The following is a 69,820-nucleotide window of genomic DNA, read 5'->3' as shown; positions in this document are numbered from 1 at the left end:
AAAATTTCCACTTTTTGACCCAAAATTCCGAATTTTTCTCCAATTTTTTCACTTTTTTTTGCCCAAAATTCCATTTTTCCCAGAAAATTCCAAATTTTTAAACTCAAATTCAGATTTTTTACCCAAATTTTTGCTTTTTCCCCAAAAATCCTAATTTTTCCCCAATTTTCCCCTAAAATTTACTCTTTTCCCCAAAAAATCCCCAAAATTTCCCCAAAATTCCTCATTTTTGCCCAAAAATTTCTAATTTTTTACCGAAAAAATCCAAATTTTTTACCCAAAACTGTCCAAATTTTCCCCCAAAATCCTTTTTTTCCCCCAAAATACCCAAATTTTTCCCCAAAAATCCAAATTTTCCCAAAATTTCCCCAATTTTCCCCCAAAAAATCCCAAATTTTCCCCAATTTCTCCTCCCCACTTCCGCCTTTCCCCTCTCAGCCAATCAGCGCCTCCCTTCCCCTCCCCACGTGGCTCAACCAGCCAATCACCTCCTCCCACCTCCCCAGCCAATCCCCTTCCCCCATTTCCCCCCCACGTGGGTCAACCAGCCAATCACCGCCGCTCTCCACCCCACGTGGGCGAATTACCCAATCACCGTCGATTTTTTACCCCACGTGAGTCAACCAGCCAATCAGCGCGCTCCGCTCGCGGCCTAACCCGGAAGCGGCGCCGATCCGGGTGGATTTTTGGGTTTATTTTGGGGATTTTTGGGGTTTTTTGGGGTTTTTTGGGTTTTTTACCGGATGGGAGGCAGAGGGAGCAGGGGGGAGGGGCGAGGGGGGGCGGGGCGGGGAGGGTGGGGGAGGGGCGCGGGGGAGGGGCGGCTGAGCCTGCGAGGAGCTGCGGGAGGAGCAGCTGAGGGATTTGGGGGAATTTGGGATTTTTGGGGGAAATTTGGGGGTTTTGGGGTGAATTTGGGGTCTCTGAGGGATTTTGGGATGAAATTTGGGGTTTTTTAGTTTTTAGGGGATTTTTTGGGTTTTTTTTTATTTTTTTGGGATTTTTGGGGGATTTTTTAAAGGGAATTTGGGGAGAATTTGGGGGTTTTTGGGGAGATTTTGGGGAGATTTTGGGGATTTTGGGGAGGATGGGAGTTTAGGGAATTTTTGGGATTTTTTTTGGGATTTTTTTGGGATTTTTTTTTATTTTTTTTGGGATTTTTTTTTGGAGCTTTTAAAGGGAATTTTGGGATTTTTTGGGAGGAAAATTTGGGGAAATTTTGGGGAAAATTTGGCCATTTTTGAGTCATTTTTTGGGTTAAATTCTCCCAATTTCTGTCAAATTCTCTTTTTTTTCTCATTTTTGGGTGAAATTTCCTCATTTTTGGTCAATTTCTGGGTCAATTTTCAGTCATTTTTTTGGGTGAAATTCAACCAAATTTGGTCAATTTTGGGTCAATTTTTGGCTCATTTTTTTTGGGTGAAATTCCTTAAATTTTGGTCAATTTTTGGGTCAATTTTCGGTGAATTTCATTCCTTTTTTTAGGTCAAATTCTCCCATTTTTGGGTCATTTTTTAGGTTAATTTTGGGTCATTTTTTTGCTCATTTTTTGGTCAATTTTCTCCCAATTTTTGGCTCATTTTTGGGCCAATTTTGGCTCAAATTTCTCCCATTTTTTTGGGTCAAATTCTCCCATTTTTGGTCAATTTTTCTCCCCCCAGCTCTCACCCTTCCCATGATCCTCCGCGCCCCCAGCCCCGCCCGGAAGTGCCGCCGGAAGTGGAGCCCGAGCCGGAAGTGGAGCCGGAAGCGGAAGCGAGCGACGAGGAGGAAGGGGGAGGGGCGGAGCCGCCAGGTGGGCGTGGCCAGGGAGCCTCATTTGCATATCGGAACATCTTCAATTAGAGTGGGAGGAGCCAAAATCCGGTGGGCGGAGCCTCATTTGCATAAGAGAACGGACAAATTGGAGTGGGCGTGGCCTAATTTGCATATTTTCTCGACGCCGATCAGAGTGGGCGTGGCTTAGAGAAAAGCGGGAGGGGCTTAACTGAGGTGGGAGGAGCTTAGGTTGGAGTGGGAGGAGCCAATTCCGGGATGGGCGGAGCCTGATTTGCATACCAGGTTGGCTTCTCTCAGAGTGGGAGGGGCTTGGGGTGGGTGGGCGTGGCTTAATTTGCATAACACGCCTGCCGGTTTGGGGTGGGCGTGGCTTAGGATGGGAGGGAGGAGCTAAAATCCGGTGGGCGGAGCCTCACTTGCATATGATTGGATCGAGTGGGAGGGGCTTCGCTTGGGGTGGGAGGAGCTAAACCCGGGTGGGCGGAGCCTCATTTGCATAACCAGTCAGGTTGCTTTAGGGTGGGAGGGGCTTAGAATGATGTGGGCGTGGCCTAATTTGCATAAGAGAATGGCTTGGGTGGAGTGGGAGGAGCTTAGCTCAGAGTGGGAGGAGCTTACATCTGAGTGGGCGTGGCCTAATTTGATCAGAGTGGGAGGGGCTAGTGTACTCATTTGCATAATTGCCAGTGGGAGGAGCTAATTTGCATCTAATGTTGATTAGACTTGGAGTGGGCGGGGCTTAGAGTGGAGTGGGAGGAGCCAAATTTGGGTGGGCGTGGCCTCATTTGCATAACAGAACCAATTACTTTTGAGTGGGAGGAGCTTTAGCTATAGGTGGGCGTGGCTTAGGTCAAAGTGGGAGGGGCTTAGAGTGGCTGGGCGTGGCTTGGCTCCGGTGGGCGTGGTCAAAAACCAGAGTGGGCGTGGCCTCATTTGCATAGCAGAGCGCCTTAAATGAGGTGGGAGGAGCTTAAATCGCAGTGGGAGGAGCTTAAACCAGAGTGGGTGTGGCTTGAGCGAGGTGGGAGGGGCTTAGCGCCAGGTGGGCGTGGCCTAATTTGCATAATTAACACCCACAAATCACAATGGGAGGAGCTTAGAGCAGAGTGGGAGGAGCTTAAATCAGAGTGGGCGTGGCTTCAGGCAACTGGGTGGGGCTTAATGCCAGGTAGGCGTGGCCTCAATCCGGGCGGGCGTGGCTTAATTTGCATATTTTGTCCCCTCCCAAAATCCTAGTGGGAGGAGCTTAGCTAGCAGTGGGAGGAGCTAAATCCGGGGTGGGCGTGGCTTAGGATGAAGTGGGCGTGGCTTAGCGCCGAGTGGGCGGAGCCTCGCCCCGCCTGGCGGCCATCTTGGCCAGGTGGGCGTGGCCTCTCTCACCCCTCCCCCCTCTCTCTCTTTAGCCCCTCCCCCTTTCCCTTCCGGCCCCGCCCAGCAGGAGCTGAGGGCGGAGCTGAGCGGAGGGGGCGTGGCCAGCCCGGAGCGCTGCTTGCCCCGCCTGCTGAGACAGGTGGGCGGGGCTAGAACCGGAAGTGGGCGGGGCTTGGGCCGGAAGTGGGGGGTGGGCGTGGCCGGAAGTTAGCGGAAGTGGGGAAGGGTGGGCGTGGCCTAAACCGGAAGTGGGGGCGGGCTGAAGTTTGGGGCACTTTTGGGTCATTTTTGGGTGATTTTTAGGTGAATTTTTGGGTCAATTTTGGGTCAATTTTTGGATAATTTTTGGGTCAGTTTTGGGTCAACTTTTGGATCATTTTTGGGTCAATTTTTGGATCATTTTTGGGTCATTTTTGTGTCAATTTTTGGGTGATTTTTGGGTCATTTTGGGTAAGTTTTGGGCCAATTTTTGGGTCAATTTTGGGTGATTTTTGGGCCAATTTTTGGGTGATTTTTGGGTCATTTTTTGGTCGTTTTTCTGTCATTTTTGGATGAATTTTGGGGTCATTTTTGCGTGATTTTTAGGTGATTTTTGGGTCAATTTCTGGGTCAATTTTTAGGTTATTTTTGGGTGATTTTTAGGTGAATTTTGGGTAATTTTTGGGTGAATTTTTAGGTCAATTTCTGCCCATTTTTGGGGGAATTTGGGTGATTTTTAGGTGATTTTTGGGTCAATTTTGGGTCAATTTTTGGGTGAATTTTAGGTCAATTTTTGGGTCAATTTTGGGTGAATTTTGGGGTGATATTTAGGTGATTTTTGGGTTATTTTGGGTCGAATTTTGGGTCAATTTTTGGCCAATTTTTAGGTGAATTTTTGGCTGATTTTTTTGGGCAACTTTTGGTCAATAATTTTGGGTGATTTTTTGGGTAATTTTTGGCTGATTTTTGGGTTGAATTTTGGGGTGGTGGGCGTGGCCGGAAGGGGTGATTTCGGGTGGTGGGCGTGGCCGGAAGGGACCGGAAGTGACGTCACGCCTCTGTCCCCGCCCAGCGCGAATGGGGGAGGAGCTTCGGGAGAGCAGAGAGATGTCAGCTGAGCAGCCAGTGAGTGAGAGATGGGAGAAAATGGGGAATTTGGGGAAAAAATGACCAAAAAATTGGGAAAAAATGGAGAAAAATAATGAGAAAATATGGGGAAAAATGGAAAAAAAATGGGGAAAAATTGGGAAAATTGGGAATTTGGGGAAATTGGGGAGAAAATGGGGAGAAAATGGGGAAAAAATGGGGAAAATTTGGGAAAAAATGGAGAAAAATGGGAAAAATGTGGGAAAAAACGGAAAAAATGGGGGAAAAAATTATGAAAAAAATGGAAAAAAATGAGGAAAAAATTGGTTAAAAATTGGGGAAAAAATGGGAGAAAATGGGGAAAAATAGGAAAAAAAAATGGGGAAAAACTGGGGAAAAAATTAAAAAATGAGAAGAAAATGACCAAAAAATGGGGGAAAAATTGGGGAAAAAATGACAAAAAATTCGGGAAAAAAAGGGAAAAATTAGGAAAAAATGGGAAAAATTGGGAAAAAAATTAGAAAAATTAGGAAAAAAATGGGTAAAATTGGGAAAAAAATGGGAAAAAAATTGGGGAAAAATAGGGAAAAAATTGGAAAAAATGGGTAAAAACTGGGATTACTGGTTTCTACTGGTTTCTACTGGTTCTGCCTCACCCCAGCCCCTCCCCCTGCAGCTTCCTGCCCAACCAGCAGGCGGCGCTCCTCCCTCACCCCCAGAAGGTTTTCTGCGGAATTTTCTCCGACTGCGGGAAGCTCCTCCTGTCGGCCTGCCAGGGTGGGCGGGGCTTGGCGTGGGGGCGGGGCTTGGCCGGGGGGAGGGGTTTGGGGAGGTGGGGGTTGGGGGATTTTTTGGGGATTTTTGGGATTTTTTGGGGGATTTTGGGGTTTTTTCGAATTTTTTTATTTTTTCTTGATTTTTGGGGGATTTTGGGGTCATTTGTGGGCGGGGCTTGGCCGGGGGGGGGGTTTGGGAGGTGGGGGTTGGGGGAATTTTTGGGGATTTTTTGAGGATTTTGGGGATTTTTTGGGATTTTTGGGGATTTTTGGGATTTTTTTTTGAATTTTTTGTTTTAAAAATTTTTCAATTTTTTGGATTTTAAGGATTTTGGTCATTTGTGGGCTGGTTCATTTTGGTGTTAATTTTTGGATTTTTGGAGGATTTTTTTCGATTTTTTTCGAATTTTTTTCGATTTTTTTTCGGATTTTTTGGGGATTTTTTGGGGATTTTTTGGGGATTTTTTGGGGGGTTTTTTGGGGAATTTTTGGGGATTTTTTGGGGAATTTTGGGGAGTTTTTTGGGAATTTTTTGGGGGATTTTTTGACATTTTAAATGATTTTTTCACTAATTTTTTTGAATTATTTTTGAATTTTTTTAGGGATTTTTTGGGGGGATTTTTAGGGGAAAATTGGGGAAAAATTTCTCCAAATTTTTCCCAAATTTCACCCAAATGCTCCAAAATTTTCCGGACTTTGTCAAAAATCGCAAAATTTGGGTTGAAAAGTCAAAAATTTGGGAAAACTGAACAAAATTCCTCCAAATTTCATTCAATTTGGCTCAAATTTCTCCAAATTGTCCCCAAATTTTCCCCAAATTTCACTCAAATTTTTTGCCAAATTTTTCTCAAATTTTTCTCAAATTTTGCTCAAATTTTCCCCAATTTTTTCCCAAATTTCCCCAAATTTCTCCCAAATCCCCCAAATTTTCCCGCCATCCCTCTAACCCCTCCCCTCTTGGCCCCTCCCCCTCCAGACCACACCCTCCGCCTGTATGACGTCACCGGCCGGGCGCCGAAGGTCCTCCGGGCCACCAGGGGGCGCCAAGTCGGGTGGAGCATCCTGGACGTGGCGTTTGCTCCGGATGGAACTCAGGGGTTTTACTGCAGCTGGAGCAACTACGGTGAACTGGGAGGGACTGGGAGGGACTGGGAGGGACTGGGAGGGGAAAATTTGGGGAGAAATGGTGAAAAAATGGGGAAATTAGTGTGGGGTGGGGGGGGGTTTGGGTTGGGGTTTGGTTTGGTGGGTGGTGGGAGGGAACTGGGAGGGACTGGTTTATACTGGGAGGGGAAAATTTGGGGAAAATCGGTGAAAAAATGGGGAAAATATGACGAAAATGGATTAAAATATGACAAAAAGTGGGGAGGAAAGGGTTAAAAATGGGGAAAAAATTGGGGAAAAATTGGGAAAAATGGGGTTTGGGGTTACTGGTTTGTACTGGGAGGGAACTGGGAGGGAAAATTTGGGGAGAAATGGTGAAAAAATGGGGAAAATCAGTGAAAAAATGACCAAAAAATGGGGAAAAAACGCAAAAATATGGGAAGGAAAGGGTTAAAAATGGGGGAAACTTTGGGGAAAAAATGAGGAAAAAATGGGAAAAATTGGGGAAAATATTGAGGAAAAACGGGGAAAAATCAGGAAAATTGGGGAAAAAATTGGGGAAGAAATGGGGAAAATTTGGGGAAAAAAATCACCAAAAAGTCAGGAAAAATTGGGGAAAAAATTCCGAAAATTTGGGGAAAATTGGGGAAAAAATGGGAAAAATTGGGGAAAAATCACAAAATATCAGGAAAATTGGGGAAAAAAATGGGGGAAAAAGGGGAAAATGGGTTAAAAATGGGGAAAAAATCACCAAAAAATGAGGAAAAATTGGGAAAAAATGGGAAAAAATGGAAAAAAATTGGAAAAATTGGGAAAAAATGGGAAAAAATGGAAAAAAAATTGGGAAAAATTGGGAAAATGGGTTAAAAAATTGGAAAAAAAAGTGGTAAAAAATCACCAAAAAATCAGGAAAAATTGGGGAAAAAATGGGGAAAAATAGGAAAAATTGGGAAAAAATTGGGAAAAAATTGGAAAAAAATTTGGAAAAATTGGGAAAAAAATCAGATTTTTTCCCAAACTGGTTCAAACTGGTTCAAACTGGTTTCAGTTCACGTGTTTGACCTGCATGGGGAGAATGATGAACACACAGCGCTGGACTTCAGGTGGGCGGGGCCTCATTTGCATATTTAAATACTTAATTTGCATATCTGAATAGCTCATTTGCATATCTGAGAATTTAATTTTGCTATTTTGGGTGAAATTTGGGAATTTTTTGGGTGAAATTTGGGGGTTTTTGGGCCTAATTTGCTATGGGAGAGCTCATTTGCATATCTGAATGGCTAATTTGCATATCTGAATAGCTCATTTGCATATTTGTGGGTTTAATTTGTGAGTTTTGGGTGGAATTTTGGGGATTTTGGGCGAATTTTTGAGCCACATTTTGGTGACTTTTGGGCCAAATTTTGACCAAATTTTGGGTACTTTTGGGCCAAATTTTGGGGAATTTTTGGCAAATTTTGATGACTTTTGGGTCAAATTTGGGTCAAATTTGGGTCAAATTTTGGTCAAATTTTGGGGAAATTTTGGGCCAAATTTTGGTCAAATTTGGTTCAAATTTTGGGTCGAATTTTGGGTCAAATTTGGGCCAAATTTTGGTGACTTTTGGGTCAAATTTTGGTGACTTTTGGGTCAAATTTCGTGTCAAATTTTGTGTGAAATTTTGGTGAACTTTGGGTCAAATTTTGGGATAATTTTTGGTGACGTTTGGGCCAAATTTTGGGGAATTTTGGGATGAATTTTTTGACAAATTCCTGGGAACTTTCGGGTCAATTTGAAGGATTTTTTGGGATAAATTTTGGTGACTTTTGGCTCAATTTTGGGCCAAATTTTGGGGAATTTTTGGGTAAATTTTGGGTAATTTTGAGCCAAATTTTGACCAAATTTTGGTGAATTTTTTGGCCAATTTTTGGGCTAATTTTGGGTATTTGTGTCCCCGCCCCCAGGCCGGAGGAGCGGCGCTTCGCTGTGTTCTCATTGGCCGTTGGGCCGCAGGGCAGGAAGCTGCTGGGAGGAGCCAACGATGGATGTGTTTACATCTTCGACAGGGAGGCTCAGCAGAGAGTCACCAAGGTGGGTTTGGACTGGTTTATACTGGTTTGGACTGGGTTGGAGTGTCCCCCAAATTTTCGTGATTTTTCCCATTTTTTCCCGATTTTTTTCGATTTTTTTTCAATTTTTTTCCCATTTTTTTCTGATTTTTTCCATTTTTTTCCCCATTTTTTCCATTTTTTCCCATTTTTTCCGTTTTTTTTTCCATTTTTTCCGCATTTTTCCCATTTTTTTCTAATTTTTTTCCCCAATTTTCCCCTTTTTTCCCCCATTTTTTCACCATTTTTTCCCCCAATTTTCCCCAATTTTTCCAAATTTTTTCCCAGTTTTTTGCCTATTTTTTTCCCATGATTTTTCCCAATTTTTCCCAATTTTTCACCATTTTTCCCTTTTTTACTTTTTTTTTTCCATTTTTCCCTTTTTTTCCCAATTTTTTCTGCTTTTTCCCCATTTTTTCCCCAAATTTTTCCCCCATTTTTAACCCTTTCCTCCCTGAATTTTTGCGTTTTTTCCCCATTTTTTCCCCAATTTTCCTCATTTTTTCACCATTTTTCCCCCAAATTCTCCCCTCCCAGTTCCCTCCCAGTCCAAACCAGTAACCCCAATCCCCATTTTCCCCTTTTTTTCCCCCATTTTTAACCCTTTCCTGCCCGAATTTTTGCGTTTTTTCCCCATTTTTTCACCAATTTTCACCATTTTTTCACCGAATTTCCCCATTTTCCCCCCAAATTCTCCCCTCCCAGTTCCCTCCCAGTCTAACCAGTTCCCCCCCCAGCTCTCTGCCCACGAGGACGACGTCAATGCCGTGGCCTTGGCTGACCGCTCGGGTCACCTCCTGCTGTCCGGCGGCGACGACGGCTTGGCCAAAATTTGGGACCTGCGCTGCCTGCCCGAGGGGCCTGGAGGGGTGCTGGCCGGTCACCGGGACGGGGTGACCTTCCTGGACACCAGGGTGGGTTACTGGTTTATACTGGTTTGAACTGGGAGGCGAAATTTGGGTGAAAATCGGCGAAATTTTGGCGATTTTGGGTCGTTTTTTGGGGATTTTATGGAGTTTTTTGGGGTTTTTAGGAGGTTTTTTGGGGATTTTGGGAACTGGGATGAACTGGTTTATACTGGGATGGAGCTGGGATGGAACTGGGATGAACTGGGAATCGGTTTTGGGTGAAAATTTGGTGATTTTAGGTCATTTTTTGGCGGTTTTAGGTCATTTTTTGGGTGATTTTGGTCAATCTAATGACTGTCAATGGGAACTGGTTTATACTGGTTTATACTGGTTTGTACTGGGATGGAACTGGTTTGTACTGGGATGAACTGGGATGAACTGGGAGGCAAAATTTGGGTGAAAATCGGCAAAATTTTGGCTATTTTGGGTCATTTTTAGTGGTTTTTGGGTGATTTTCCATCAAAAAATTCACTTTTTTCACCCAAATTTTCTCCATTTCACCCCAAACTGGTTTCTACTGGTCCAAACTGGTCCAAACTGGTCTCCCCCCTCTTGGCAGGGCGACGGTCACTACGTGGTCACCAACTCCAAGGACCAGTCGGCCAAGCTGTGGGACCTTCGCCGTCCCTCCGGCCCTTCGGCCATCGCGGCCGCCCGGCGGGCAGTGGCCAGGCAGAGCTGGGATTACCGCTGGCAGAGGGCGCCGCGGCACGGTGGGGAGACTGGGATGTACTGGGAGGGACTGGGAGGGACTGGGAGGGACTGGGAGGGGAAAATTTGGGGAGAAATGGTGAAAAAATGGTGAAAATCGGTGAAAAAATGGGGAAATTAGAGCGAAAAATGGGGAAAATGTGGGGAGGAAAGGGTTAAAAATGGGGAAAAATGGGGAAAAACGGGGAAAATGGGATTTGGGGTTACTGGTTTGTACTGGGATTGAACTGGGAGGGAACTGGGAGGGAAAAATGGGGGAAAATTGGGGGAAAAATGGGGAAAATTGGGGAAAAATTGGGAAAGTTGCAATGCTGGTTTTGGCCACCAGGGGGAGCTGTGAGTGGAGAGATTTGGGGGAAAAATGGGAAAAATGGGGAGGAAAGGGTTAAAAATGGGGAAAATGGAATTTGGGGTTACTGGTTTGTACTGGGAGGGAACTGGGAGGGGAAAAAATGGGGAAAAAAGAGATTAATTTTGGTCCATTTTGGGCCAGTTTGGACCAAATTTTGGGTCAATTTTGAGTCAATTTCGGGTGAATTTCAACCAAATTTTGAGTCAATTTTTGGTCAATTTTAAGTTAATTTTGGGTCAATTTTCACCAAATTTTGGGACATTTTTTGGGTGAATTTTGGGTCAATTTTTGGGACAATTTCTACCAAATTTTGGGTCCATTTTTTGGTCAATTTTGGGTTAATTTTGACCAAATTTTGGGTCAATTTTTGGGTCAATTTTGGGTCGATTTTTTGTCAATTTTTGGGTGAATTTTCACCAAATTTTGGTCAATTTTGGGCGAATTTTGGCTCAATTTCCCCACTTCCGGTTGTGGGCGTGGTCTCACCCCGGCCCCTCCCCCCAGCCCGCCTGGCCACGCCCCTTCCGGGCGACTCCTCCCTGATGACGTATCGCGGTCACGTGGTGCTTCACACCCTCCTGCGCTGCCGCCTGGCGCCGCTAGGGGGCGCTGCGGGGCTGGCGGCGGGGAGCGCCGAGGGAGCTGTGATTGGTGAGCGGGAATTTTGGGGGGAAAAAGGGGGAAATCGGGAAAAAATGGGGGAAATGGGGATGGGGAGGGGAAAATTTGGGGAGGAATGGTGAAAAAATGGTGAAAATCGGTGAAAAAATGGGGAAAATATGGAGAAAAATGACCAAAAATTGGGGAGGAAAGGGTTAAAAATGGGGAAAAAAATTGGGAAAAAAAGAGAAAAATTTGGGAAAAATTGAGAGAAAAATTGGGGAAAAAATGGAGGAAAAAATGGGGAAAAAATTGGGGAAAATTTGGGAAAAAATGGGAAAAAATTTGGGAAAATTTGTGAAAAATTGGGGAAAAAATTGAGGAAAAAATTGGGGAAAATTTGGGAAAAAATTGAGAAAAAACCAGAAAAAATTGGGAAAAAAATCGGGAAAAATTGAGAAAAAATGGGAAAAAATTGGGAAAAGTTGGGGAAAAATTGGGGAAAATTTTGGGAAAAATTGGGAAAAAGTGGAGGAAAGAAAACAGAAAAAATTGAGGAAAAAATTGGGAAAAATTAGGAAAATTTGGGGAAAAAATGGGAAAAAAATCAGAAAAAAATTGTGAAAAAATTTGATAAAATTGAGAAAAAATTGTGAAAAATGGAGAAAAAAATTGGGAAAAAATTTGGAAAAATTGGGGAAAATTGGAAAAAAATGGGGAAATTGAGAAAAAAAATTGGGAAAAATTGGGAAAAACGTTTAAAAATCCCCAATTTGGTTGTTTCCGGTTTCTCTCCCGGTCGCCAGTCTATGACGTCATGAGTGGGCGTGTCCTGCGGCGGCTGACCAATCACGGCGCGTGTGTTCGTGACGTCAGCTGGAGCCCCGAGGGGGCGTGGCTTGCCAGCGCTTCGGTGGGCGGGGCTAAGAATGGGGATTTGGCGGGAAAAAAATGGGATTTTGGGGGGAAAAAATTAGGGAATTTTTGGGGGAAATTTTGGGATTTTTTTGGGGGAAATTTGGGAGTTTTTTCAGGGGAAAAAATGGGAAATTTTGGGGGAAAATTTGGGATATTTGTGGGGAAAAATGAGTTTTAAGGAAATGGCAATTTTGGGGTTTTTGGGAAAAATTGGGAATTTTTTGGGAAAAATTTGGGATTTTGAGGGATTAGAAATTTGGGTTTTTTTGGAAAAATTGGGAATTTTTGGGGCCAAAAATTGGAAATGGATTTGGAAATATTGAAATTTGGGGGAAAAATGGGAATTTTGGGGGAAAAAATTGGGATTTTTAGGGGAAAAGTCGGGATTTTTTGGGGCGAAGATTGCGATTTTTTTAGGGTAAAAATTGGGGGAAAAATGGGAATTTTGGGGTAAAAATTGGGATTTTTTGGGGGATTTTTTTAGGTAAAAAATTGGGGATTTTTTGGGGATTTTTTTAGGGGAAAAGTTGGGAATTTTCTGGGTTAAAAATCGGGGATTTTTTGGGGTTTTTTGGGTAAAAATTGGGATTTTTTTGGGACAAAAAATGGGAACTTTTCCGGAAAAAAATGGGCTTTTTTGGGGTAAAAAATTGGGATTTTTTTGGGATAAAAATTGAGATTTTGGGGGGGAAAAAATTGGGAATTTTTTGGGTATTTTAGGGGAAGATTTGGGATTTTTTGGGGGCGAAAATTGCGATTTTTTAAGGGTAAAAATTGGGGCAAAAATGGGAATTTTGGGGGTAAAAAATGGGGATTTTTCTGGGGATTTTTTGGGTTTTTTTAGGTAAAAAATTGGGGATTTTTTGGGGTTTTTTTGGGGTAAAAATTGGGATTTTTTGGGACAAAAAATGGGAATTTTCGGGAAAAAATTGGGATTTTTTCTGGGCAGAAGAGGGAATTTTGGTGGGAAAAAAAAATGGGACTTTCGGGATTTTTTTCAGGGGAAAAATTGGGATTTTTTTGGGGTGAAAAAATGGGAATTTTTCGGGAAAAAATTGGGATTTTTTTAGGGGAAAATTTGGGATTTTTTTGGGGAAAAAAATGGGAATTTTGGGATAAAAATTGTGATTTTTTTGGGGTAAAAAATTGGGAAATTTGGGGGTTTTTTGGGAGGAAAAATCGGGATTTTTTAGGTTTCACCCGGCGCTTCAGGGGTTAAGTGGGCGTGTCCCAGGTGGGCGTGGCTAACCTTGGCCCCTCCCCCCCCAGTGGGACGGCTCGCTGCGCCTCTGGAGTTATCGCGAGAATCGCCGAGATCCGGATGACGGAGGAGGAGAGGAAGGAAAATAAAAATAAAAATAAAAATAATAATAAATAAATAAAAAATAAATTGAGATTTTTAGTGGGAAAAATGGGAAAAATTGGGATTTTTTTAGGGGGGTTGGAAATTCGGGTTTTTATCCCTAAAAATCGTCGGGTTTTGAGGCCAAAAATTGTCATTTTTTTATCTCAAAAATTCTCTTTTTTTTGACCCAAAAATTCTCATTTTTGGAACCAAAAAATGATCTTTTTTTAACCCCAAAAAATCTTCATTTTTGAGCCCAAAAAATTCTCATTTTTTAGCTCAAAAATTGCTTTTTTTAGCTCAAAAATTCGGGTTGTTTCACCTTAAAAATTGTCATTTTTTGAACCCAAAAATTCTCATTTTTGAGCCCAAAAATCCTCATTTTTTTACCCAAAAATTGTGATTTTTTTTAGCTCAAAAATTCTCTTTTTTTCTGTTTAAAAATTACGGTTTTTTCCCTCCAAAAATCCTCATTTTTCTACCCAAAAATTCGCGCTTTTTTTGGGTTAAAAATTCGGGGTTTTTTATCCCTAAAAATCCTCATTTTTTGAGCCCAAAAATTCTCTTTTTTTCACCTAAAAATCGTTTTTTTGGAGCCCAAAAATCGTCATTTTTTGAGCCCAAAAATTCTCATTTTTTTACCCAAAAATTCTCATTTTTTGAGCCAAAAATTCTTTTTTTATCCCAAAAATTCTGTTTTTCCTACCCACAAATTCTCATTTTTTTACTCAAAAATTCTCATTTTTTGAGCCCAAAAATACACTTTTTTCTGTTTAAAAATTCACTTTTTCAACCCAAAATTTCTCTGTTTTTATCCCAAAAATTCTTTTTTTTTTCTACCTAAAAATCCTCATTTTTTAGCCCAAAAATTCTCATTTTTTTAGCTCCGAAAAACACATTTTCCTGTTTAAAAATTCTCTATTTTTTCAACCAAGATTTCATTTCTTCCCCACAGATCCCAAATTTCTGCCCCATAAATCCCAATTTCTGCCCCACAGATCCCATTTGCACCCCACAGATTTCACTCTCAGCCCCATAGATTTCCTTCTCAGCCCCACAGATTCTTTTCCCACCTCACAGATGAATTTCCTGCCCCACAGAATCCCAAATTCTGCCCCACAGATCCCATTCTCTGCCCCATAGATCCATTTCTTCCCCACAGATTTCAGTCTCTGCCCCACAGATCCAAATTTCCACCCCACAGATCTCATCTCAGCCCCACAAGTTCCTCTCTCTGCCCCATAGGTTTCACTCTCTGCCCCACAGATCCCAAATTGTGCCCCACAGATTCACCCCAGACCCCATTCCTGCCCCATAGATCCCAATCTCTGCCCCACAAATTCCATTCTCTGCCCCACAGATCGTCTCCAGCCCCACAGATTCACCCCACAGATTGCATTTCCTGCCCCACAGATCCTATTTCCAGCCCCATGGATCCCAATTTCTGCCCCACAGATTTCACTCTCAGCCCCATAGATTGTTTTCCCACCCCATAGATCGCATTTCCTGCCCCACAGATCCCAAATTCTGCCCCATAGATTCCTCCCAGCCCCACAAGCTGCCCCACAGATCTTCTCCAGCCCCACAGATCTCATTCTCTGCCCCATAGATTCCAATTTCTTCCCCATAGATTTCGTTTCCTGCCCCATAGATTTCCTTCTCTGCCCCACAGATCCCAAATTCTGCCCCACAGATTCCTTTCCCACCCCACAGATCCCAATTCCTGCCCCACAAACCCCAAATTCAGCCCCACAAACCCACCCCAAATCCCCTCCCCCACCGCCCTCCCCCACCCCACCTGCCCCCATCCATCCACCCTCCATCCCTCCCCCTCCCCCTCCGCCCCTCCCCCACCCTCCTCCACCACAGGACGAGCGAAGGACGAACCGGGGGGGTGGGGGAGGGGAAAACCCCCAAAAAAACCCCAAAAAACCCCAAAAAAACCCCCAAAAAACCCCCAAAACAATCCAGCCCGGCGCTATGGGGCAGAGCGGATCTGTGGGGCAGCGGCTGGCCGTGGGGCAGCGCTGCTGTGGGGCAGCCCTGGCCTGCCTGTGCCGTGGGGCAGCGACCCTGCTGGGGCTGCCGGGATTCCCCCGAGCCCACGGGGTGCTGCTGGCGGCACTTGTGGGGCTGGGGGCGCTGCTGAGGGGCAGGGCTGACCCACACAGCCTGCTGGCCTCGCCCCACAACCGCCTGGAGGCGTGAGTGCATCTATGGGGTGAATCTGTGGGGGGGTTTGGGGGGATTTGGGGGGCTGGGGAGGGGTTTGGGGTGAATCTATGGGGTGGGGGTGGAAATCTATGGGGTGGAATTGGGATGTGTGGGGCTGGGGAGGGGATTTGGGGTGGAGATGTGGGGCTGGGAATGAAGTTTGGGGTGAATCTATGGGGCTGGGGAAGGAGATTTGGAGGATCTGTGGGGCTGGAGAGGGATTTGGGGTGGAGATGTGGGGCTGGGGAGGAAATTTGGAGGATCTGTGGGGCTGGAAATGTAATCTATGGGGCTGAGAGGGTTTGGGGGAATCTATGGGGCTGAGAATGGAAATCTATGGGGCAGAACTGAAATCTGTGGGGTGGAATTTGGCATCTGTGGGGCTGGAGACGGTTTGGGGTGAATCTATGGGGCAGAATTTGGGATCTGGGGGGTCTGTGGGTCGATCTATGGGGCTGGAGAGGGTTTGGGGTGAATCTATGGGGCTGAGTTGGATCTGTGGGGCAGAATTTGGGATCTATGGGGTGAAATTTGGGATCTGTGGGGCAGAATTGGGATCTGTGGGGCTGAGAGGGTTTGGGAAAAGTGGAAATTTGGGGAATTTTGGGTCAAAAAGCGGAAATTTGATGGGAAAAGAGAAATTTGGGGTGAAAATGGGGAAAAAATGGGGAGGAAAGGGTTAAAAATCAAACGAAAAATGCAGAAAATTCAGGAAATTTTGGGGAAATTTTTGGGAAATTTTTGGGGAAATTTTGGAAATTTTGTGGGAAATTTTGGAAATTTTGGGGAAATTTGAGAAATTTTGGGAAATTTGGGGGGAAGGTGGAAATTTTGGGGAAATTTTGGGGAAATTTTGGGGAAATTTTGGGGAAATCTTTGGGGAAAATGTTGGGGAATTTTTTGGGGAAATTTTGGGGAAAATTTTGGGAAAATTTTGGGGAAAATTTGGGACAATTTTTGAGAAATTTTGGGGAAATTTTGGGAAATTTTGCAGAAAATTTGGGGAAATTTTGGGAAAATTTTGGAGAAAATTTGGGGAAATTTTGGGAAAATTTTGGGTAAAAATGGGAAATTTTGGGGAAATTTTGGAGAATTTTTTGGGAAATTTTGGGGAAAATTTGGGGAAATTTTGGGGAAATTTTGGGTAAAAATGGGAACATTTGGGATCAATGGGGTGGAATCACTAATCAATAACTGATCAATAACCAATCAATAACCAATAAATCAATAATCAATAACTAATGACTCCATTGCTGTGTTAATCAATCATCAATCGATCATCAATCATCCCCCAATAACCAATTGATCATCAATAACCAACCAATAACTAACCAATAACAAATCAATAATCAATGATCAAGAATCAATAATCAATCAATAACGAACAACCAATGACCATTGAATAACCAATAACCAATCCAGGCTCAGCCAATCATCAATCAATGACTAACCAATAACTAATCGAACGCCAATCACCAACCGATAACTGATCAATAACCAATAACCAATCAATAACCAATAACTGATCAATAAGCAATGACCATTGAATGATCAACGACCAATCCAGGCTCAACCAATCGATCACCAATCACCAACCAATTGCTAACCAATCAATCACCGATAACCAATAACCAATCAATCACCAATAACCAATCAATAACCAATAACCGATCGATAACCAATAACCAATCACCGTCGAATAACCAATCCAGGCTCAACCAATCGATCCCCAATCCCCAACCACTAACTAATCGATCCCCAATCCCTAACCAATACCCAATCAATGACCAATAACCGATCAATAATCAACAACTCCTCCCCTTCCCAGCCGCCTGACCGCCTCGGCCACCGCCTGGACCTGGCTGCTGATTGGCTCCCTGCTGGTGGCCTCCCACCCCTGGCTCCGCCCCCCCTGGCGCCCCGCCCTTCGCGCCATCGGCCGGCTGGGCGTGGCTCTGCTGCTCTCCCGCCTGGGCCACGCCCTCGGCCACGCCCTCCTCACCGCCACCGGCCAATGCCGCGCCGACACCGAGCTGGGCGTCCTCCTGCTGCCCCTCCCCCGCCCCGAGGCCTGCCGGGGGGCGGGGCATCGCTGGGAGGGCTTCGGCCCCTCCCCCCAGGCCTTCGCCCTGGTGCATTGTGGGCTGGGATTGGCCGAGGAGGCGGCGGCGCTGGGGAGGAGGCTGTACGGGGACAAGATGGCCGCCGGGGGGGGTGAGATGGTGGGGAGATTCAAGATGGCCGCCTGGGAGGGGGTGGAGTACCGATCCAAGATGGCCGCCTGGCCGGGAGTGGAATACGAAGCCAAGATGGCGCCCAGATTCAAGATGGCGGCCGGAAGCAAGATGGCCGCCTGGCCGGAAGTAGAATACCAATCCAAGATGGCCGCCTGGCCGGAAGTGGAATACGAAGCCAAGATGGCGCCCAGATTCAAGATGGCGGCCGGAGAGGAAAGGGACTTTCCATCCAAGATGGCGCCCAGATTCAAGATGGCGGCCGGAAGCAAGATGGCCGCCGGGCCGGAAGTGGATGAAGCCAAGATGGCGGAAGGGGAGGAAGAAGAAGAAGAAGCCAAGATGGCGGCGGGGTGGGCGTGGCCAAGATGGCGGCCGAGGTGGTGGTGGGGCGGCGGCCATCTTGGATCCGGCGGCCATCTTGAGAGCCGCCATCTTGAAACCGGCGGCCATCTTGGATTCCGCCATTTTGAGAGCGGAGGCCATTTTGAATCCCCTGGCCGCCATCTTGACCTCCCCGGCGGCCATCTTGAATCCTCCCGCCGCCATTCCTACCCCCCCGGCCGCCATCTTGGACCCTCCGGCCGCCATCTTGAACCCTCCGGCCGCCATCTTGACCCCAGCCACCACCCCGGCGGCCATCTTGACTACCCCGGCGGCCATTTTGATTACCCTGGTGGCCATCTTGAATACTCCAGTCGCCATTTTGACCCCCAAAGCCGCCATTTTGAATATTCCAGCCGCCATTTTGACCCCCAAAGCCGCCATTTTGAATACACCGGCGGCCATTTTGACTATCCCGGCGGCCATTTTGGATCCCAAAGCCGCCATTTTGACTACCCCGGCAGCCATTTTGACCCGGCCGGCGGCCATCTTGCCCCCCGCGGCGACCCCCCCGCGGCTCTGTCCATCCTGTACCTGCTGGCGCTGACCCTGCTGGTCACGTGGCACTTCCTGCTGGTCGCCATCTTGACCTACCGCGGGAGTTGGGCGAGCAACGCGGCCGGGGCGGCGCTGGGCTGGCTGGGCTGGCTGCTGACCTACCGGGGGTGGTACCGGTGGGCGTGGTCACCCGGGCCGCCGGGGTGGGGCTGAGAAAATTTGGCGGGAAAATTTGGGGGAATTTGGGGGAAAAAATGGGGAAAATTTGGGGGAAAAATGAATAAAAAATGGCAGAAATTGGGTGAAAAATGGGGGAAAATGGAGAGAAAAACGGGGAGAATTTGGAGGAAAAATGGGGAAAAAAATTGGTGAAAAATGAGAGAAAAATTGGAAAAATAACAAATTAAAAACGGCAGGAAAATGGGGAAAAATGAGTGAAAAATGGGGGAAATGGGGGAAAATGGGGGTAAAAATGAAAAAAATTGGGAAAAAATGGGGGGAAAATGGGGAAAAAAGGGGAGAATTTTGGGGAAAAATGGGGAAAATTTGGAGAAAAAATGAAGAAAAAATGGGTAAAAAGTTGAGTGAAAATTGGTGAAAATTGGGAAAAAAATAAGGAAAAATGGGGAAAAGATGGGGAAAAAATTGAGTGAAAATTGGGGAAAAAAATGGAAAAAATTGAAGGAAAAATTGTGGAAAATGAGGGGAAAGTTTTGGGGGAAAAAATGGGGAAAATGGAGGAAAAATGGGGGAAATTTGGGAGGAAATTTGGGGGAAAAATGGGGTAAAAATGGAGGAAAATGGAGAAAAAATGGAAGAAAAATTTGGGGAAAAATGGGGAAAAAATGGAGGAAATTGGGTGAAAAATGGGGGAAAAATGGGGAAAAATTTGGGAAAAATTGAGGGAAAATGGAGAAAAAATGGGAAAAATTTGACACAAAAATGGGGGAAATTTGGAGGAAAAATGGGGAAAAATGAGAGGAAATTGTGGAAAAAATTGGGTGAAAATTGGAAAACATTGAGTGAAAAAAGGGGAAAAATGGGGCAAAAGTTGGGGAAAAAATTGGGGAAAAATTGGGAAAAATTGGGATTTTTTGGGGATGAAAAAAAGGTGAAAATTGGGGTGAAAAATGGGATTTTTGGGGATGAAAAAAATGATGAAAACCAAGGAAAAGTTAGGAGAAAAATCGGAGAAAAATGGCAAAAATTGGATGAAAAATTAGATTTTTGGGAGGAAAAATCGGGAGAAAAAACCCAAAAAAATCCCCAAAATTTCAAAAACATTCCCCAAAATTTGGGGCAAAAAATCCCAAATTTGCTAAATTTTAAACTTTTTTTGTAATTCCCCCAATCGGCCACTAGGTGGCGCCAAAAGAGGTGATTTTGGGGTTAAAAAAATGAAGTTTTTTCGGGTTTTTGGAGATTAAAAAAAGGTGAATTTTCGGCGGAAAAAATCGGATTTTTTGGGTGGAAAATGGAGAATTTTGGGTCGAAAAAAGGAGAATTTTGAGGTTTTGGTTAAAATTTGGATTTTTGTAGCAAAAAAAAAGAGAATTTTGGGAATTTTTGGGTCAAAATTTGGATTTTTTGGAGCCAAAAAAAGAGAATTTTGGAGCCAAAATTGGGATTTTTTTGAGGTAAAAAAAGAGAATTTTGGAGCCAAAATTGGGATTTTTTTCACCTAAAAAAAGGAGAATTTTGGGAATTTTTGGGTCAAAATTTGGAATTTTTTTGACCAAAAAAAAGGAGAATTTTGGAGCCAAAATTTGGGATTTTTTGGAGGATTTTTTGGGTGAAATTTTGGGTTTTTTGGAGGTGGAAAATGAAGATTTTTTGCGGTGAAAAAGTGGAATTTTGGGGCTGAAAAAATGAGGATTTTTGGGTGAAAAAAATCGGAATTTTAGGTGGAAAAATTTGGATTTTTTGGGTGAAAAAATGAGGATTTTTGGGTGAAAAAAATGAGGATTTTTGGGAGAAAAAATCCCAATTTTTGGACTTTTTTAGAACAGGAAAAAAAAGGATTTTTGGGTGAAAAAAATCCCAAATTTGGAGCTGAAAAATGAGGATTTCTTGGGTGAAAAAATCGGATTTTTTAGCTTTAAAAAATTGAGATTTTTGAGCCAAAAATTGAGGATTTTTTGGGGTGAAAAAATTGGATTTTTAGCGCCGAAAATTCAGGAATTTTGGCGCCAAAATTTGCCGATTTTTCCCTAAAAAAAATTCAGGAATTTTTGGAATAAAAAAGGGAAAATTTAGTGTAAAAAATGAATAAAATTTGATTTTTTTGGTGTGAAAAAAGTGAAATTTTGCCTTAAAATTGTAAAAAAAATTGTAAAATTTTGTAAAATTTTGTAAAATTTTGTAAATTTTCTCCTCAAAAGTTGAAATTTTTGACCCAAAATGTGGAAAAATTTGTGATTTTGTGAAAAAAATGTTGAAATTTTCTGTAAAAATTTGTGATTTTCGTGACTTAAAAATGTCAAATTTTCTCCTGAAAATGAATTTCTTTTCTCCCAAATAAAAGAATTTTGCTGAAAAAATGGGAAATTTGTGGTTTTTTTGCAATAAAATTAATAATTTTTAACCCAAAATGTGTGAATTTTGTCCTCAAAATTCGATTTTCCTCAAAATGAAGAATTTCACCCAAAATCTGAATTTTCCCCCAAAATTTACTTTTTTCCCTCAAAATTTGTGAATTTTTAATTGAAATTCATAAAAATTAAATTAAAATTAATTTAAAATTCAAATTAAATTGAAATTTAAAAAAAAAAATCAATTTTTTGGAATCAAATTTGCCCAAAATTGGAGAAATTTTCCCCCAAAATTTGACTTTTTTCCCAAAAAAATTTGACTTTTTCTCCCCAAAATTCGATGTTTTCATCCCAAAAATCAAATAATTGAAATCCCAAAACCCAAAATTTTTCCCTCAAAATTCAAATTTTTCCCTTAAAAATCAGATTTTTGCTGCAAAAAGTGAATTTTTCCCCAAAATCCAAAAATTTTCCCAAAAATAAATTAATTTAAATCCAAAATTATAATTTTTCCCCTAAAATTTCAATTTTTCCCCAAAAATCAAATTTTTGTTGCAAAAAAAAAATTTTCCCCAAAATCCAAAATTTTTCCCCAAAAATCTCAACATTTCTCCCAAAATTCTCATTTTTACCCAAAATTCTCATTTTTACCCAAAAAATCAATTTTTTCCCCAAAATTTGATTTTTTCAACTCAAAAATTCATTTTTTATTTATTAAAAAAATCAAAATTTGACCCAAAATGCTTTTTTCCCCCAAATCCAAAATTTTTACCCAAAATTCAGATTTTTTCCCCAAAAAATTCAACTTTAATTCACAAAAAAATAATTTTTTTTCCCCAAATTCTGATTTTTTCTTCTGCAAAATTCAATTTTGATTCATGAAAATATCAAATTTTCACCCAAAATTCTCATTTTTGCTCAAAAGTCTCATTTTTTTCCCTCATTCGTTTCGTTTTCACCTCCATTTGTTATTTTTACCCAAAATTTGCATTTTTCACCTCAAAATTCTGATTTTTTTTCTTCTTCCCGTAAATTTCAGAGTTTTTCGACCCCAAAATTTGCATTTTTCACCCCAAAAATTTGCATTTTTTCCTCCCGAAATCAACTTTTTTCGCCTCCAAATTCGACTTTTCGCCCAAAGTTCGATTTTTCGTCGTTTTTGCCCAAAATTTCACTTTTTTTACTCAAAAATTCACATTTCTAACCAAAAAATTCATCTTTTATACTGAAATTTCTCTTTTAAACCCAAAATTTCACATTTTTTACCCCAAAAATTTCACTTTTTTCCCCAAATTTGGCAATTTTAACCCAAAATTGCGCCTTTTAAACCCAAAAATTCACATTTTTAACCCAAAATTTTGCAATTTTCCCCCAAAATTTCACCTTTTTAACCCAAAATTTTGCAATTTTACTCCAAAATTAAATTTCCCCTTTTTAACCCAAAAAATCACTTTTTATGCTAAAATTTCACTTTTTTTAACACAAAAATTCACATTTTTAACCCAAAAAGTCACATTTTAAACCCAAAATTCCACTTTTTTTACTCAAAATTTTGCAATTTTAACCCAAAATTTCATATTTTTAACCAAAAAGTTCACTTTTTACCCCAAAAAGTTTGACTTTTTTCACGCCCAAAATTCACATTTTTAACCCAAAATTTCTCATTTTAAACCCAAAATTTCTCATTTTTAACCCAAAAATTCGATTTTTTTACCCCAAAAATTCACAATTTTTACTCTAAAAATTCTCATTTTTTACTCCAAAAATTCACTTTTTTACCCAAAATTTCACCTTTTTTACCCAAAATTTCTCAATTTTAACCCAAAATTTCTTTTTTTACCCAAAAAATTCACATTTTTCATCCAAAACTTCAACTTCACTTCAAAAATTCTCTTTTTTTCACCCAAAACTGAAGTTTTTCCACCCAAAACCACCAAATTTGCCTAAAATCTCCTTTTCTCAACCCAAAACCCAAAAAGGGGATTTTTGGAGATTTTTTTAACCCAAAATTTGCATTTTTCGCCTCAACTTTTTTTGGTTTTTTTCCGAAGTTGAAAATTTCGGTTTTTTGGGGTGAAAAATGAAGATTTTTGGAGTTTGAAAAATTCGATTTTTTGGGGCAAAAAAATGGAAATTTTTTTTTGGGTTTTAAAATTTAATATTTAATTCAAAATTTTTAAAAATTATAATTTAATTGAAAATTTGTTTAAATTTTTATTTCTTATTTATATTATTTATTAATTTTTAATTCTTTTTCTTTTTTCTTTTTCTTTTTATTATTTGTATTAAAAATAACAATTTAAGGTTTTGAAATAAATATTTAAACTTTTTGTAATTGTTTATTTCATTGCTTTATTATATTTATTATTTATATATTTATTCTTATTTTATTATTAATTATAATTATTACATATCATGTTTTAAAAATTATTTTAATTGATTTTAATTTATTTTAATTAATTATCACATTTTTTCACTCAAAAAATTCACTTTTTTTCCTCCAAAAATCACATTTTTAACTCCAAAAATTCACATTTTTAACTCAAAAACTTCACTTTTTTTACCCCAAAAATTCCCATTTCTCCCAAAATTCCCAAATTTCCCATTTTTAACCCAAAATTCCCAATTTTCCCCCCAAAAATTCCACTCGAAATTCTCTTTTTTTTCATCCAAATTCTCCTTTTTATTTCCCAAAATTCACAATTTTTCCATCAAATTCCCCAAAATTCACATTTTTTTCCATTAAATTACAATTTTTCCCCAAAAATTCCCAATTTTAACCCAAAACATCCCAAATTTTTACCCCAAAAATCCCAAATTTTTACCCCAAAAATTCCATTTTTAATCCCAAAAATCTCAATTTTTACCCAAAAAATTCCCAAAATTTTACCCAAAATTCCCAAATTTTTACCCAAAAATTCCCATTTTTAACCCCAAAAAAATCCCAAATTTTCGCCCAAAATTCCCTTTTTTAATCCCAAAAAAATTCCCAATTTTTAACCCCAAAATCCCCAATTTTTCCCCTAAAAATCCCCAATTTTTACCCCAAAAAATCCCAATTTTTAATCCCAAAATCCCCAAATTTTTAACTCCCAAAATTACAGGTTTTTCCCCCCAAAAATTCCCATTTTAAACCCCCCAAAAATTCCCATTTTTCCCCCAAAATTCCCATTTTTAACCCCAAAAAATCCCAATTTTTCCCCATTTTTCCCCAAATTTCCCCAATTTTTCCCCATTTTTCTCCCAATTTTTTTACCATTTTCTCCAATTTTTCCCCATTTTTCCCCCAATTTTTTCCCAATTTCCCCAATTTTTCCCATTTTTTCTCCCAAATTTCCCCATTTTTCCCCATTTTTCCCATTTTTTCCCCATTTTTCTCCAATTTCCCCCCATTTTTTTCCCATTTTTTCCCCAAATTTTCCCCAATTTTTTTCCCAACTTCCCCCCAATTTTTCCCATTTTTTCCCATTTTTCCCCAATTTTTTCCCCAATTTTTACCCAATTTTTACCCCAATTTTTTCCCATTTTCCCCCAATTTTCCCCATTTTTTCCCCAATTTCCCCCAATTTTTTCCATTTTTATCTCAATTTTTCCCCAAATTTTCCCATTTTTTCCCAATTTTCCCAAATTTTCCCCAATTTTCCCCAATTTTTTCCCAATTTTTTCCCATTTTTTTCCCCAAATTTTCCCCATTTTTCCCATTTTCTCCCAATTTTTTCTCCCATTTTTTCCCAAAATTTTCCCAAAATTTCCCCATTTTTCCCCCAATTTTTTCCCAATTTTTTTTCCATTTTTTCCTCTATTTTTTCTCCCAATTGTTTCCCCAATTTCCCTCATTTTTTCCCCAATTTTCCCAAATTTCCCCATTTCTCCTCCCACTTCCCTCCCAGTCCAAACCAGTAAGAAACCAATAAAAAAATCTTAAAAAAATATAAAAAATAGTTAAAAACAGTAAAAAATGACAAAAACCAGTATAAACCAGTATAAACCAGTTCAAACCAGTTCAAACCAGTTCAAACCAGTTCAAACCAGTATAAACCAGTATAAACCAGTCCAAACCAGTCCAAACCAGTCCAAACCAGTATAAACCAGTATAAACCAGTATAAACCAGTCCAAACCAGTCCAAACCAGTTCAAACCAGTCCAAACCAGTCCAAACCAGTTCATCTCACGCCCCCTGCTGGACGCTCAGCCTGGCGAGGGAACTCAACACCCACTGCACCTGGAGAAACCAGTAAAAACCAGTAAAAACCAGTAAAAACCAGTAAAAATAGTAAAAAAATTAAAATAAATTTTTTCCGATTTTTTTTCGATTTTTTTCTGAATTTTTTCTGATTTTTTCCATTTTTTGTGATTTTTTTCTGATTTTTCGATTTTTTCCCATTTTTTCCCATTTTTTTGACATTTTTTCCCAGTATAAACCAGTATAAACCAGTAAAAACCGATAAAACCAGTAAAAAAATTAAATTAATTTTTTCCAATTTTTTTCTGATTTTTTCCAATTTTTTCCGATTTTTTAAAAACTTTTTCTGATTTTTTCCCATTTTTTTGGTGATTTTTTTCCGATTTTTTTCTGATTTTTTTCCAATTTTTTTGCCATTTTTTCCCCATTTTTCCCTCCCAGTATAAACCAGTACAAACCAGTATAAACCAGTAAAAACCGAAAAAACCAGTAAAACCCAATTTTTCCCATTTTTCCCCATTTTCCCCAATTTTTTTCCCCATTTTTAACCCTTTCTTCCCCATTTTTCGCTCTAATTTCCCCATTTTTTCACCATTCCTCCCCAAATTTTCCCCTCCCAGTCCCTCCCAGCCCATCCCAGTACAAACCAGTATAAACCAGTAAACCCCATTTTCCCCCAATTTTTCCGCCATTTTTCCCCAATTTTTTCCCAATTTTTGTCCTTTTTTTTTCCCATTTTTTTCCCCTTTTTTCCCCATTTTTTCACCGATTTTCGTCACTTTTTCACCGATTTTCCCCAAATTTTCCCCTCCCAGTCCCTCCCAGTCCATCCCAGTTCCCTCCCAGTCCAAACCAGTCCAAACCAGTAACCCCAAATCCCATTTTCCCCAAATTTTCCCCATTTTTAACCCTTTCCTCCCCATATTTTTGCGTATTTTCCCCATTTTTTCACTGATTTTCGTCATTTTTCCACCGATTTTCCCCATTTTTTCCCCATTTCTCCCCATTTTTTCCCTCCCAGTTCCCTCCCAGTATAAACCAGTAACCCCAATCCCCATTTTTCCCCATTTTTAACCCTTTCCTCCCCACTTTTTGGTCACTTTTCACCATTTTTTGGTCACTTTTTGCCATATTTTTGTCGTTTTTCCACCAATTTTCCCCATTTTTTCACCGATTTTCCCCATTTTTTCACCGATTTCCCCCATTTTTTCCCCTCCCAGTCCCTCCCAGTCCCTCCCAGTCCCTCCCAGTACCTTGCAGAGCGTCACGGTCGCCCCGTAGCCGACGCTCAGCAGGAAGAGGAGGACGAAAACGCCCAGCGTGTCCCAAGCTCCGCCCGCCGCGCCCTCGGGGTCTTCCAGCCACAACTCCAGGGGCAGCCGCAGCTCTGGGGGGGGAGGGGCCACCGGTGGGAACCGGTTCGGACCGGTTTGGGTTTTTTTTTCCTATTTTTTCCCATTTTTTTCCCATTTTTTTTCCATTTTTTTCCCATTTTTTCCCATTTTTTCTCAATTTTTCCCATTTTTTTCCCATTTTTTTCTCAATTTTTTGCCGATTTTTGGTGATTTTTCCCCCATTTTTCCCCATTTTTTGTCAATTTTTGACAATTTTTTCTCAATTTTTTCTCAATTTTTTCTCAATTTTTTCCCATTTTTATCCCATTTTTTTCCCCATTTTTTCTTAATTTTTTGTCAATTTTTTCCCCATTTTTTCCCATTTTTTGTCAATTTTTTTCCCATTTTTTCCCCATTTTTCCCCCATTTTTTCCCCATTTTTTCTCAATTTTTTGTCAATTTTTCCCAATTTTTTCCCACTTTTGCCAATTTTTTTGCCCATTTTTTGGCCATTTTTTCACATTTTCCCCCTTTTTTCCCATTTTTTCCCCATTTTATCCCAATTTTTCCCATTTTTTCCACCATTTTTTCCCATTTTCCCCATTTTTCCCCATTTCTTCCCATTTTTCCCATTTTATCCCGTTTTTTCCACATTTTTTCCACATTTTTCCCATTTCTTCCCTTTTTTCCCACCATTTTCCCAACTTTCCCCCATTTTTTCCCTTTTTTTCCCTTTTTTCCCATTTTTCACCTTTTTCCCCATTTTTCCCATTTTTTCCCATTTTTCCCCATTTTTCCAATTTCTTCCCTTTTTTTCCCATTTTCCCTCAATATTTCCCATTTCCCCCCTTTTCCCCCCATTTTTCCCATTTTTTCCCAATTTCCCCATTTTTCCCATTTTCCCATTTCTTCTGATTTTTCCCTATATTTTCCCTTTTTCTCCTTTTTCCCCATTTTTCCCAATTTTCCCATTTTTCCCATTTTTCCATTTTCTCCCATTTTCCCCATTTTTCCCAGTTTTTTGTCTTTTTTCCACCTTTTCCCCCTTTCTCCCATTTTTCCCCCATTTTCCCATTTTCCCCATTATTTCCCCATTTTTCCCATTTTCTCATTTTTCCCATTTTTCCCGATGTTTTCCCTTTTTTCCCATTTCCCCCCAATTTTTCACCTTTTCCCAAATTTCCCTTTTTTTCCCCATTCTTCCCATTTTCCCCCCATTTTCCTGCATTTTTCCCCTTTTTCCCATTTTCTCATTTTTCCCATTTTCCCAATTTTTTCCCATTTTTTTCCCCCAATTTTTCCCATTTCTTCCCATTTTCCCATTTTTTGCCATTTTCCCATTTTCCCCTTTTTCCATTTTTCCCAGTTTTTCCCCATTTTTCCCATTATTTCCTTATTTTTCCCCATTTTTCCCCATTTTTCCCCATTTTCCCAATTTTTCCCATTTTCCCCATTTTTCCCCCATTTTTACCATTTTCTCCATTTTCTAATTTTTCCCATTTTCCCAAATTTCCCCATTTCTCCCATTTTTCCCCATTTTTTCCCATTTTCCCCTTTAATTAACGACCCCAAATCCCTTAATGAACGACCCCAAACCACTCAATTAATCAACTTTAATCAATCAATCGCCACTAATTAGGCTAATTACCGAAGTTCTCATGGAGGAAACTAATGAGGAACACCAAAGGAACATCAAAGATTCTTCTCTTTAATTAAGGATCCCAAATCCAATCAAACCCTTAATTAATGACCCCAAATCCCATCAATCCCTTAATTAACGACCCAAAACCACTAAATTAGCCACTTTTAATCAACGAATCACCACTAATTAAGGTAATTACTGAAGTTCTCACGGAGGAAACCAATGAGGAACATCAAAGATTCTTCTCTTAATTAATGACCAAAAATCCCCAAAAACCCCAAAATTCCCTCAATTAACGACCCAAACCACCCAGTGTATGAACTTTAATGACCCAATCGCCACTAATTAAGCTAATTAGTGAACTCTGGATGACCAAAACCAACCAAAGAACCCCAAAAAACCCCAATTAACCCTTTCATCGCCAACCCCAAACCCCACAAAAACCCAAAAACCACTTGACTAACGACCCGAATTCTTCAATTAACGAGCTTTAATGGGTCAATTAGCGCTAATTAAGCTGATTAATGAACTCTGGATGCCCAAAACCAACCAAAGAAACCCCAAAAAACCCCAATTAACCCTTTCATCGCCGACCCAAAACCCAAAAACCACTTAACAAACAACCAGAAAATCCTCAATTAACGAGCTTTAATGGGTTAATCAGCGCTAATCAGCGCTAATTACCGGGGTTCTTGTGGACGCTGCGCTGCACGAAGCGGAGCTGCAGCCCCTCGTGCACCACGGTGCAGACGAAGGTCGCGCCTCCCTCCCACTCCTCCCGCGGCACCTCCAGGCGGCTGTAGAGGAAGTAGGAGACGTCCGGCCCCTTCTCGCGCCGCGGCGGCGACGTCACCACGCCGGAGTCGGGCGAGTCCTGGCGCTTCTGGGGGTTCTCCTGGTTCTTCTGCCACTGGACGTCGATGGTGTCCGGGTAGAAGCCGCGGGCGAGGCAGGTGAGGCTGAGGGTGGGGCGGGAGGTGGAGAGTTCTTCGGGGGGAGGGGGGAGGAGGAAGACGGAGGGGGCGAGGGCTTTTCCTGCGAAAAAACGAAATTTTGGTAAAAAATGTGGATTTTGGGGAAAAAACCCAATGAAAAATGGAGGAAGAACGGGGAAGAAAGGGTTAAAAATGGGGAAAAAAAAGGGTTAAAAATGGCAGAAAAGTGGGGAAAAAATGGTGGAAAAATGGGGGAAAATTGGGGAAAATTTTGGGGAAATTTGGGGAGAAAGTTTGGGGTTTTTAGGGGAAAAATGGGGAAGAAAGGGTTAAAAATGGAGGAGAAAGGGTTAAAAATGGCGGAGAAAGGGTTAAAAACATGGTGAAAAAAGGGTTAAAAATCTGGGAAAAAATGGGTGAAAAAGGGAAAAAAAAGGGAGAAAAAATTGCAAAAAAATGGGGAAAAATGGAGAAAAAAATGGGGAAAAAATGGGGAAAAAAATTGCAAAAAAATGAGGAAAAAATGGAGGAAAAAATGAGGAAAAATTGGGGCAAAACGGGTGGATTTTGGGGCTGGCGAATGGAGTTCCAAAAGTGGGTGAATTTAGGGCGAAAAAGGGGAAAATGGGGATTTGGGGAGGAGGCAGGTGAGGCTGAGGGTGGGGCGGGAGGTGGAGAGTTCTTCGGGGGGAGGGGGGAGGAGGAAGACGGAGGGGGCGAGGGCTTTTCCTGCGGGAAAAACGAGATTTTGGGTTTTTGGGAGAAATTTTGGGGGAAAATGGAGAAAAAAGGGGGAGAAAAGGTGGAAAAAAGGGGAAGAAAGGGTTAAAAACGGGGAAGAAAGGGTTAAAAATGGAGGATTTGGAGGGAATAGATGGTGGGAAAATTGGGGATTTTGGGGAGAAAATTGGGGGAAAAATTGGGGTTTTTGGGAGAAATTTTGGGGATTTGGGGAGAAAATTTGGGGAAAAAAGGTGAAAAAATGGGGAAGAAAGGGTTAAAAATGGGGAAGAAAGGGTTAAAAATGGCAGAAAAATGGGGAAAAATGGTGGAAAAATGGGGGAAAATTGGGGAAAAATTTGGGGAAATTTGGGGTTTTGGGGAGAAATTTTGGGGGAAAAAGGTGAAAAAAGGGGGAAGAAAGGGTTAAAAACATGGCAGAAAAATGGAAGATTTGGGCAAAAAATGGGGGAAAATTTGGGCTAAATTTGAGGTAGAAAATTTGGGTTTTTGGAGGAAAAATTGGGGGAAAAAGGTGAAAAAATGGGGAGAAAAGGTGAAAAACGGGGAAAAAGGGTTAAAAACGGGGAAGAAAGGGTTAAAAATGGCAGAAAAATGGGGAAGAAAGGGTTAAAAATGGGGAAGAAAGGGTTAAAAACATGGTGGAAAAATTGGTGAAAAATGGGAAAATTTGGGGAGAAATTTTGGGGATTTTAGGGAGAAAATTTGGGGTTTTGGGGAGATTTTTCAGATCCCACTTCCTGCCGCCATCTTGGTTTCTTTCCAACCCAACTTCCTGTCGCCATCTTGGGGATTTTTAAAATCCGACTTCCGGCGGCCATCTTGATTTCTAATTTCAACTTCCTGCCGCCATCTTGAATCTTTAAATTTCGACTTCCGGCAGCCATCTTGGATTTTTCAAACCCAACTTCCTGCCGCCATCTTGATTTCAAATTTCAACTCCCGGCGGCCATCTTGGATTTCTAAAATCCAACTTCCGGCGGCCATCTTGGATTCAAATTTCCACTCCCGGCGGCCATCTTGGATTTTTCCATCCGCCTTCCCAGCCCCATTTTTCTGTCAATATTTCGACTAATTTCTCCCCGATTTTTTCGGGAATTTCACCAAAAACCCCCAAATTTCCCCCCCAAAATCATCTCCTCAAAACCCAACTTCCGGCCGCCATCTTGAATTTTTAACACCCAACTTTCCACCATATTTTCCTCAATTTTTCACCCATTTTCTCCCCGATTTTTTCCCAAATTTCACCAAAAACTCCCAAATTTCACCCCAAAATAATTTCCTCCAATTTCAACTTCCTGCCGCCATCTTGAATTTTTCAGATCCAACTTCCGGCGGCCATCTTGGATTTCTAAATCCCAGCTTCCTGTCGCCATCTTGATTTCAAATTTCAACTTCCCACCACCATATTTTCCTTAATTTTTCACCCATTTTTTTGGCGATTTTTTCCCGGAATTTCACCCAAAACCCCCCAAATTTCCCCCCCGGAAACCTCCTCCCCGCCTCACCTTTGCTCTTGCTGACCGTCCTCTCCAGCGGCGCCACCAGCTCGGCGTGGTGCACCTTGCAGGTGAAGACCTCGCCGCTCTCCCACTCCCGGGTGGTCAGCGGCAGCTCGCTGACCGCCGTGAAGGTGCCGTTGTATTGGCTGGTGAGGCGCAGCGGGCGTGGCCGGAGGTTGGCCCCGCCCCCCGCCGACCAGCTGACCGCCAGGCCCTCGTCGCTGGGCAGGCTGGAGACTAAACAGAGGAGCTGAGGATTCTGGGAGATGTAGAGGTCGGAGGGGGAGGGAGGCAGGACGTGGATGGAGATGAGGCTGGAGGAGCCGGCTGGGGAGAAAATGGGGAGAAAAGCGGTGAATTTGGGAAAAAATGAGGAGAAACGGTGAAAAAATGGGGAAAATAGGCGAAAAAATGGGGAAAAAATGGGGAAAAATGGGGAAAATAGGAGGAAAATGGAGGAAAAATGGGAAAAAAATGGGGAAAAAATGGGGGAAATATGGAGTAAAATGGAGGAGAAAATGGAGGAAAAATGGAGGAAAAATTGGAGAAAAAATGGAGAAAAAATGGAGGAAAAATTGGAGAAAAAATGGGGAAAAAATGGGGAAAATAGGAGGAAAAATGGAGGAGAAAATGGAGAAAAAATGGAGCAAAAAATGATGAAAAAATGGCAAAAATTGGTGAAAAAATGACAAAAAAATGACGAAAAAGGACGAAAAAATGATGAGAAAATGACAAAAAACAGTGAAAAAATGGGGAAAATAGGGGAAAAATGGGGAAAAAATGATGAAAAATGGTGAAAAAATGGGGAAAAATGGGAAAAATATGGAGGAAAAATGGGGAAAAAAACAATGAAAAAATGACAAAAATTGGTGAAAAAAATGGTGGGAAAATGGCGAAAAAATGACCAAAAAAATGAGGAAAAATGATGAAAAAATGGTGAAAAATGATGAAAAAATGACGAAAAAAGGTGAAAAAATGGGGAAAATAGGAAGAAAATTGGGGGGAAAATGGAGAAAAATTTGAGGAAAAAATGGAGCAAAAAATGACTAAAAATGGAAGAAAAATGGAAGAAAAATGGGGAAAAATTATGAAAAAATGATGAAAAAAGATGAAAAATTGAGGAAAATAGGAGAAGAAATGGAGGAAAAATGGAGAAAATTGTAGAGAGTTGAAAAAATGGGGAAAAAGGGGAAAAATGTGAAAACCAAGAAAATTGGTGAAAAAATTGGGAAAAATTGGAGGAAAATGTGGGAAAATGGAGGAAAATGGGGGAAAGTGGAGAAAAATGGAGAAAAATTGGAAAATTGAGGAAAAAGAGGGGGGAAAAAAATCGAAAAAAACTCCTTAAAATAAAAAAAAAATGGGGAAAGAATCGGAAAAAATCAGAAAAAATCAGAAAAAAATCGAGAAAATCGAAAAATATTCAGAAAAAAATCAGTAAAAATTTTTTTTAAAATGGAAAAAAAGCGAAAAAAATCCGAAAAAAATGGGAAAAAATATGAAAAAAAATATCCCAAAAAGTTTTAAAAGTAAAAAAAAAAAAATCAGGAAAAATCGAAAAAATCAGAAAAAATCAGAAAATCCCAAATTTTTTTTAAAATAATTTAAAAAAAATCCAAAAAAAATCTGAAAAAAAAAAAAAAAATCCCAAAAAATGTCAGAGAAATATCCGAAAAAACCGAAAAAAATCGAAAAAAAATCCAAAAAAATCCCCCAAAAATCGAAAAAAATCAGAAAAAAATCAGAAAAAATTCAAAAATTCAGAAAAATCCCCAAAAATCCCAAAAAATTCCAAAAGGTCCCCACCCCTCCCCACCCCCTCCCCTCCCCCACCCACCTGCGCAGCGCCCCACCGGCGCCTCCAGCTCGGCTCCGCTCTCGCTGTGCGTCACTCTGCAGCCGAACTCCTCCATCCGCCACTCGGCGCTCGACACGTTCAGCCTGGACTCCAGCCGGAACGTTCCGGAAACCTCATCCGGAAGTGACGCGGAGGTGTGGGCGTGGCCGGTGATGACGTCGCCGTTGCGCAGCCACTGGACGGCGGCGGTGGGCGGGGCGAAGCCGGAAGCCAGGCAGAGCAGCTCGGTGACGTCACCGGAGCAGGAGTGGAAGACCGAGAGGGTTGGGGGGCGGGGCGAGGAGGAGGAGCCGGCTGGGGGGAGGGGTGACGTCATGGTGAGGTCATGAAAAGGGGCGTGGCTTTAAAAATCCTGATTTTTTGACCCCAAATTGGCTTTTTTTGGGGGTTTTTTCCCAATTTTTTGGTGGTTTTTTGGATGAAATTTGACTTTTTTTGCCCCAAATTCATATTTTTTAAGCAAATTTTCCCATTTTTAACCCAAAATCGATGTTTGTCCAAAAATTCCCATTTTTTAACCCAAAATTCCCATTTTTTACCCAAAAATTCCAATTTCTTCACCCAAAATTCCCATTTTTTAACCCAAAATTCCCATTTTTTAACCAAATTCACGCCTTTTAACCAAAAATTCCCATTTTTTACCCAAAAATTCACATTTCTTAACCCAAAATTCACTTTTTTCCCCCGAGTTTTTCCCCAATTTTTTGGTGGTTTTTTGGACGAAATTCACTTTTTTTCCCCCCAAAAAATTCCCATTTTTTTCCCCCAAAATTCCAATTTCTTTACCCAAAATCCTCATTTTTTTAAATCCAAAATTCTCATTTTTCCCCCAATTTTTCCCCAATTTTTTTTCAATTTTTCCCCATTTTTTTCTCAATTTTTTCCCAAATTTTCCCCATTTTTTTCCCCAAATTCCCCCCTCTGGTGGGCGTGGCCAACACCTACCTGACGTCACCAGCCGGTGGGTGGAGCCCCGAGGTGGGCGGAGCTCCCCTATGACGTCATCGCCCTGAGTCGCTTTCGGGGCTAAAAACCCCAAAATTTGCCTTTTTTGGGCTCCAAAAACCCTCAAAATTCGGGATTTTTGGCCCAAAAAACCTCAAATTTTGGGGTTTTTTTGGGGTTTTTTTGGGGTGGGAAACCCCAAATTTTGGGGGCGTGGCCTACCTGGGGTGCTGGGGGGGCGTGGCCTCGCGGGGGTGGTGGGGGCGGAGCTTGGGGAGGTTCTGGAAAGTTCTATTTGGATTTTTTTCCCCGAAAAAAATTAAATTTTTTGGGGTGAAAAAAATGAGAATTTTTCGGCTGAAATTCCTGATTTTTTTCCCCCCGAAAAATTGGATTTTTTCCCCAAAATTCGATTTTTTTCCAAAAATTTTCATTTTTTGTCCCAAAATTTTAATTTTTAGCCCCCAAAATTCCATTTTTTACCCCAAAAATCCTAATTTTTCCCCAAAAATTCACATTTTTTCCCTCAAAATAGTAAATTTTTTCCCCAAAAAAATCCCATTTTTTTTGCCCTGAAAAAAATCTCATTTTTTTCCCCAAAAATCCTTTTTCTTTCCCCAAAAAATCTTCAAATTTTTTCCCAAAAAATCCTATCTTTTACCCCCAAAATTTCAATTTTTTTTCCCCCCAAAAAATCCCAAATTTTCGCCCCAAAAATTCTACTTTTTTTCCTCAAAAAATCCTATTTTTCACCCCCAAAAATTCAAATCTTTTTCCTCAAAAAAGATCTCATTTTTTCCTCAAAAAACTTTCACCCCAAAATCCCCAAATTTTGTCATTTTGACCCCAAAATTCACCTTTTTCAATCCAAAATTCGCATTTTTCATCCCAAAATCTCAAAATTTGGGATTTTTTGACCCCAAAATTAACATTTTTTCCCCAAAAAATTCACTTTTTTCCCCCAAAATTCAGATTTTTTTCCCCAAAATTCCCTTTTTTTGACCTAAAAATTCGTATTTTTCCCCCGAAATCTGAAAATTTGGGTTTGCAGAACCCAAAATTCATATTTTTCCTCCCAAAACCCCAAAAATTTCACTTTTTTATCCCAAAAATTCACATTTTTTGATCCCAAACATCCCAAAATTCGCATTTTTCCTCCCAAAATCCCAAATTTTGCCATTTTTCAGCCAAAAATTCGCATTTTTCATCTCAAAAACTCCCAAAAATCACATTTTTCCTCCCAAAACCCCAAAAATGTCACTTTTTCGACCCAAAAATTCACATTTTTCACCCAAAATTTCACTTTTTTTGTCCCAAAAAGTCACATTTCTCACCCCAAAAACTCAAAAAATTCACTTTTTTCACCCCAAAATTCCCATTTTTCACCCCAAAAACTTCACTTTTTTTCCCCAAAATTCACTTTTTTCACCCAAAAATTCACATTTTTCACCCCAAAATCCCCAAAAATTCACATTTTTCTCCAAAATTTCACTTTTTTGACCCAAAAATTCACATTTTTCACCCCAAAATCTGAAAATTTGGGTTATTAGGACCCAAAATTCATATTTTTCCTCCCAAAACCCCAAAAATTTCACTTTTTTGACCCAAAAATTCACATTTTTCCCCCCAAATTCCCCTCATTCCCAAGCCCCGCCCCTTTCCTCGCCCCGCCCCCTCACCTTTCACCTCCAAGCTCTTCGTCACCCCGGAAGCGCCGTGCGTGACGTCACACCGGAAGCTCCCCCTCTCTTCCGCCGGAACCAGAATCCGACTTCCGGAAGCGTACTTCCCCCCGCCGAGCCGCACTTCCGGGAGGCGCGCGTCACTTCCGGCGGAAGGGGCGGGGCCGGACCACGTGATTGACAGGCCGGGGGGGAGGTAGCCCAGGGCGAGGCAGCCGATTGGCCGCGAGGAGGAGGTGGGCGTGGCCTGAGCGCAGCTGGCCAATGGGAAGAGGGAGGGCGGGGCTTGGGAGGCTGGGGGAGGAGTCACGTGATGGGGAGAGAAAATGGGGAAATTAATGAATTGATTAATTAATTAATGGATTGATGAATAATTGGATGAATTAATTAATGAATAAATTAATGAATTGATTAATGAATTAATGAATGGATTGATGAATTAATTAATGGATGGATGAAGTAATAAATAAATTAATGAATTAATGAATGAATTGATTAATTAATGAATAAATTAATGAATAAATTAATTAATAAATTAATTAATAAATTAGTTAATAAATTATTGACAAAATTAATAAATTGATGAATAAATTCATGAATGAATTAAGAAATGAATTAATTCATGGAGAAATTGATGAATTAATTGATGAAGAAATTAATCAATTAATGAATAAATTAGTTCATAAATTAATGAATGAATTGATGAATAAATTCGTGAATAAATTAATGAAAAATTATTTAATAAATTAATGAATAAATTAATTAATAAATTAATGACTTAATGAGTAAATTAATAAATCGATGAAGAAATTAATTAATGAATTAATTAATCAATTAATGAATAAATTCGTGAATAAATTAATGAAGAAATTGATGAAGAAATTCATGAATAAAAATATAAATTAGCGAATAAATAAATAAATTAATCAATAAATTAGAAAAATTCTTTTTTTCAAAATCAAAGAAATTAAATTAATTTTAAAAAATTAAAATTAACCCAAAAACCTCCAAAGAAAACCCCAAAAAAAGCCACATTTTTGAACCTGAAAAAATCACATTTTGAAACCCCAAAAATCCCATTTTTAACCCCTAAAAACCACATGACAAACTCCATTAAAAAAACCCAAAAAACCACATTAAAATCCCCAAAATCCCATTTTTTAACCCAAAACACTCCAAAATCCTCAAAACGCATTAAAAACCCCAAAATCACATTAAAAACCCCAAAATCCCATTTTTAAACCCCAAAAAACCTCAAAAACCACATTAAAAACCTCAAAAATCCATTTTTAAACCCAAAAATCCCAAAAACCCACAATAAAACAAAAAAAAAAATCCATTTTTTACACCCAAAAACCATTTAAAACTCCATAAAAACCACATTAAAAACCCCAAAAATCACATTTTTAAACCCAAAAACCCCCAAAAACTCACCTTAAGAAAACCTCAAAATCCATTTTTTAACCCAAAAAACCAACTTTTAAAAATCAAAAAAATCCCAAAAAAACATTAAAAACCCCAAAAAACATTTTTAAACCCAAAAATTCCATTTTTAACCCAAAATCACATTAAAAACCAAAAATCAATTTTTAAACCCAAAAATCACATTTTTAAGCCAAAAAACTCAAAAAAATCACATTAAAAACCAAAAAAACTACATTAAAAAACCCCAAAAATCCAATTTTCAAACCCAAAAATCCAATTTTTAAACCCAAAAAATCCAATTTTTAAACCCCAAAAAACCACATTAAAAACTCCATAAAAAATCCACAAAAACACCCAAAAAACCCCAAAAATTCACTTTAAAAAACCCAAAAAATCTCATTTTTTAACCCAAATAAACCCCAAAAACTCACCTTAAAAAAACCCAAAAAATCCATTTTTTAAACCCAAAAAAACCCCAAAAAACCCAAAAATTTTTTGGTTTTTTTAATCGATTTGAGATAAAATTTTTGGGGTAATTTTTGGATTTTTTGGGAATTTTTTAGAGATTTAGATTCGAATTTTTGGGGTAATTTTTGGATTTTTTGGGGTTTTTTTAGTGATTTAAGATCAATTTCTGGGATAATTTTTGGGATTTTTCAGTGATTTAAATTCCAAATTTGGGGTAAGTTTTTGATTTTTTGGCTTTTTTTGCGATTTAAGTTCAATTTTTGGGTTAATTTTTCGATTTTTTGGGGTTTTTTTTAGTTATTTAAATTCCGATTTTTGGGGTAATTTTTGGGATTTTTTTGGGATTTTTTTTAGTGATTTAAACTCGAATTTTTGGGGTAATTTTTGGGATTTTTTGGGATTATTTTAGTGATTTTAATTCCAATTTTTGGGGTAATTTTTCGATTTTTTTTGATTTTTAAAAACGATTTAAGTTCAATTTTTGGGGTGAATTTGGGGGATTTTGGGATTTTTGGGTTTTTTAGCGATTTCGACTCGAATTTTTTTATTTTTTGGGGTTTTTTTATGATTTAAACTCGAATTTTTGGGGTAAATTTTCGATTTTTTTGGGGTTTTTTTGGGTTTTTAATTGATTTAAGATCAATTTTTGGGGTAAATTTGGGGATTTTTAGGATTTTTTGTGATTTCGACTCGAATTTTTGGGGTAATTTTTGGATTTTTTTGGATTTTTTTAAAGTGATTTAAGTTCAATTTTTGGGGTGAATTTTTGGGGTAATTTTTGCATTTTTTGGGTTTTTTTAAAAAGCGATTTGAGCTCAGATTTTGCCCCACAGATCCTCATTCTGCCCCACAGATCCCAAATTCTGCCCCATAGATTTCCATTTCTGCCCCATAGATCCCAAATCCTGCCCCATAGATCCTCCTGTGCCCTATAGGAACCCTTCTGCCCCATAGATCCCTTCTGGCCCCATAGCGACCCCATAAACCCTCTGCCCCATAGATTTTCCTGCCCTATAGGGACTGATTAGGGACCCTCTGTGCCCCACAGATCCCAATTCCTGCCCCACTGATCCCACCCTGCCCTATAGGAACAGCTGGGGACATTCCTGCCCCATAGCGACCCCATAGATCCTCCTGCCCTATAGGGACCTTCCTGCCCCACAGCTCGCCCTGCTCTATAGAGACCCTACAGTACAGCTGGGGGATCCCTGCCCCATAGCGACCCTCCTGCCCCATAGATCCCACCCTGCCCTATAGGAACAGCTGGGGAACCTCCTGCCCCATAGATCCGGATTCTGCCCCATAGATCCCAAATCCTGCCCCACAGCTCTCCCTGCTCTATAGGGACCCTACAGTACAGCTGGGGACCTTCCTGCCCCATAGCGACCTCCTGCCCCATAGATCCCCCTGTGCCCTATAGACCCTGATTCTGCCCCATAGATCCCTCTCTGCTCTATAGGAACAGCTGGGGATCCTCCTGCCCCATAGCGACCCCATAACCCTCCTGCCCCATAGATCCGCATTCTGCCCCACAGATCCCAATTCCTGCCCCATAGATCCGCATTCTGCCCCATAGATCCCAATTCCTGCCCTACAGCTCTCTCTGCTCTATAGGGACCCTACAGTACAGCTGAGGATCCTCCTGCCCCATAGATCCTCCTGCCCCATAGATCCCTTTCTGCTCTACAGGAACAGCTTGGGACCTCCTGCCCCATAGCGGCACTGCCCCATAGATCCTCCTGTGCCCCATAGCGACCCCATAACCGCCCTGCCCCACAGCTCGCCCTGCTCTATAGGGACCTTACAGTATAGCTGAGGGATCCCTGCCCCATAGATCCTCCTGCCCCATAGATCCTGCTGTGCCCCATAGCGACCTCCTGCCCCATAGCGGCACTGCCCTATAGCTCTCCCTGCCCCATAGATCTGGATTCTGCCCCATAGATCCTCCTGCTCTGTAGGAAAAGCTTAGGGACCTCCTGCCCCATAGCGACCCCATAACCCCCCTGTGCCCCACAGATCCTCCTGTGCCCCATAGATCTCCCTGTGCCCCATAGCCACCCCATAACCCTCCTGCCCCATAGATCCCACCCTGCCCTATAGGAACAGCTGGGGACCCTCCTGCCCCATAGCGACCCCAGAAACCCTCCTGCCCTATAGATCTTCCTGCCCCATAGCGACCCTGCTGCCCCACAGATCCGGATTCTGCCCCACAGCTCGCCCTGCTCTATAGAGACCCCACAGTACAGCTGAGCGATTCCTGCCCTATAGCAACCCTGCTGCCCTATAGGAACAGCTGGGGAGCCTCCTGCCCCATAGCGACCCCAGATACCCTCCTGCCCCATAGATCCTCCACCCCATAGATCCCAAATCCTGCCCCACAGCTCGCCCTGCTCTATAGGGACCCTCCTGCCCCATAGATCCTACCCTGCCCTATAGGAACAGCTGGGGAACCTCCTGCCCCATAGATCCGCCTGCCCCATAGATTCTCCACCCCATAGATCCCAAATTCTGCCCCACAGATCTCATTTCTGCCCTATAGATCCCAAATTCTGCCCCACAGATCCCAAATTCTGCCCCACAGATCCTCATTCTGCCCCATAGATTTCCTTTCCCCTCCCCCGCCCCACAACTTCCCCTTTTTCGGCCCAAAAAACCAAAAAAAAACCCCAAAAAATAGTCAAATTCGGGGATTTCCACCCGAAATTTCCGCCCGAAATTGTTGTTTTTTGGGGCAAATTTTGGGGTTTTTTTGAGGTTTTTTTGGGTTTAATTTGAAATTTTTCTCACAAATTGAGGATTTTTGGTGATTTTGGCCCAAAATTCGGATTTTTTGGGTGATTTTGGCCCAAATTTGTTCTCGAATTTTCCATTTTTGGTGATTTTGGCCAAAAATTTCCTCCGAAAATTGAGATTTTTGGATCATTTAGTCCCAAAATTTCCCGAATTTTTCCCCAAAAAATGAGTTGAAATCGCTAAAAAAAATTCCCAAAAAATCCAAAAATTATCCCAAAATTGAGGTTCAATTTTAAAAAAACCAAAAAATCCCAAAATCCTTCAAATTCACCCCAAAATTGAGGTGAAATCAGTAAAAAAATCCCAAAAAACCCCTAAAAATCACCCAAAATTCGAATATAAATCCCTAAAAAAACCCCAAAAAATGACCCAAAAAATAAGTTTAAATTTTAAAAAACCCAAAAATCTCAAAATCTCCCAAATTCACCCCAAAAATTGAACTTGAATCACTTAAAAAACCCAAAAAAACCCCAAAATTTGAGTAAATCGCAAGAAAAATCCTAAAAAATCGAAAAATTACCCCAAAAATTGAGTTTGAATCACTAAAAAAACCCCAAAATCTCCCAAATTCACCCCAAAAATTAACTCTAAATCCCCAAAAAAACCCAAAATCTCTGAAATTCACCCCAAAAATTTAGTTTAAAGCAGAAAAAACCCCAAAAAACCCCAAAACTTACCCAAAAATTTAAACTTAAATCACCAAAAAAAATCCTAAAAAATCCGAAAATTACCCCAAAAATTGAGTTTGAATCACTAAAAAAACCCCAAAAAATCCAAAAATCACCAAAAATTAACTCTAAATCACTAAAAACCCCAAAATCTCCCAAATTCACCCCAAAAATCGAATTTAAATCCCCAAAAAACCCCAAAATCTCCAAAACTCACCCCAAAAATTGATCTTAAATAACTTTAAAAAATCCTAAAAACTCGAAAAATTACCCCAAAAATTGAGTTTAAATCCCCAAAAAATCCTCAAAAAACCCCAAAATCCCCAAAATTCACCCCAAAAATTAACTCCAAATCTCCAAAAAACCCCAAAATCTCCGAAATTCACCCCAAAAATCGAGTTTAAAACCCAAAAAAATCCCCAAAATCTGCCGAATTCTCCCCAAATCTCACCTGCAGCCAAAAGCTGCCGATCCGGCTGTGGGCGTGGCCAGGGCGGTGACGTCATCGATGACGTCACTCGGTGGGCGTGGCTTCGGGAAAAACCTTCAATTTCCTGTTTTTGAGGTTTTTTTGGGGAAATTTTTTTGGGTTAATTTTGGGGATTTTTTAAAATGTTTTTTTAAAATCTTTTTTGGGGGGTTTTGGTATGATAATTAGGGGATTTGAATATGGTAATTAGGGGGTTAATTATGCTAATTAGGAGGAAATTTTCCCGCCTTTTTCCGGCCATTTTGGATTGGGATTTTTGGGGAAATTTTGGGGAATTTTGGGGATTTTTTAAATTTTTTTTTTTTAGGATTTTTCTTATGCTAATTAGGGGATTTGACTATGCTAATGAGGATGGATTTTTCCCGCCATTTTTCGGCCATCTTGGATGGAATTTTTCCGCCATCTTGGATTCGAATTTTTGGGGAAATTTTGAGGAATTTTTTTGAATTTTAATTTTTTTTTTTTTTTAGGATTTTTCTTATGCTAATTAGGCGATTTGAATATGCTAATGAGGAGGATTTTTCGGCCATCTTGGATCCATTTTTTCAGCCATTTTTCGGCCATTTTGGAACAATTTTTTTTCGGCCATCTTGGATTCCTTTTCCCGCCATTTTTCGGCCATCTTGGATCCGAATTTTCCGCCATCTTGGATTGAATTTTCCGCCATCTTGAATGTATTTTTTCAGCCATTTTTGGATTCATTTTTCGGCCATTTTGAATCAAATTTTTCAGCCATATTGGAACAATTTTTTCGGCCATCTTGGATTGATTTTACAGCCATTTTTTTGGCCATTTTTGAGTCCATTTTTCGGCCATCTTGGATTGAGTTTTCCGCCATCTTGGACCAAATTTTCAGCCATCTTGGGTCAAGTTTTCAGCCATTTTGAATCCATTTTTTCAGCCATCTTGGACCAAATTTTCAGCCATTTTGAATCCACTTGTCAGCCATCTTGAATCCATCATCAGCCCAAATATTTTAGGGTTTTTTGGGTTATTTCAGGTCAATTTCACTTGGGATTTTTTTCCCCAATTTTACATCCATTTTTCGGCCATCTTGAATCAAATTTTCCGCCATTTTGAATCCATTTGTCGGCCATCTTGAATCAATTTTTTCAGCCAGTTTTCGGCCATCTTGGATCCATTTTACCACCATTTTTTAGGTCATTTTTTGGTTCTTTTTTCAGCCATTTTGAATCCAATTTTTCCTCCATCTTGAATCCACTCGTCGGCCATCTTGAATCCATCCTCAGCCCAAATATTTTAGGGTTTTTTGGGTTATTTTAGGTCAATTTCACTTGGGATTTTTTCCCCAATTTTACATCCAATTTTCGGCCATCTTGAATCAAATTTTCCGCCATTTTGAATCCGCTCGTCGGCCATCTTGAATCCATCCTCGCTGTAGATTTTCGGGGGTTTTTTGGGTTTTTTTCGGGTTATTTCAGGTCAAATCCACTCAGGATTTCCCCCCGCGGGTGGGCGTGGCCTCACCATGCTAATTATGCAAATTTCCCTTCCCAGAGCCCGCCCGCTCTCCCGCCGTCTTCCCGCTGCTCTCCTGCTCCCCCTGTGCCTCCGAGGTCACCTTCGGCTGCTTCGCCTCCTCCTTCTTCCCCCTCCCTGCCCACGTGACCTGGCTGGGCGTGGCTCCGGGCGGCGACCCCTCCCTGACCTTCCCGGCCGTCCAATCGGCCGCCGGCGCCTTCGGCCTGAGCTCGCGGCTGACGGTGAGCGCGGCCGAGGCGGAGAGGGGGAACTTCCGGTGCGCGGTGGAGCACGGGGGGCGGAACTTCAGCCGTGACGTCACAGGTGAGGGCGGGGCTAAGGGCCGGGGGGGGGCGGGGTTTTGGTTTTACCGATTTTCCCAAATTTCCCGCCTTTCTCCCCGGATTTCCCTCCCGAAATTTCCGTCCCGATTCCCCCAAAATCCCCAAATTTCCTCTCTGTTTTCTCTCCGAATTGCCTCGTTTTTTTTCCCCTAAAATCTTCATTTTTCCCTATTTTTTTCCCCCCAAATTTTGGCTCCCCCCAGCCGTTTCCCAAATGTTTCCCAAAATTTCCATCCAAATTTCCCCAAAATTTCCTCGTTTTCCCTCCGTTTTCCCCAAAATTTCCCGGTTTTTTGGCTCTAAAATCCACATTTTTTCCACCAATTTTCCCCATTTTTTTTTCATCAGATTTTCCCGAATTTTCCCAAATTTCAGTCCGAAATTTTAGTCCCAAACGTTTCCCGGAATTTCCATCCAAATTCCCCAAAATTCCCCAAATTTTCCCATTTTCCCCCAAATTTCACCGATTTTCCAAAATTCCCCGAAATTCCCCGAATTCCACCAAAATTTCCCAATTTTTCCTCATTTCCAACTTCCCAAATTCCCCAAAATTTCCCCAAATTTCGCCCAAATCTCCCATTTTTCCCCCAATGTCACCAAAATTTCATTAAAATTCCCCAAATTTCCCCAAAATTTCCTAATTTTTTCCCCAAAATTTCACCAAAATTTCCAATTTTTTTCCCCCCAGATTTCCTCAAATTTCTCCATTTTTCCTCCATTTTTTGCTCTAAAATCCACTTTTTTTCTCCCAAATTCCCCCAAAATTCCCCAAAACTTCACCAAATTCCCAAAATTTCCCCAAAATTTCCCCAAAATTTCCCCAAATTACCCCAAATTTCCCCAAAATTTCCCCAAATTTCCAAATTTCCCCAAATTTTCCCAAAATTTCCCCAAAATTTCCCCAAAATTTCCCCAAATTACCCCAAATTTCCCCCAAATTTCCCCAAAATTTCCCCAAATTTCCAAATTTCCCCAAATTTTCCCAAAATTTTCCCAATTTTTTCCCCAAATTCCACCAAAATTTCCCAAATTTTCCCAGTTTTTCCAAATTTTCCCCAAATTTCTCCCAAATTCCCCCAATTTTTCCAATTTTTTCCCCAAATTTTCCCCAAAATTTCCCAAAAATCCCCCCAAAATCCCCAAAAATTCCCATTTTCCCCCCAAATTCCCCCAAAATTTCCCAATTCTCCCCTAAATTTCCCCATTTTTCCTTCATTTTTGTCTAAAATCCTCATTTTTCACCCAAATTTCCCCCAAAATCCCCAAAATTCCCCCAAATTTCCCCAAAATTCACCAATTTTCCCATTTTTCCCCCCAAATTCCAGACATCTGCCCCGACCCCCGCCCAGACTTCTCCATCTCCCTCTTCGCCGACGCCAACCAATCAGAGAAGCCGAACCCGCCGGAAGTCTCCCTGCTCTGCCAATTGCGCGGCAGGGGCGTGGCCAACGCCTCGGTCACGTGGTACGTCAATGACGTCATCACTGACCTGCAGCAGGAGGTGATTGGCTGCCAGGAGGGAGGTGGGCGTGGCCAGCTGAGCAGCAGGGTGAACGCCAGCAAGGCATTGTGGGAAGGCGGAGCCACCTTCGGCTGCAGGGCGGAGCATCCCCGGCTGGAGCAGCCAATGGAGGCCAAGATCAGCACCTACTGCTCAGGTGAGGCAATTTGGGAAAATTTTGGGACAATTTGGGATTTTTTGGGAAAATTTGGGATTTTTTCCGATTTTTTTTACAATTTTTTTCCTATTTTTTTCCCCTTTTTTCCGTTTTTTCCCCCATTTCTTTACAGTTTTTTGGGGTTTTTTGAGCATTTTTTCCACAATTTTTGGGGTTTTTTTCCGACTTTTTTTCAATTTTTTTCCCATTTTTTTTCCTCATTTTTTCCCCACTTTTTTAACATTTTTTGGGGGTTTTTTGCTATTTTTTGCCTATTTTCCCATTTTTTCTTGTTTGTTCCTCAATTTTTTCCCCATTTTCCCCAATTTTTCCCATTTTTTCCCTTTTTTTTCCATTTTTTTTACAATATTTTTTTTGTTTTTACCCTTTTTCCCTCATTTTTCCCCATTTTTTTCTGGTTTTTTTTCCCATTTTTTTCCATTCTTTTCTGATTTTTTTCTCGGTTTTTTTCCCCATTTGCCCCCCATTTTTTCTGTTTTGTTTTCCTCAACTCTGTTGCATTTTTTCCTCTTTTTTTCCCCACTTTTTCCCCCTTTTTTTTACTATTTTTTGGGATTTTTAAACTTTTTTTTCCCAGGTTTTTTGGTATTTTTTCCCTTTTTCCCCCCATTTTTTCCTATTTTTTTCACAATTTTTTTAGGGTTTTTTCCCCGATTTTTTCCTCAATTTTTTCCCCATTTTTCCATTTTTTCCCATTTTTTGTGGATTTTGGGCTGAAAATGTCAGAATTACATCGAATTTTGGTGTATTTTGGGGTAGAAACGACCAAAATTTTTGGGATTTTTTTGGGATTTTTCTAGGAAACGAAACTTTTAAATCCCAAAATTAACCAAAATCTCCATTTTTTTCCCCAATTTCAGGTTCGTCATTTCACATAGAATCATTTTTGGGTCACTTTAGGGTCATTTTTGGCCATTTTTGGGTCATTTTTTCACCGATTTTCTTCATTTTTTTTCCCAATTTCCCCAAATTTTCTCCTTTTTAACCAAAATTTTGTGTTTTTTCCCCAAATCCAGGTCCAGAACCATCACCATCCCTCGAACTCCTCCCCCCAACCCTCTCCTCCCTCTACCTCTCCGACTCTCCCAACCTCACCTGCGTCGCCGACAACCTGAAATCCTCCGAATCCCCCAAATTCTCCTGGCGCCGTTTTGGGGCGAAACCGCTGGAATTCGTCACCGGAAGCCCCGAAAAGCTCCAAAACGGCAGATTTCGGGTCAGAAGCTTCCTGAGGATCTGCGCCGAGGACTGGAACTCGGGGGAGACGTTCGAGTGCGCGGCGAGGCTGGAGGAGGGAGGGGAGGAGATGAGACGGAGCATCAGGAAGGACACAGGTGAGGTTTTGGGGTGATTTTGGGTGATTTTGGGGTTTTTGGAGATTTTTGGGATTTTTTTCTGATTTTTTTGGATTTTTTTCTGATTTTTTTGGGTGATTTTTTAGGGATTTTTAGTGATTTTTTGGGGATTTTTTGGAGATTTTTTTTCGATTTTTTTGGCATTTTCAGTTAATTTTGAGGGGTTTGGAAGTTTTGGGATTTGGGGGTTTTTGGGATTTTTTGGGTTTTTTGGGGATTTTTTCAGATTTTTTTGGGGATTTTTAGGGGATTTTTTGGGAATTTTTGGGAGACTTTTGGGCAGACTTTTGGGGATCTTTTGGGGATTTTTTTGGGGATTTTTAGGGATTTTGTGTGATTTCTTTGGGGATTTTTTGGGGATTTTTTTGGGATTTTTAAGGGATTTTTAGGGATTTTTAATGGAATTTTTTTGGGGATTTTTAGGAGATTTTTGGGGGATTTTTTGGGGGATTTTTAAAGGATTTTTTGTTGATTTTTTTGGGAATTTTTTGGGGGATTTTTTTTGGGATTTTTTGGGGATTTTTTGGGGTTTTGAGTGCTCGGCGAGGCTGGAGGAGGGAGGGGAGGAGATGAGGAGGAGCATCAGGAAGGACACAGGTGAGCAATTTTGGGATTTTTGGGGTTTTGGAAGATTTTGGGAATTTGTCTGATTTTTTGGGGATTTTTTTGTGATTTTTTGGCGATTTTTTTGTGATTTTTTAGGGATTTTTTTGGATTTTTTTTTTGATTTCTTAAAAATTTTGGGTGATTTTTCTGGTGTTTTCTGGGATTTGTAGGATTTTTGGGGAATTTTTGGGGTTTTTAGGAAATTTTGTAGGATTGTGTTGGATTTTTTCGGGGACTTTTTAGGGATTTTTTGGGGGGATTTTTGAGTGATTTTTTGGGGTTTTTTTGGGGATTTTTTTTGATTTTGTGTGATTTTTTTGGGTTTTGGGGGATTTTGGGGAGACTTTTGGGGATTTTTGGGTGATTTTTTGAGATTTTTTGGGGATTTTTTAGGGATTTTTAGGGATTTTTAGTGATTTTTTATGGAATTTTTTGGGGATTTTTAGGAGATTTTTGGGGGATTTTTGGGGGATTTTTAAGGATTTTTTGTTGATTTTTTTGGCTTTTTTTGGGATTTTTTGGGTGATTTTTTGGGATTTTTGGGGGATTTTTTCAGATTTTTTGGGGGGATTTTTTGAGGGATTTTTCTGGATTTTTTGTGTGATTTTGGGGATTTTTTTGGGGGATATTTTGGGGTTTCGAGTGCGCGGCGTGGCTGGAGGAGGGAGGGGAGGAGATGAGGAGGAGCATCAGGAAGGACACAGGTGAGGTTTTGGGGTGATTTTGGGGTGATTTTGGGGTTTTTGGGATTTTTTTGGGATTTTTTAGGGATTTTTTTGGGATTTTTTTTGGATTTTTGGGCGATTTTTTTTTATTTTTGGGGATTTTTTGGGGGATTTTGGGGATTTTTTGGGGTTTGGGAAGTTTTGGGATTTTTGGGATTTTATAGATTTTATAGATTTTATAGGATTTATATGATTTTACAGGATTTATAAGATTTTATAGGATTTTATATAATTTTATAGAATTTATAGGATTTTATACGATTTTATATGATTTTATAGGATTTTATAGAATTTATAGGATTTTATAGGATTTTTTTGGTCCAAACAATTCCAAACTGATTTATACTGGTTTATACTGGTTTTTACTGGTTTTTACTGGTTTTTACCATTTTTTACTGGTTTTTACCAATCCAAACCACTCCAAACTGGTTTCTACTGGTTTCTACTGGTTTCTACTGGTTTTTTGGTCCAAACCAGTTCCAAACTGGTCCATACTGGTTTATACCGGTTTGTACTGGTTTATACTGGTTTTTAGTGCTTTTTACCAATCCAAACCAATCCAAACCAGTCCAAACTGGTTTATACTGGTCCGTACTGGTTCATACTGGGAACCCAAACCAATCCAAACTGGTTTCTACTGGTTTTTACTGGTTTTTACTGGTTTTTACTGGTTTTTACTGGTTTTTACTGGTTTTTACTGGTTTTTTGGTCCAAACCAGTTCCAAACCAGTTCCAAACCATTCCAAACTGGTTTATACTGGTTTATACTGGGAACCCAAACCGGTCCAAAATGCTCCATACTGGTCTATACTGGTTTATACTGGTTTATACTGGTTTTTACCATTCCAAACTGGTTTTTTTTACTCCAAACCAATCCAAACCAGTTCCAAACTGGTCCAACCCATTCCAAACTGGTCCATACTGGTCCATACTGGTCCAAACTGGTCCAAACCGGTCCAAACCGGTCCCCACTGGTCTCCCGCAGCTCTGCCCGCCATCCCGCCCCGCGTCGCCGTCTTCCCGCCCCCGGCCGAGGAGCTGGGCCGGCAGGAGCTCCTGACGCTGACCTGCCTGGCGTCCGGCTTCTTCCCGGCCGACATCCTGATGGCGTGGACGGTGCAGGACGTCCCGGCGCCCGCCGCGGCCTTCTCCGTCCTGGGGCCCGAGAAGGACCCGGGCGCTTCCGGAACCTTCTCGGCCTACTCCAAGATGGCCGTCGAGGCGGAGAGGTGGAGGCGGGGCGACGTGTTCGCGTGCGTCGTGGGGCATGATGGGATCGGCGGCCATCTTGGGTCGTTTTCGTCCGGCGGCCATCTTGGGTCCGGCGGCCATCTTAGGTCCGGCGGCCATCTTGGCTCGGGGCTGAAGTTGGTGCAGAGGGCGCTGGACAGGTCGTCGGCGCGGCCGGCCAACGTCAACGTGTCCGTCGTGCTGGCCGACGCCGACCTCGTGTGCTACTGAGCGGGGAGGGGTTCCGGAAGTTTCCAGGATTTTTCCGGGATTTTCCGGGATTTTCTGCGATTTTTCCGGGATTTTCTGGAATTTTCCGGACTTTTCTGGGATTTTTCAGAATTTTCCAGGAATTTTCTGTGAATTTTCTGTGAATTTTCTGGAATTTTTCTGGAATTTTCTGGAATTTTCTGGAATTTTTCGGAATTTTCCGGAATTTTCTGGGAGTTTTCTGGAATTTTCCGGGAATTTTCTGGGATTTTCTGGAATTTTTCAGAGATTTTTTCGGAATTTTCTTGAATTTTCTAGGATTTTCTGGAATTTTCTGGAATTTTCTGGGATTTTCCGGAATTTTTTGGAATTTTTCGGAGATTTTTTTCGGAATTTTCTGGAACTTTCCAGGAATTTTCGGGGAGAAATAAATGTGTTTGAAGGAATTTTGGGGTTGTGTCATTTTTTGGGTGAAAAAACGGCGATTTTGGGGCTGAAAAAATGTGGATTTTGGGAGGAAAACGTGGATTTTGGGGCAAAAAAAGCGGATTTTGGGTCAAAAATTGTTGATTTTAGGCGCTGAAAATGTGGATTTTGGAGAAATTTATTGGCGGAAAGTGGATTTGGGAGAAAATCCTGAATTTTAGCAGAAAAAGCGAATTTTGGGTGAGAAAAGTGGACTTTAGTGGATTTTGGGCTGAATTTTTGGCGCCAAAATCCAGAATTTTGGGGCAAAAAATGCTGTTTTTGGCCATGATGGATTTGGCGGCCATCTTGGATCATCTGGCGGCCATCTTGGATCCGGCAGCCATCTTGGTTTTGGCGGCCATCTTGGATCATCCGCCATCTTGGATCCGGCGGCCATCTTGGATCCGGCGGCCATCTTAGATCGGGAAATTTCCGGGAAATTTTGGGAAATAAAAAAGGATTTGAAGGAAATTTTGGTGTTTTGTGGTTTTTTGGGGGTGAAAAAATGGTCATTTTTGGGGGAAAAAAGTGGCAGTTTTGGGGCTGAAAAGATGTGGATTTTTGGGGGAAAAATGCGGAATTTAAGGGGAAAATGGATCTTAGGGAGAAAAGTGGATTTAGAAGTAAAATTTGCGGATTTTGGGAGGAAAAAGTGAATTTGGGGTGAAAAATGTGGATTTTAGGGGGAAAAATGTGGATTTTTGGGAGGAAAAATGTCTTTTTAGGGAGAAAATGTGGATTTGGGGAGAAAAAAGTGGATTTTGGGTGAAATTGGTGGATTTTAGGAGGTGGAAATGTGGATTTCGGAGGCAAGAGTTGGAAAATGGGAAAAAATTGAGAAAAAAATGGGAAAAATGGGAAAAATGGGGAGAAATGGGGAAAAGGGGAACTAAAAGGGCAAAAATTGGCAAAACCATCAATTTTTCACCAAAACCACTCAGAAAAAAACCCCAAAAAATGTCCAAAAAAATTTTTTTTCACATTTTTAAAAAGTTTTTCCCTGTTTTTTCCCATTTTTCCCCATTTTCCCCTTTTTTCTCTTTTTTCCCCAATTTTTTTTCCCCATTTTTCATGATTTTTTTCTTTTTTTTTTTCACATTTTTTCCCTTTTTTTCTCATTTTTTTGGGCATTTTTCGCTCCAATTTTCCCATTTTCCTCCATTTTCACCAAAATTCCCATTTTTTCCCCATTTCCCCCATTTTTTCCCTTTTTTCCCATTTTCCCCATTTTTTTCCTCAATTTTCACTCAATCTTTTCCCATTTTTCCCCAAATTTCCCCCAAATTTTTCCCCCATTTTTCCACTTTTTTCCCCAATTTTCACTCAATTCTTTCCCAATTTTTAACCAAAAATCCCCAATTTTTCCCCATTTTCCCCCAAAATCCCCATTTTTTCCATTTTTTCCCCATTTTCACCAAAATCCCCGTTTTTCCCCCCAAAGCTCTCTCCAGCCGCGTCGAGGTCGTTTTGGGTTGGGACGACGAGAATCAGGAAAATCCCGAAATTTGGGTTTCTGGAACTTTCCTTGTGCTCTTCCTGCTCAGCCTTTGCTACTCCACCGGAGTCACGCTCTTCAAGGTCATTAGTATGCAAATTTATGCAAATTTTATGTAAATTTTATGTAAATTTATGCGATTTTTATGGGGTTTTGATGTTGGGTTTTTGGAGGTTGTCTGAGGTTTTGTTTTGGGGTTTTTGGGGTTTTTTTTGTTTGTTTTTGGGGTTTTTGGGTTTTTTGGGGATTTTGGGTTTTTTTGTTGATTTTTGGGGATTTTTTTTGGCGTTTTTTGGGTCTTTTTTTGTTGATTTTTTTTGGTTTGTTTTTGGGTTTTTTGGGAATTTTTTGGGGTTTTTTGTTGATTTTTTGGGATTTTTTTTGGATTTTTGGGGTTTTTTTGTTGATTTTTTTGTTGATTTTTTTGGGTTTTTTTGGAGTTTTTTGGGTTTTTTTCTTGATTTTTTTGTTTGTTTTTTGGGTTTTTGTTGATTTTTTGGGGTTTTTTTGGGGGTTTTTTGGGTTTTTTTCTTGATTTTTTTGTTTGTTTTTTGGAGTTTTTTGGGGTTTTTTGGGGTTTTTTGTTGATTTTTTTGGGTTTTTTTTGGGTTTTGAGATTTTTTTTGGATTTTTTTGGATTTTTGGGTCTTTTTTTTATTTTTTGGTTTGTTTTTTGGGTTTTTTGGGGTTTTTTCCGGGATTTTTTTGGGATTTTTTGGGGATTTTTTGTTTTTTAATTTTTGGTTTTTTGTCTTTTTCGTGATTTTTTTAAGGTTTTTTTTTATTTTTCATTTTTTGTTTTCTGTTTGTTTTTTGTGTTTTTTTGCAATTTTTTGCAATTTTTTTATTTCTTCAGTTTTTCCTTTTTTGGGATTTTTTTTTCCTTTTTTAAAATTTTTTTTTCTGTTTTATTTTCTTCGATTTTTATTTGTTAATTTGGATTTTTTAAAATTTTTTAATTTTTTTTCTTTGTTTCTTTAATTCAATTTTCTCTATTTCATTGAATTTAATTCTCATTATGCAAATTTATGCAAATTAACCTAATTTTTCCCTTTTTTTTAGGTCCTTTGAGCTCCTGGGAGGAGAAGAAATCATCGAGGAAAAAATTTTGGGGAAATTTTGGGGAATTTTGGGGAATTTAAATCAGAATTTAAAAAAAAAATTAAAAGTTTAAATTTAAAATTAAAAAAAAATTTAAATTTTAAAATTTTTTTAAATTTTAAAAATTTTTAAAATTTAAAAATTAAAAAAAATTTAAAAATGTTTTAAACTAAAATTTTTAAAAAATTAAAATTTTTAAAAATTAAACAATTAAATTTAAATGTAAAAATTTTAAAAATTAAAAAAAATTTTAATTAAAAAAATTTTAAAAATTAAAAATTTTAAAAATTAAAAAATTTTAAAATTTTTAAAAAGAAAAATTTTTTTAAAATGAAATGTTTTAAAAATGAAAAATAAAAATTTTAAAATTTTCTGATTTTTCTCTTTTTTTTTGGGAAAATCATCGTTTTTGGGGTAAAATTTTGGATTTTAGGACTTTTAATAATTTAGATTTTTGAGGTAAAAAGGGAGAAAAGTGGAAAAATCCCAAAAAACCCCAAATTTTTCCCAAAAATCACCAAAAAATTAACAAAAATCACAAAAAACCCCAAAATTTCAAAATAATTATTAAAATTCTCCAAATTTACTAAAATTCCCAAAAATTTACCTCAAATTTCCCAAATTTACCAAATTCCCCGTAATTCACGGAAATTTCCCCAAAATTTCAATTTAAAATTTCCAAATTTTCCCAAAACTTACTAAAATTCTCCAAAATTTCCCCAAAATTCCCTCAAATTTCTCAAAATTGACCAAAATTTCCTAAAATTACTAAAATTTTCCAAAATTTATTAAAAATTTCCCCCAAATTTACTAAAATCTCCCAAAATTTTACTCAAATTTCCCAAAAATTTCCTAAAATTTATCCAAAATTTCCCAAAGTTTGACTCAAATTCCCAAATTTTACTAAAATTTCCTAAAATTTCCCCAAATTTCCTCAAAATTCCCCAAAAATTCCCCAAAATTCCCTAAAATTCCCCAAAACCCGAAATAAAAAAACACCAAAAATCAGTAAAAAAAACCAAAAAAAATTCTTTATTTTTTTCGAGGATTTTTTGGGGGAAAATTTTGGGATTTTTGGGTTTTTTACAAAAATGGGAAAAATTCGCAGAAAATTCCAGAACTTCATTTTGGGTTGAATTTCGTCGTTTTTGGGTCATTTCACCTGGAAAAGGAGAATAAAATGAGGTTAGAAGTGAAAATTTGGGGAAATTTTGGGGATTTTGGGGAATTTTGGGGAGAAATTTGGGATTTTGGGGGAAAAAATTGAAGATTTTTGGGAAAAGTTAAATATTTTGGGGGGAAAATTGAAGATTTGGGAAAAAAATAAAGATTTTGGGAAAATTGAAGATTTTGGGGGAAAATTAGAGATTTTTTGGGAAATAAAATTAAAGATTTTGGGAAAAATTAAATATTTTGGGGAAAAAATTGAATATTTTTTTGGAAAAATTAGAGATTTTGGGGAAAATTTAATATTTTGGGGAAAATGGAGATTTTTGGGAAAAAAAATTGAAGATTTTTGGGGAAAAAATTGAAGATTTTTGGGGAAAAATGAGATTTTTGGGAAATTTGGGGAAAATTGGAATTTTTGGGTGAAAAGAGAACAGAAAAAATGTAATTTTTTAGACCCAAAATCATGAGGAAAATATTTGAATTTTTGGGCAGAAAAATCACTTTTTTTCCCCCTAAAAACCTCAATTTTTGCCAAAAAAATCAGATTTTTTTCGCGAAAAATTCGTAATTTTTTGGGGAAAACTTCCTTCCCCCCCAAATTTCGGGTCGAGAAACCCAAATTTTGGGTCGAAAAAGGCGAATTTCGGGTGGAAAACCCTCGAATTTTGGGTGGAAAAACCCGAATTTTGGGTCAAAAAACTGGAATTTTGGGTCAAAAAATTCGAATTTTGGGTGGAAAAACAGGAGAAAAAATTGGAATTTTTAGGTGAAAATACAAGAGAAAAACCGCAATTTTTAGACCCAAAAATAGGAGAAAAAAATTCGAATTTTCAATGAGAAAAATCACTTTTTTTCCCCCTAAAAACCTCAATTTTTGCCCAAAAAAATCAGATTTTTTTGCAGAAAATTCAGATTTTTTTGGGGAAAACTTCCTTCCCCCCCAAATTTCGGGTCGAGAAACCCAAATTTTGGGTCAAAAAAGGCGAATTTTGGGTGGAAAACCTTGATCAAGGTGACGGTGGTGCTGTAGAAGAGGCTGAGGATGAAGAGGACGATGAAGGTCGAAGTTGTCGCCCAAAGATTCCCCAAATCTTCGTCTTCCTCCTGCGAGGCGCCGCCCAGGAGAGCTGGAAAAACGGGGAAAAAATGAGAAATTTGGGAAATTTGGGGGTTTTGACAAAAAATTTGGAGATTTTAGGAAAAAAATTGGGGATTTTAGGTGAAATTCTGAGGATTTTAGCCAAAAATTTGGGGGTTTTTGCTCAAAATTTCAACATTTTAGCTCAAAATCTGGAGATTTTAGGTGAAAATTTGAAAATTTTAGCTCAAAATTTGAGGAATTTTCAGCGAAAATTTGGGGATTTTGAGTGAAAATTCGGAGATTTTAGGTGAAAATTTGAGGATTTTAAGCGAAAATTTGGGGAATTTTGCCTCAAAATTTGGGAGTTTGGAGTGAAAATTCTAAGATTTTAGGTGGAAATTTGGGAATTTTAGGTGAAAATTTGGGGATTTTAGGTCAAAAGTTGAAGATTTTGGGCTAAAATTTGGGGATTTTAAGCTAAAATTTGAGGATTTTAACCCAAAAAATTGGGAGTTTTGAGTGAAATTTTGGGGATTTTAGCCCAAAAGTTTGAAGATTTTAGGTGTAAATTTGGAGATTTTAGGCAAAACTTTGATGAATTTAGCCCAAAATTTGGGGATTTTAGGCAAAAATTTGAAGATTTTAGGAGAAAATTTGAGGAATTTTCCTCAAAATTGAAAATTTTGGAGATTTTCACCCAAAATTTGGAGATTTTTTCCCAAAATTTGGGAATTTTCACTCAAAATTTAGGAATTTTCACCTAAAATTTGGGAATTTTCACCCAAAATTCGGGAATTTTCACCCAAAATTCCAGGAATTTACCCCAAATTTTGGGGAATTTCACCCCAAAATTCCCATTTTTTCCACCCCAAAAATTTGGGATTTTTTTCCCCAAAATTTCCTTTTTTCACCCCAAATTTTAACCCTTTGGCGCCCCCTGGCGGCTCAACGCTTCACCCCAAATTTTTACCCAAAATTTGCAATTTTTGACCCAAAAATTTGAGGGAATTTTGGGAATTTTCTCCATTTGGGGGAGAAATTGAGAATTTCGGTCAAATTTTCCCAAATTTTGGGGAAAATTGGGAATTTTGGTCAATTTTTTCTCAATTTTTTGGGGCAAAATTGTGGGAATTTTGTCCAAATTTTTGGGGGAAAATGGAGAAATTTTCCTCAATTTTGGGAAAATTGTGGAATTTTATCAAATTTCCCCCAATTTTTGGGAAAAAAAATTAGGAATTTGGCGAAATTTTGGGGGAATAAATGCAAAATTTGAAATTTTTTAACAGATTTTGACATTTTTTAATTGATTTTTTGGCACCAAAATGTGGAATTTTTTGGGTTTTTTACCCCAAATTTTACCCCAAAATCCCCAAAATCCCCAAATTCCACCCCGAAATTCCCCAAAAACCCCAAAATCCGAAACACAAATTTTTTTGGGGGAAAAAATTCCATTTATTGCTGATTTTTTATTTATTTTTTATTTATTTTTATTATTTTTATTAATTTTTAATTATATTTTTTTTTTAATTGTTTTTTACCATTTTTTGGGATTTTTGGGAATGAGATTTGGGGGGAAAATGGGAAATTTTGGGGAAAATTGGGAAATTTTTGGGAAATATATGAAACTTTTGGGGGAAAAATGGGAATTTTGGGAAAAAAGGGGAAATTTGGGGGAAAAATGGGAAATTTTGGGGAAAAAAAGTGATTTTTTGGGGGAAAATTTTGGGTTTTTTGGGGGAAAAACTGGAGATTTTGGGGAAAAATATGTGTTTTCAGGGAAAAATGGTGGTTTTTGGGGAAAATTCAGGTTTTTTTGGGGAAAATTTGGGGGCTTGGGGGGAAAATGTGGGATTTTGGGTGAAAATTTGAAGTTTTTTTGGGGAAAAAGTGGATGCCTTGGGGAAAAAATGGAATTTTTGGGGGAAAAAGTGGAATTTTTGGTGTTTTCTGGGGGAAAAAACGGATGTTTGGGTGAAAAGTGGATTTTTTGGTGAAAGTGGAATTTTTGGGGGAAAAGTGGATTTTCTTGGGAAAAATTGGATATTTTTGGGGAAGAAATGGATTTTTTGGGGAAAAAAGTGGATTTTTGGGGGGAAAATGGCAATTTTGGGTCTGTTCTGGGGGGAAAACTGGATTTTTGGGAGAAAAGTGGATTTTTTGGGGGAAAAATTTGGGGTTTTTAGGGGAAAATTGGTGGTTTTGGGGAAAAATTGGGGTTTTTGGGGAAAAATTGGGGTTTTGAGGGGAAAAAAGTGGATTTTTTTGGGAAAAAATGGGTTTTTTGGGGGGAAAAGTGGATTTTCTTGGGGAAAAGTGGATTTTTGGGAAAAAAGTGGGAAATTTGGGAAAAATTGGATTTTTTGGGCAACACATGGTTTTTGGAAAAAATGATGATTTTTAGGAAACACACTTATTTTTCATGGAAAAATCCCAGATATTGGTAAAACCAAGTAAGTTTTGCTAGGAAAAACCGGTTTTTGGAGCAAAAAAAGACTTTTTTCAATAAAAAAATGGCAATTTTTATGCAAAAAACTTTATTTTCCTTCAGCAAAGTGCACTTTTTTTTGGGCCAAACCCCCAAATTTTGGCGATTTCAATAACAGGCATTGGCAGAATCGCTCAAAACGAGGGAAATATTGAGGTTTTGGGGATTACCGGCAGCTTTGTCCAGCGACTTCTGGGCGACCCTGATGGGCAACTTCTCGTGGCCGACCAGGCAGGTGAAGACGTGAGAAATTGGTGGGTTTTGGGGGAAAAATTGGGGATTTTGGGAAAAAATTGGGGTTTTGGTGGAAATGGGATGTTTTTTGGGGAACAATTGGATTTTTTTGGGGGGAAAAAAGTGGATTTTTGGGGGAAAAAGTGGGAATTTCTTGGGAAAAATTGGGGGGTTTGGGGGGAAAAAAATGTGGATTTTTTGGGGGAAAAAAGTGGATTTTTTGGGGAAAAAAGTGCGAATTTTGGGGAAAAAGTCTAATTGCTTGGGGGAAAAATGGGAATCTTTTGGGGAAAACAGTGGATTTTTTGGGAAAAAGTGGATTTTTTGGGGAAAACTCGATTTCCATGGGAAAAGTGGAATTCCTTAGGAAAAAAGTGGTCTTTTTGGGAAAAAGTGGGAATTTTGGGGAAAAATGGGATTTTTGGAGAAAAAAGTGGCTTTTGGGGAAAAATTGGTATTTTTACGAAACACACTCAGATTTTTGGGGAAAAATCTCAATTTTTGGCCAAACCACCTAACTTTCACTGCAAAAAACCGGTTTTTGGAGCAAAAAAAGGACATTTCTCAATCAAAAACCATCATTTTTTTATGCAAAAAAGTTTATTTTTCACGGGAAAAGTGCACTTTTTTCGGGCCAAACCCCCAAAATTTCAGATTTTCAATAACAGGCGTTGGCAGAATCGCTCAAAACGAGGGAAATATTGAGGTTTTGGGGATTACCGGCAGCTTTGTCCAGCGACTTCTGGGCGACCCTGATGGGCAACTTCTCGTGGCCGACCAGGCAGGTGAAGACGTGAGAAATTGGGGGTTTTGGGGGAAAAATTGGGGATTTTGGGGAAAAAATTGGGGTTTTTGGTGGAAATGGGATGTTTTTTGGGGAAAAACTGGATTTTTTTGGGGGGGAAAAATTGGAGTTTTTGGGGGGAAAATTGGGAATTTTGGGGAGAAAATTGGGATTTTTAGGGGAAAAATTGGTGGTTTGGGGGAATTTTTTGGGGAAAAATTTGGGGTTTTGAGGGGAAAATTTGGGGTTTTGGGGAAAAATTGGGGTTTTTGGGGGGAAAAAAGTGGATTTTTTTGGGGAAAAGTGGATTTTTGGGGAAAAAGTGCGAATTTTGGGGAAAAGTGTGGTTTTGGCGGGAAAAGTGGGAATTTTTTGGGAAAAAAGTGGATTTTTGGGGCGAAAAACGTGGGTTTTTGGGGAAAATCGTGATTTTGAGGAAACATACTTATCCTTTCACGAAAAAATCTCAATTTTTGGCCAAACCACCTAACTTTCGCTGCAAAAAACCGGTTTTTGGAGCAACAAAACGAGATTTTTGGTGCGAAAACCACAATTTTTATGCAAAAAAGTTTATTTTTCACGGGAAAAGTGCACTTTTTTCGGGCCAAACCCCCAAATTTTGGCGATTTCAATAACAGGCATTGGCAGAATCGCTCAAAACGAGGGAAATATTGAGGTTTTGGGGATTACCGGCAGCTTTGTCCAGCGACTTCTGGGCGACCCTGATGGGCAACTTCTCGTGGCCGACCAGGCAGGTGAAGACGTGCCCCGCCAGCCAATCGCGCGCCGGCACCGTCAGCGCGCTCAGCAGCAGGAAGCGGGGGGCGTGGCCGGCGGGAGGGGCGTGGCCGGAAAGGGCGGGGTCGGGGCGGGGCCGGGAGGTGACGGCGCGCGATTCCGGGACGGGCCGGCCGTCCTGCAGCCACTGGAGGAGGATGTCCGGCGGGTTGAAGTCGCTGACCAGGCAGGTGAGAGTCGCCCAGCGGCCGAGGCGGAGCTGCTCGGCGGGGGGAGGGAGGAGGTGGAGCGACGGCGGGGAGGCGTCGGGGACTGGGGAGGGAAAAATGGAGATTTTGGGTGAAAATCGGGGGATTTTGGGAAAAAAAATGGGTGAAATACTTGAGGTGAATGGGGAATTAAAATAAATAAAAATGAATAAAATAAAGTGAATTAAAGGTGGAAATAAATGGAAATATAGAGGAAAATATATGGAAAATATGGGGAAATAAAAGTGGAAATAAATGGAAATAAATGGGAATAATAAATGGAAATAAAATGGAAATGGAAATGGAAATGGAAATGGAAATGGAAATGGAAAATAAATGGAGAAAATAAATTGAAATAAATGGAAATAAATGGAAATAAATGGGAATAAATGGGAATACTAAATGGAAATAATAAATGGAAATCAATGGAAATCAATGGAAATCAATGGAAATAAGAAGTGGAAATAAATGGAAATTAAAATGGAAATGGAAATAGAAATAAAAATAAAAATAGAAATACAAATATAAATAGATGTAGAAATGGAAATGGAAATGGAAATGGAAATGGAAATGGAAATGGAAATGGAAATGGAAATGGAAATAGAAATAGAAATAGAAATAGAAATGGAAATAATAAATGGAAATAAATGGGAATAATAAATGGAAATAGAAATGGAAATAAATGGAAATAAATGGAATTAAAAGGAAATAAATGGAAATGGAAATAGAAATAGAAATGGAAATAATAGAAATAGAAATAGAAATAGAAATAGAAATAGAAATAGAAATAGAAATAGAAATACAAATAGAAATACAACCAACCCAACTTTCCGCCATTTTCACCCCAAATTTTCCCAATTCTCCCCAAAAATCTTTTCATGGGATTCCAACTTGAGGGAAAAACAGGAAATTTGGTTATTTTTCCTCATTTTTCAATCAAACCAACTCAACCAACTCAACTTTCCGCCATCTTGGCCTCAAATTTAACCCTTTTCTCCCCAAATTTTACCCATTTTTCCCCAAACTTTTTCCCATTTTTCTCCAAATTTTTCCTGTTTCACCCCAAACTTTTTCTGCCATTTTCCCCAAATTTTTTCCCATCATTTCTCCCCAAATTTTTCCCCATATTTCTCCAATTTTTTCCCATTTCACCCCAATTTTTTCTACCATTTTTTTCTCAAAATTTTTTCCCATTTTTCCCCAAATTTTTTTCCGCCATTTCTCCAAATTTTTTCCCAATTCTTCCCGAATTTTGGGTGAAAAAGTCCTAAATCCATCATTTCCTCTCATTTTTCCATCAAACCAACCCAACCCAACTTTCCGCCATCTTGGCCTCAAATTTAACCCTTTTCTCCCCAAATTTTCCCCAATTTCTCCCCCAAATTTCACCCATTTTTCCCCCATTTTTTTGCCAATTTACCCAAAATCCCCCAAATTCACCCCAAATCTCACTCACCCTCGGCCTTGCGCAGCGTCACCTCCCGCGGGAACAGCAGCTCGCCGTGCGCCACGCGGCACGAGAACTCCTCCCCTTTTTCCCAAGCCTCCGCCTCCACGCTGGCCACGCCCTCGGCCGCGAACAGCCCGTTGGCCTGCAGGGTGGGCGTGGCCGTCCGCGTGGCCAACGGCCGGCCGCCCTCCCGGAACCACGTGACCTCGGGGGGCGGGTCGGCGGCGGCCATGTTGGTCACGCGGCAGGTCAGGCGGGCGGCGCCGTGGCGGAAGAGGTCGGCGAAGGTGGGGGGCGTGGCCTCCACGCGGATGTCGCCGGGCGCGGCCGGAAGGTCGTCTGCGGGGTGGACGGAGGGGGTTTGGGGTCAGTTTTGGGGTGGTTTTGGGGTTTTTTGGGGTTTTTTGTGTTTTTTGGTGGGATTTTTGGGTTTTTTTGTGATTTTGGGGTTTTTCTGTGATTTTCGGATTTTGTGGTGATTTTCAGATTTTTCAGGATTTTTTGGGGTGATTTTGGGGTTTTTTCAGGAAATTTTGGGGTTTTTTGAGAAATTTTGGGGGTTTTTTGTGAATTTTGGGTTTTTTTGAGATGATTTTGGGTGATTTTGGGCTGAGATGATGTGTTGGGTTTTGGGTGGTTTTGGGGTTTTTTGGTGATTTTCGGTTTTCTTCATGGTGATTTTGGGGTTTTTTGGGGTTTTTCCCCAAAACTCATATCCAATAACCCAAATTCCTTTGATTTTTTTTCTCCCCAGAACCAGCCTGAAATCCCAATTTTTTTGGGATTTTTTCCCCCAAAATTTTTTCCCCAAAATCCCTCCTTTTTTTCAGGATTTTTTTCCCCCCAAACTCCCAATTTTCCACCATTATTTTTTCCTCCAAAACCCCAAATATTTTGCAACTTTTTCCCCCCAAAACCCTAAACTTTTCGGGATTTCTCTCCCAAAACCCCAAATATTTTTTTCCATCCCCCAAAATCCCCATTTTTCACCCCAAAACCCCAAATTCCATGGATTTCACCCCAAAATCCCAACTCACATCCGCACTCCATCCCCTTGCTGGTGTTGCGGCTCTCCTCTCCCGCCCGGCAGGTGAAAACGTCTCCCCGGTCCCACTCGGCCTCGGTGACCACCAGCCGGCTGCGGCTGACCCACATTCCGGAGCTTTCCGCGCTCCTCCCCTCGTCGGTGGCTCCGCCCACCGCCGGGACGCCGTTGCGGAACCAGCGAATGGCGGCGTCCAGCGGGGGGCGCCGCGGGGCGCGGAGCTGGCAGAGGAGGGAGGAGTTGCGGTAGGGGCCTTGGAAGTCCTCGCGGGACGGAGGGTGGAGGGTCAGCTCGGGGGTCAGCGGGGTCAGGGCGTAGCTGGAGCCTGGGGAAATGGAGAAATTTGGGGAAAAAAAGTGAAATTTTGGGAAAAATCGCGAAATTTCGGAGAGAAAAACTCTAAATTTGGCGGAAAAAACGTCAAAAATTGGAGGAAAAACGTCGAAATTTGAAGAAAATCCTAAAAAAATTGGAGAGAAAATGTCAAAATTTGAGTGAAATCCTAAAAAATTTGGAGGAAAAAAGTTGAAATTTGAAGAAAATCCTAAAAAATTTGGAGGGAAAATGTTGAAATTTGGTGGGAAAACATCGAAATTTGACGGAAATCCTAAAAAATTTGGAGAGGAAAATGTTACAATTTGGAGGAGAAATGGTGAAATATGAGGGAAATCCCAAAAGTTGAGGAAAATCCTAAATAATTTGGAGGGAAAACATTGAAATTTGATGGAAATCCTAAATTTGAAAGAAAACCTAAAATTTGGAGGAAATCGTAAAAAATTTGGAGGAGAAATGGTGAAATTTGGAGGGAGAAAGTTCGAAATTTGGAGGAAAAGCACCGAAACTTGATGGAAATCCTAAAAAATTGGGAGAGAAAATGTTAAAATTTGAAGGAAATCCTAGAAAATTCGGAGGGAAAATGGTGAAATCAGAGGGAAATCCTAAAAACGGCGTTGTCCACCAGGGGGCGCCACGGGGTGCGATTTTGGGGAAATTTTGGGGGAAAAACGCTAAAATTTGGGAGAAAAAAACCCCAAAATTCAGGAGAAAAATCCCTAAATTTTGGGGGAAAAATCCTAAATTTTGGGGGAAAAAATTCTGGGATTTTTGGGATTAGAATTTTGGGATTTTTGGGATTTCCAGAATTTTGGGATTTTTGGGATCGGGATTTTTGGAATTTTGGAATTTCTGGGATTTTTGGGACCAGAATTTTTGGGATTTTGGGATTTCAGGATTTTGTGATTTCTGAGACTTTTGTGACCAGAATTTTTGGAATTTCGGGATTTTCAGGATTTTTGGGATCGGGATTTTTGCGATTTTCAGAATTTCGGGATTTTTAGGACCAGAATTTTCAGAATTTTGGGATTTTGGTATTTATGGGATTTTTGGGACCAGAATTTTGGGATTTTTGTGATTTTTGAGATCGGGATTTTTGCGATTTTCAGAATTTTCGGAAATTTGGGAATTTTTGGGATTTTTGGGACCAGTAGATTTTTGGGATCGGGATTTTTGGGATTTCGGTATTTCTGGGATTTTTGGGATCAAAATTTCGGGATTTTCGGGATTTTTGGGATTTGCAGAATTTTGTGATTTTTGGGATCTGGATTTTTGGGATTTGCAGATTTTCGGGATTTTTGGTATTTTTAGGACCACAATTTCCAGAATTTCGGGATTTTTGGGATTTTTGGGATCTCACCTGGGTTGGTCACCTGGACGCTCCTCCTCCCCGCCACATGCTCGGCCCGGCAGGTGAACGGCTGCCTGGCCTTGCCCTCCTCGGCCGCCATGGCCAGGCTGGACGCCGCCAGGAACGTTCCGGAACTCTGGACCGGCCGGAACTGCCGGACGTCGGGGACGCTGCGGTTCTCGCGGTCATCCCAGGAGAAAGTGACCGCGGCCGGGGAGAAGCCGACGGCGACGCAGCCGACGCGGAACGCCGGGCCGGGAGAGGAGCCGCAGGGGGAGAGAGGGAAGAGGTCTGGGGAGCGAGGAGGACCTGGAAAAGTGGAGATTTTGGTGAAATTTGGGCGAAAATTTGGCGAAAATTTGATGAAAATCGGCGAAGATTTGGCGAAAATACGACGAAAAATGGCGGAAATACGATTTTTTTAAGGTAAATTTTGCTATTTTTTTGGGGCAATTTGGATGTTTTGGGAAGAAATTGTCTGATTTTTAGTGGAAATAATTTTTGGGAAAATCTGATGAAATTTGGTGAAAATACGACGAAAAATGGCGAAAATATGGCAGAAATACGATTTTTTTAAGGTAAATTTTGTGGGTTTTTTGGGGGAATTAGTTTTTTGCTGTAGTGACCAGTAGTGACCAGTAGTGACCAGTATGGACACCCAGAGCCGCCCCAGCCTGACCAGTACTGACCAGTATAGACCAGTATGGACCAGTAAAAACCAGTAGTGACCAGTACAGGCACTACCAGCTGCCCCAGCTTGACCAGTAGTGACCAGTGTAGACCAGTCCAGACCAGTGCTGACCAGTATGGACAGTCAGAGCCTCCCCATCTTGACCAGTACTGACCAGTACTGACCAGTAGTGACCAGTACAGACCAGTATAGGTGCCCAGAGCCCCCCCAGCTTGACCAGTACTGACCAGTATGGACCAGTATAGACCAGTCCAGACCAGTACTGCCCAGTACAGCCCAGTCCGGACCAGTACTGACCAGTATAGGTGCCCTGAGCTGCCCCAGCTTGACCAGTATGGACCAGTATGGACCAGTATAGCCACACAGAGCCTCCCCAGCTTGACCAATACTGACCAGTATGGACCAGTATAGCCACCCCAGCTTGACCAGTATGGACCAGTCCAGACCAGTCCAGACCAGTAGTGACCCATATAGCCACCCCGGAGCCACCCCAGCTTGACCAGTACTGACCAGTATGGACCAGTTCAGACCAGTATAGGCGCCCTGAGCCGCCCCAGCTTGACCAGTATGGACCAGTATAGACCAGTATAGACCAGTGCTGACCAGTATAGACCAGTATGGACCAGTGCTGACCAGTATAGACCAGTATGGACCAGTATAAACCAGTACAGACCAGTATAGCCACCCAGACCCTCCCCAGCTTGACCAGTACTGACCAGTATGGACCAGTACAGACCAGTATAGACCAGTATGGACAGCTACAGCCCCCCCCAGCTTGACCAGTAGTGACCACTATGGACCAGTAGTGACCAGTATAAACCAGTACTGACCAGTATAGGCGCCCTAAGCTGCCCCAGCTTGACCAGTAGTGACCAGTAGTGACCAGTACAGACCAGTATGGACCAGTAAAAACCAGTATAGCCACCCCGGAGCCACCCCAGCCTGACCAGTACTGACCAGTATAGACCAGTCCAGACCAGTACTGCCCAGTACAGCCCAGTCCGGACCAGTACTGACCAGTACAGGTGCCCTGAGCTGCCCCAGCTTGACCAGTACTGACCAGTATGGACCAGTATGGACACCCAGAGCCTCCCCAGCTTGACCAGTATAGACCAGTATAAACCAGTATAAACCAGTATAAACCAGTATAAACCAGTATAAACCAGTCCAGCCCAGTCCAGACCAGTATAAACCAGTCCAAACCAGTATAGACCAGTATAAACCAGTAAAAACCAGTATAAACCAGCATAAACCAGTACTGACCAGTATAAACCAGTCCAGACCAGTCCAAACCAGTATAAACCAGTAAAAACCAGTATAACCAGTCCCAACCAGTCCAAACCAGTATAACCAGTATAAACCAGTCCGCCCATCAACCCCAATCCGATCCATTAACTCCTCCTGTTAATTAATTGCCATTAATTCCCTTAATTGTCTCTAATCAGCCCCAAAAATGCCCCAATTAATTAGCGCTAATTAGAGCTAATTAATGCTGAAATTAGTGCTAATTAATGCTGAAATTAGTGTTAATTAATGGTGAAATTAGTGTTAATTAATGGGAAAATTAAAGCTAATTAATGGTGAAATTAGTGCTAATTAATGGTAAAATTAACGTTAATTAGTGGTAAAATTAATGCTAATTAATGGTAAAATCAGTGCTAATTAATGGGAAAATTAACACCAATTAATGGTGAAATTAATGCTAATTAATGGGAAAATTAGTGCTAATTAATGGTGAAATTAATGCCAATTAATGCTGAAATTAATGCCAATTAGTGCTAATTAACGGTAATTAGTGAGGATTGCTGTCTGCTGACGCTAATTAGGGTTAATTAACGTTTTTCTCTATTAATTCCCTTAATTTCCTGTTAATTACTGATATCGAATAAATTCCCTTAAATTAAATTTTCTTAAAAAAAAAAAATCTGAAAAATTCTAAAAAATAATTAATTCTAATTAAATGTTAAAAAATTAATTAAGTCCTAATGAAATCGGGTTGTTAATCGATTAAAAATCGATCGGAATTAATTAAAAGGAAATTATTGAAATTAATTAAAATTAATTAAAATTGATTAATAATCGATTAATAATCGATTAAAAATGGTAAAAATCTATTAAATCCAATTAAAACTAATTAAAACCAATTAAAATCCATTAAATTCATTAAAAACTAATTAAAACCAATTAAAATCCATTAAACCAATTAAATCCAATTAAAACCAATTAAAACCAATTAAAACTAATTAAAACCAATTAAAACCAATTTAAACTAATTAAAACTAATTAAATCCAATTAAAATAAATTTTAAAAATTAAAAGGATGAAAAATCTATTAAATCCAATTAAAACTCATTAAAACCAATTAAAATTCATTAAAACGAATTTAAAAAATTAAAACTATTAAAAATCTATTAAATCCAATTAAATCCAATTAAAGCCAATTAAAACTAATTAAAACCAATTAAAATCCATTAAAAACCATTAAAATCCCTTAAAAACCAATTAAAATTAATTAAAACCAATTAAAACTAATTAAATCCAATTAAAACCAATTAAAACCAATTAAAACTCCTTCAAATCAATTAAAGTGAATTAAAACTCAATTAAAATTAATTTAAACTTCATAAAAATAAATTCAAATCTTTTAAAATAAATGAAATTCAATTTAAACTAAAATTAAACTAAAATTAAATTAAAAATAGATTAAATCAAAATTAAATTAAATTGAATTGAATTAAATTAGATTAAACTGAAATTTAATTGAATTAAAATTAAATTAAATTAAATTGAAATTAAATTAAATTAAAATTAAATTAAAATTAAATTTAAATTAAAACTAAATTCAATTAAATTAAATCGAAAATCAATTAACCCAAAATTAAATTAATCAAATCCGGTTGAAATAAAATTTTTAGAAATAAATAAAAACCAATTAAAATCAATTAAAATAAATTAAAACTAATTAAAATCAATTAAAATCGATTAAAACTAATTAAAACTAATTAAAACTAATTAAAAATAATCAAATCCAATTAAAACCAATCAAACTGAACTCAAAATCCTCCAAATTAAATTATAACTAATTTGTAAGAAAATTCAAAAATCTCAATTTTTCCCCTCAAAATTCTCAATTTTTTTCACCCAAAATTCTCATTTTTCACCCAAAAAATTCTCATTTTTCTCTCAATTTTCCCCAAAAAATTCAATTTTTTTCTTCATTTTCTCAACTCAACTCAATTCTTTTCCCCAAAATTCTCATTTTTCCCCAAAAAATTCAATTTTTTTCCTCATTTTCTGCCTTAAACTCATTTTTTCCCCCAAATTGTTGTTTTTCACCCCAAAAATTTGATTTTTTTCTCTTTTTTCCTCCCCAGGTGTTGTTTTTGCCCCAAAAAGGGGAAATTTGAACCCAAAAAAACCCCAAAAAACTTCTCCTTTTTCTGTTGTTTTCGAAACTTTTCTGATTCCATTTTGGGTCAAAATCGAAACTTTTTGGGGGAAAATTTCCTCTTTTTGGTTCAAAACTATTTTCGGTTTTATTTCTCTTTTTTTTTGGGTCGAAATTTGGGGTTTTTGGGTGAAAAAATAATTTAATTTCATTTTTTAATTGAGTTTTAATTAATTTAATTGAGTTTTAATTGAGTTTTAATTGAGTTTTAATTGAAATGAATTAAAATTGGAAAATTTCAAAATTGTTTTGATTTTTGAAATTTTTTTTAATGTTTTTCTTCCTCATTTTCGATTTGATTTCTTTGATTTCTTTAATTTAATTTGATTTATTTTGATTTATTTTGATTGGATTTGATTTAATGTAATTTAATTTATTTTAATTTCATATAATTTGATTTAATGTAATTTAATTTGGTTTCTTTTGATTTAATTAAATTTATTTTAATTTAATTTAATTTAATTTGATTTAATTTAATTGATTTAATTTATTTGGATTTCATTTAATTTAATTTCTTTTAATTTAATTTCATTTATTTTCATTTCTTTTAATTTAATTTCATTTCATTTAATTTAATTTAATTGATTCGATTTCAAATCCAATTAAAATCAAAATTTTAATTTCGATTTTAAAACCTAAAAATTTTCAAAAATTAAAAATAGAAAATAAAAATTTATTTTAAAAAAAATTAAAAATTTATTTTTTCAATGTTTTCTCGATTTTAATATTTTATTTTAATTTCTATTTTCCTTTTTTTCCATTTTATTTTCATTTCTTTTTCTCAATTTTCAAGATTTAAAATTTTCTTAATTTTCATTTTTATTTCCAATTTAATTCTCAATATTTCGAATTTTCCTCTTTTTTTCTCTTTTTTTTCTCTTTTCTCAAAACTTCGAATTTTTTTTCTTTTCAAATTTTTCTAAATTCGATTTTTTTTCTTCCAAATTTTCTTCTTTTTTAAGGATTTTTCCTTTATTTTCAATTTTATTTCGAATTTTTTTTCTTATTTTCAATTTTATTTCGAATTTTTTCTTAATTTTAATTTTATTTCGAATTTTTTTTCATTTTTAATTTTATTTCGATTTTTTTTCTTCTCTTTTTGGTCAATTTTTTTATTTTTATATTTTTATATTTTATATTTTTAATTTTTTATATTTTTATATTTTTATATTTTTATATTTTTATTTTTTATTTTTATATTTTTATGTATTTTTAATTTTTATATTTTTATCATTTTAATTTTTTATATTTTATTTCATATTTTTCTATTTTTTCCTTTTATTTTCATATTTTTAATTTTTTCTATTTTTTTCTGTTTTTTCTTTATTTTCTCTTTATTTTTCTCTTTTTTTCTCATTTTTTTCATTTTGAAAATTTTTCTAAATTTTTTCTCATTTTTTCTCATTTTTTTCTCATTTTTTTATTTTTCTGATTTTTCTAATTTTTTCTCATTTTTTTCTCTTTTAATTTTTCTCATTTTTTCTCATTTTTTCTCATTTTTTTCCTCATTTTTCTCATTTTTCTCTTTTCTCTATTTTTTTCTAATTTTTCCTCATTTTTCTCATTTTTCTCTTTTCTCTATTTTTTTCTAATTTTTCCTCATTTTTCTCATTTTTTCCTCAATTTTTCATCTTTTTAAATTTACTTAAAATTTCATTTTCATTAATTAATTTAATGAATTTCATCGAATTTATTTTAATTTATTTTAAATTTCAATTTTCAATTTTTCCCAATTTTTCCTCCATTTTCCCCAAATTTTCTCTAATTTAATTTTTTCTCATTTTTTTCCCATTTTTTCCCAATTTTTCCCATTTTTCCCCCAAACTCCAAACCTAAAAAAAAACCCCAAAAAATCCAATTTTTACCCAAAATTTTCACCCCAAAAAAATCCCCAAAATTCACTTTTTTTACCCCAAAATCTCTCCGAATTTAAACCCAAAAATTAATATTTAAATTTCCTTCAATTTAACCAAAAATCTTCATTTTTGCATCGAATTTGACTTTTAAAAAAAAACCACAAAAATTGGGATTTTTAACTCAAAAAATGACCTAAAAATGTGAAATTTTCACTGAAAAAATCATTAATTTTTCACCCAAAATAAGAAATTTTTCAGCCAAAAAATGTGAATTTTTCACCCGAAAAAATATTAATTTTTCAGCCAAAAATTTCAATTTTTCACCCAAAAAAAATCAAATTTTCACCGAAAAAAATTCAATTTTTCGCCCCAAAAATTCACTAATTTTGATTTTTTATTTTTCGCCCCAAAATCTCTAAAATTCACCCAAAAAGGGAAGAAAATAAACTCCTAAAAAAATTCGAATTTGTGGCCAAAAAATCGCCGAAAAAAATCAATTTTTGACCAAAAAAAAAATCGAATTTTTTTCACTAAGAAAATCCAATTTTTCACCAAAAAAAAATTCCAAATTTTGGCCAAAAAAAATCCAGTTTTTGACCGAAAAAAATTGTAATTTTTGATCCGAAAATTTACAAATTTTTGATCGAAAAAATTCAAATTTTGACCGA

The 69,820-nt window shown here is 39.0% G+C and overlaps 3 protein-coding genes and 2 long non-coding RNA genes across 5 annotated transcripts; 2 read left to right on the top strand and 3 right to left on the bottom strand.

Moving 5' to 3' along the window:
- Window positions 1–1,581: 1,581 nt before the first annotated feature.
- DCAF11 (DDB1 and CUL4 associated factor 11) lies at window positions 1,582–13,023 on the top strand (the record flags this gene model as incomplete). The annotated part of the gene is made up of 12 exons (XM_085044417.1): window positions 1,582–1,795; window positions 3,183–3,289; window positions 4,202–4,254; window positions 4,892–4,992; window positions 5,968–6,114; window positions 7,144–7,198; window positions 8,039–8,165; window positions 8,920–9,096; window positions 9,650–9,803; window positions 10,658–10,804; window positions 11,560–11,666; window positions 12,941–13,023. Coding segments are annotated over 12 exons (1,470 nt in total), but the record flags the coding sequence as incomplete, so codon positions are not given.
- A 1,958-nt stretch (window positions 13,024–14,981) lies between these two features.
- LOC146423675 (uncharacterized) lies at window positions 14,982–18,559 on the top strand. The gene is made up of 3 exons (XM_085044550.1): window positions 14,982–15,220; window positions 17,059–17,452; window positions 17,492–18,559. The coding sequence occupies exons 1-3, from the start codon at window positions 14,997–14,999 to the stop codon at window positions 18,557–18,559; spliced, it is 1,686 nt and encodes a 561-aa protein (XP_084900676.1). The 5' UTR covers window positions 14,982–14,996.
- Window positions 18,560–28,670: 10,111 nt separating this feature from the next.
- Window positions 28,671–63,539, bottom strand: LOC146423672 (uncharacterized). The gene is made up of 14 exons (XM_085044582.1): window positions 63,167–63,539; window positions 61,466–61,798; window positions 60,435–60,767; window positions 58,624–59,042; window positions 48,599–49,270; window positions 46,144–46,333; window positions 43,126–43,361; window positions 41,505–41,607; window positions 35,697–36,014; window positions 34,240–34,308; window positions 34,018–34,098; window positions 33,052–33,366; window positions 31,221–31,541; window positions 28,671–29,071 (listed from the first exon to the last, which is right to left on the bottom strand). The coding sequence occupies exons 1-14, from the start codon at window positions 63,255–63,257 to the stop codon at window positions 28,713–28,715; spliced, it is 3,840 nt and encodes a 1,279-aa protein (XP_084900708.1). The 5' UTR covers window positions 63,258–63,539; the 3' UTR covers window positions 28,671–28,712.
- Window positions 38,394–39,458, bottom strand: LOC146423674 (uncharacterized). Its single transcript, XR_014847359.1, has 3 exons — window positions 39,316–39,458; window positions 38,742–39,178; window positions 38,394–38,514 (listed from the first exon to the last, which is right to left on the bottom strand). It is a non-coding gene; the product is annotated as an uncharacterized LOC146423674 (long non-coding RNA).
- On the bottom strand, window positions 53,244–57,325 carry LOC146423673 (uncharacterized). Its single transcript, XR_014847358.1, has 3 exons — window positions 57,145–57,325; window positions 54,411–54,535; window positions 53,244–53,400 (listed from the first exon to the last, which is right to left on the bottom strand). It is a non-coding gene; the product is annotated as an uncharacterized LOC146423673 (long non-coding RNA).
- Window positions 63,540–69,820: the final 6,281 nt, after the last annotated feature.

The sequence above is a fragment of the Lichenostomus cassidix genome, unplaced genomic scaffold (genome assembly GCF_008360975.1).
Source record: "Lichenostomus cassidix isolate B80296 unplaced genomic scaffold, HeHo_3.0 HiC_scaffold_36, whole genome shotgun sequence".
NCBI classification, from domain to species: Eukaryota; Metazoa; Chordata; class Aves; order Passeriformes; family Meliphagidae; genus Lichenostomus; species Lichenostomus cassidix.
Note: the sequence above shows the minus strand (reverse complement) of the source record. Positions and strands in the feature narration are given on the sequence as shown.

Excerpts from the sequence above, each read along its gene's own strand:
- LOC146423675 (XM_085044550.1), top strand. The coding sequence starts at position 14,997 with ATGGGGCAGAGCGGATCTGTGGGGCAGCGGCTGGCCGTGGGGCAGCGC. Across the intron at positions 15,221-17,058 it reads CCCCACAACCGCCTGGAGGC|CCGCCTGACCGCCTCGGCCA; the intron begins GTGAGTGCATCT and ends TCCCCTTCCCAG. Across the intron at positions 17,453-17,491 it reads CCGCCGGGGGGGGTGAGATG|TACCGATCCAAGATGGCCGC; the intron begins GTGGGGAGATTC and ends GAGGGGGTGGAG.
- LOC146423672 (XM_085044582.1), bottom strand. The coding sequence starts at position 63,257 with ATGGCGGCCGAGGAGGGCAAGGCCAGGCAGCCGTTCACCTGCCGGGCC. Across the intron at positions 43,362-46,143 it reads TCAGGTTGTCGGCGACGCAG|CCCCGCCCTCACCTGTGACG; the intron begins GTGAGGTTGGGA and ends CCCGGCCCTTAG. Across the intron at positions 36,015-41,504 it reads TCGGCAGCTTTTGGCTGCAG|ATCACGTGACTCCTCCCCCA; the intron begins GTGAGATTTGGG and ends TTTTCTCTCCCC.